This window comes from Zingiber officinale, chromosome 2A (assembly GCF_018446385.1).
Source record: "Zingiber officinale cultivar Zhangliang chromosome 2A, Zo_v1.1, whole genome shotgun sequence".
Taxonomy (NCBI): Eukaryota; Viridiplantae; Streptophyta; class Magnoliopsida; order Zingiberales; family Zingiberaceae; genus Zingiber; species Zingiber officinale.
This window is the reverse complement of record NC_055988.1, coordinates 92,101,246-92,173,334: the sequence shown is the minus strand read 5'-3', so window position 1 is coordinate 92,173,334 and position 72,089 is coordinate 92,101,246. Positions and strand designations below refer to the sequence as shown.

General features: G+C 39.2%; 4 protein-coding genes across 5 annotated transcripts; 2 read left to right on the top strand and 2 right to left on the bottom strand.

Annotated features, from left to right (window-relative positions):
- Window positions 1-17,110: 17,110 nt before the first annotated feature.
- LOC122041531 (aspartate--tRNA ligase 2, cytoplasmic-like) lies at window positions 17,111-22,895 on the top strand. Its single transcript, XM_042601239.1, has 10 exons — window positions 17,111-17,707; window positions 18,236-18,346; window positions 18,500-18,613; window positions 19,588-19,878; window positions 19,955-20,065; window positions 20,240-20,293; window positions 20,948-21,027; window positions 21,114-21,229; window positions 21,888-22,002; window positions 22,548-22,895. Exons 1-10 carry the CDS (start codon window positions 17,171-17,173, stop codon window positions 22,672-22,674), a joined length of 1,656 nt encoding a protein of 551 aa, XP_042457173.1. The 5' UTR covers window positions 17,111-17,170; the 3' UTR covers window positions 22,675-22,895.
- Window positions 22,896-24,562: 1,667 nt separating this feature from the next.
- LOC122041529 (transmembrane 9 superfamily member 11-like) lies at window positions 24,563-27,195 on the bottom strand. The gene is made up of 2 exons (XM_042601238.1): window positions 27,038-27,195; window positions 24,563-26,884 (listed from the first exon to the last, which is right to left on the bottom strand). Exon 2 carries the CDS (start codon window positions 26,858-26,860, stop codon window positions 24,848-24,850), a length of 2,013 nt encoding a protein of 670 aa, XP_042457172.1. The 5' UTR covers window positions 26,861-26,884; window positions 27,038-27,195; the 3' UTR covers window positions 24,563-24,847.
- A 3,248-nt stretch (window positions 27,196-30,443) lies between these two features.
- Window positions 30,444-33,280, bottom strand: LOC122041528 (60S ribosomal protein L39). 2 transcript variants are annotated; one of them, XR_006129003.1, is made up of 4 exons: window positions 33,262-33,280; window positions 31,000-31,128; window positions 30,805-30,908; window positions 30,444-30,718 (listed from the first exon to the last, which is right to left on the bottom strand). XR_006129003.1 is itself a non-coding variant. In XM_042601237.1 (3 exons), the coding sequence occupies exons 1-3, from the start codon at window positions 31,000-31,002 to the stop codon at window positions 30,670-30,672; spliced, it is 156 nt and encodes a 51-aa protein (XP_042457171.1). In that variant the 5' UTR covers window positions 31,003-31,128; the 3' UTR covers window positions 30,444-30,669. The 2 variants fall into 2 exon arrangements, 1 of the variants encoding a protein (XP_042457171.1); XM_042601237.1 differs by lacking the exon at window positions 33,262-33,280.
- Window positions 33,281-33,330: 50 nt separating this feature from the next.
- LOC122041527 lies at window positions 33,331-34,658 on the top strand. Its single transcript, XM_042601236.1, has one exon. It carries the CDS (start codon window positions 33,407-33,409, stop codon window positions 34,514-34,516), a length of 1,110 nt encoding a protein of 369 aa, XP_042457170.1. The 5' UTR covers window positions 33,331-33,406; the 3' UTR covers window positions 34,517-34,658.
- Window positions 34,659-72,089: the final 37,431 nt, after the last annotated feature.

The following is a 72,089-nucleotide window of genomic DNA, read 5'->3' as shown; positions in this document are numbered from 1 at the left end:
GTATCGAATCACTGCGACCAACTCAGGCATCGCCAATCACTCTTCCTCCTCATCTGGTTCTCTGAACTCACACCAATACTATCCATGGTCTTCACTGGTGTCTCTGAACTCAAACCAATAAGCAAGAGTCAAGCTGTTGCCAACTGATCGCAGCCAGTGAACGTTGACGCTCCAATTGCACCATTTGTAGTGAAACACAATAGAAAGAGCACCTGGCCTTATTCTTCTGATGGAGCTTAATTTGAAATTAAGCATTGGCATGACACCTGCAACCTGTAACTCAAAAAGCTTGCAGCAGATGGTTAGATCAGATGAATCAGAAATCGCAGAGAAACAGCAGAAGATAAACGACATCGTGTGGATCGGTCAACAGACCGATCCATAGTCTTCCGGACCGATCAGGACACATCCTGATCGATCTGGGATGATGCTGATCGGTCTATGGACCGATCAGCCTATGGGTGGATCGGTCCACAGACCGATCCCCCCTATTGCTCTGAATCCTATCGCTACTTACTGATCGGTCACCAGACCGATCAGATAATCCACAGAATGTTCTGTGTGGTTACTGATCGGTCACGAGACCGATCAGATAATCCTCAGAATGCTTCTGTGTGGTTACTGATTGGTCACTAGACCGATCAGATAACTAATGTATCGCTGGATCGGTCGACAGACCGATCCAGTCAGCCAAAGTATCACTGGATCGGTCAACAGACCGATCCAATGCCTCTGTTGGTTTTAGAGCTTCCCAGCCCTAAACCCTAATGTCTTCCTGGTCCAGAGAACGAGCTACCGAGCCCTCTCTGACCTAGTCTGGAGAACAAGCTACCGAGCCCTCTCCGACTTCCACGTCCGATCCAAAGACCGAGCTACCGAGCCCTTTCTGACCTAGTCCGGAGAACGAGCTACCGAGCCCTCTCCGACTTCGTCCGGTCCAGAGAACGAGCTACCAAGCCCTCTCTGACCTACCGAGCCCTCTCCGACTTCGTCCGGTCTAGAGAACGAGCTACCGAGCCCTCTCTGACCTAGTCCGAAGAACGAGCTATCGAGCCCTCTCCGACTTCGTCCGGTCCAGAGAACGAGCTACCGAGCCCTCTCTGACCTAGTCTGGAGAACGAGCTACCGAGCCCTCTCTGACTTTGCATGTCAAGTATCCGTACTCGGACTTTTCCTCTCCACAAGATCAACCTTGATCATTAATCAGTCTGAGTTTAATTAATATCTGATACAAACTTAAATCAGTGTCAACATCAAAACAACAGCTAGGTCAGACTGTATTAACAATCTCCCTCTTTTTGTTGTTTGACAACACGATTTAAGTTTAGATCAGAAATATTCATATTTCCCTAATTTTAGGGGAATTAAGATCCTCCCCTAAGACAGACACAACACCATGTAAGGATAGAGGAATCAAGATCCTCCTCCTAAAGCCAAACTTTCATTTATCTCTAAACTTAGTTATCTTCTCCCCCTTTGTCAAACACCGAAAAGGTGCGAATTAGGTAAGAAAACGTTAAAGGACTCCCCCTTAACTCATACTGTCTTTTTCTTAATCCATCTAAAATTCCCTCTAAGTGTATTATAAGACAGTAATAAAGAAATAAGAGACATACTAGACATGGCATATGAACAACAAATTAATAGCCAATAGGAAGTGAAACATAAAGAAAAATAAGAAAATGAGCAGCATAAATATATGAAATCAGCAAGTATCCAGGTCAGACATAAGTATCCAACAAACAGTATCCAAAACATAGATACTCAAAATGACATCATAGAACAATGTGTATCAATCAGCCTCCTCATCATGAGGAGCATCAGCATCATCAACGGGAGGAGTGGGTCCCTGAGGTGGCATGCCGCTGCTTGAGGATGGATAGACCGGGAAATCCTGCGGAGGTGGGTATCTGGCCATCCATCCCATAATCGCCTGATGTGTCGCCAACTGCTGACTGCGTAGATCATCGTAGCGCTGGTCAATCCGAACGCGCAGCCCGTGGAGCTCAGCAACCAGCAGCTCATCGTGCCGATCAATGCGACTCTCCAGCTCAGCGATCTGCCAGCGCAAATCAGGATCTGCCTCTCCATCGTCAGCAGCAGCAGCAGGAGGAGCAGCAACAGGAGTAGTCGCAACCTGTCGTGAAGGTCCCCGTGGTAACTCACCTAGAGCTCTCCCATCCTTCCACCGAACCTCCCCATTTTGTCCTATGATGCCAGACTTGGAAAATGCCCGTTTCCCAAGTCTGCAGTCCTGCCTGACCATCTTGACTATTCTACCCGGAGACATCAATCTGAAGGGTCTCGAGCCAATCTGTAATTATATGCCCATAAGGCATATAAACAGTGAAGCTGTTTGGCTCGCTATAGGAGATGATCGAAGAATAGATGCTAGACATGATGTCAAAGTCGAGACCCCGACGCAGTCCATAAAGCATCAGGCAATGATATGGTCGGATCTCAAATAAGGGTTTAGATGTGATTGGCAGAAGGCAGTTTGTTATAATTTTAAAGAGAATGTAATCTGGTGCAGATAATCTCAAGGCTGCAAAAGTAGGAAAATCAACATCTAATTCATCTAGCCCACCTGGTCTAGGATGTCTAAAGAAATACTCATAAATGGAGTCAGATGAGACATCAAAGGGTGAAGGTAAGAGGTCTGGTAAGTCAGGATATATAGAAAAGACATTTCTGGAACACCTCCGGCAACCTAGATAGTCAAAGAAGGCTGAGAAATTGAAATCAAGAGTCTGCTTAGCAACTTTTGTTTTATAGCTTACATCATTAGTTTGATGAAGATTGTTATAAAACTCAGATACTAAGTCATAATTGATATCTCGTTCTAAATAGACAAGTGAATCAAGTTTGTAGTAGGCAATGATTTCTGACACAGTTGGACAAAATTCGTCCATGAATTTTCGATCCACAGATCTACAAGGGAGTAATTTAAAGGTTCTTTGTTTAAAGGCTTCCTCAAAATGGTGGTTTGGAAATCTCCCGGAGACAGATGGTTGAGGTCGGGAGGGAGCCTTAGACTTGGACTTCTCAGGCGACTTAGACTTAGAGGTTCCTTCACCCACTTGTTTCTTCCTAAGGTTTAACAATGTGATACAATGGGGCAAATAAGTGAGCACCGGAGCCACCAACACCCGAAAGCCAAAACAAAATGCATAGATACGGTGAGAAACGAAACTGAAATGCCAAGGTGAGTAGTTCTAGAGAAGTATGGAGTTACCTTGGTGCCATTGAAGTATCTTTTGGCTAGGGCTTCGGCGTCCAAAAAGAAGAGAAGAGTTGAGGTGTAGGGAAGAGTCGGCTAGGGCTTCCGCGTGAAAGGGGAAAAGAAAGGATCGGGAAGATTTAAGGGAGATGGGTGCCCAGGTGTTGAAATGATCGGACGGCTGTCCGATCAGAAGATATCAGGAACCTCCTGATCGGTCCCTGGACCGATCCAGGAACCTCCTGATCAGTCTGTTGACCGATAAGAAGACGATCAGTAGACTGCTGATCGATCCCTGGACCGATCAGGGAACCTTCTGATCGGTCTGTAGACCGATCAGAAGGCGATCAGTAGCCCTTTGCGTACCAGACTGACCTGATCGGTCCCCGGCCCGATCAGGGAACTCCTGATCAATCTGTAGACCGATCAGAAGACGATCAGTAGGCTTCCTGGCGTACAAAATGAACCTGATCGGTCCCTGGACCGATCCAGGAAACTCCTGATCGGTCTGTAGATCGATCAGTGTCTGATACTGAAATTTCTCCAATAATTTCAGTAACTAAAATTCGTAGAGGTGTTCGATAATTCGTATACGTTTCTCCAGTGAAACTTCCAAATCCAGTACCTAGACTCTGAAGAATCTACAAGCATAACTATTTCCTAAAGATCATGGTCTGAAATTGATTATAGCCCGAAGGTTTCAGACATTTAGAAAAACAGACAACTCAAGGCTTGAAACACTGAAATTTCCGACCTTGTTATGTTCAGTTTCAAGTTTGTCAAAATATAACCAAATTGATATCATTATTTCAAGTACTTGTCCTAGTTTCAATCAAAATCATGAAAAGTATCGGTCAAAGGTATCAAACAGTCCATCAACCAGAGTTACATAATTTCTAGGCAAAGGTCCAACCAAGTTTCCTTGGTTGGAATATATGAGCAAGATCTAGGAACCAAATACACATGAATTATATAATGGTCTTCCCCATACTCAATTTATGTCTCACCAACCTAATTATTCAAGGGATGCATGATACATTTTGAATAATTCGACTGATCCTAGCATCTCACCCCATTTCTAGCAAACAAAAATAATTTGTTAAACCTTATAGTTTGTGTGAGATGCTCCCAAGTTGCCCAAATTAATTTCCCAATTCCTCTTGTCGTTTTAATGTCCTTATCGATCATGATGGGGTCCTAATGGCTTATTGAGCCAAACACATTCCCAATTCTCTCCTCAAATAACTAAATTCATTTTCCAGAAGAGGTTTGGTGAAAATATCGGCTAGGTTCGATTTTGACTCAACATATGTGAGCGCAATGTCTCCCCTAGCTACGTGATCTCTAATGAAGTGATGACGCACTTCAATGTGTTTGGTCCTTGAATGATGGACTGGATTTTTCGTTAGGTTTATTGTGCTGATGTTGTCACACAACACTTGCACTCCCTTATACGAAAGCCCATAATCTTCTAGGGTGTGGATCATCCACAACAATTGTGATACACTCTCTCCCATGGCAATGTATTCAGCCTCGGTCATGGAGAGGGCAACGCAATGTTGCTTCCGACTTGACCAACTAACCAATGATGAACCTAAAAATTGGCAACCCCCACTAGTGCTTTTCCGATCCAATTTACACCCAGCATAATCGGAGTCGGTATAACCTATCAAGTCAAAAGACTCCGTACAAGGGTACTAGAGACCTACTCTAATTGTGCCCTTAATGTATCTCAGAATTCTCTTAATTGCAATTAAATGAGATTCCTTGGCACATACTTGATATCTAGCGCACATGCCCATAGCAAAAAGTATGTCCGGTCGACTAGCTGTGAGATATAGAAGACTACCGATCATGCTTCTATATTGCGTTAGATCAACTGGTTTTTCATTCTCATCATTGTCAAGGCGAGTGTTCATCGCCATTGGAGTGGATACTTCCTTAGAGTCACTCATTTTGAATTTCTTGAGCATCTCTTGAGTATACTTTGTTTGATGGACATAAATGTCATCTCGAGTTTGTTTGATTTCAAGTCCAAGGAAGAATGTCAATTCTCCCACCAGACTCATCTCAAATTCACTTTCCATGTGAGTGATAAATTCATTCAAATAGCCCTTGTTATTTGAGTCACAAATTATGTCATCGACATACACCTGGGCTACAAATATGTTTTCACCATTTCTATGCAGAAATAGTGTTTGGTCTATTTGACCTCTTACAAAACTCTTTTCTAGTAAGTAAGTTGACAACCTTTCGTACCATGCTCGAGGTGCTTGTTTAAGCCCATAAAGAGCTTTCTTGAGCTTGTACACGTGGTTTGGAGCTTCGGTATTCACAAACCCTGGTGGTTGTTCAACATAGACCTCTTCTTTAATGAAACCATTTAAGAAAGCCGATTTAACGTCCATTTGATAGAGTTTGAAGCCTCTATGTGCAGCAAAAGCTAGCATTAAACGAATGGACTCTAGTCGGGCCACAGGAGCATAAGTCTCATCATAATCGAGGCCTTCGACTTGACTATAGCCCTTGGCTACAAGTCTTGCCTTGTTTCTTACGACTTCTCCCTTTTGGTTTAACTTATTTTTGAAGACCCATTTGGTTCCAATACTGGTGGTCTTCTTAGGTCTAGGAACTAAGTCCCACACTTGACTCCTTTCAAATTGACCTAACTCATCTTGCATGAATATGATCCAATCAGGATCGTGCAATGCCTCATCAACTAATTTTGGTTCGATTTCTGAGATCAAGGCGACCTCATTAGACTCATTTCTAAAGAATGATCTAGTCCTAACCCCTTGTTGAATGTCTCCCACAATCTGGTCTTGGGGATGACTAGAGGCTATCCTAGATTGCCTTGGTGTTGGCGGTACCTCATGAGTGGTCTCACTGGACACAGGCAAGGACTCAGTATCAGGCAAAGGATCAGACTGAGCCCTCTCTTGCCTTTGCTCATCATCATCGGAGTTAATTTCGACTCTTTCTATGTTTTGATCATTTAAACTTAGATTTCTAAGTTCAAATTGAATTTCTCCTACATCCCTTGATTGATCATTTGATTTAGGAAGTTCTTCAAATGCTACATCCGAGGACTCTTCAATCAATTTAGTCCTATTGTTGTAGACTCGATAGGCTTTGCTGATGAGAGAGTACCCGACTAGTATCCCTTCGTCAGCTTTAGCCGTGAACTTTCCAAGATAATCCTTGGTGTTCAAGATAAACACCTTACAACCAAATACCCTAAGATGTTTAATTGTAGGGGGTTTCCCAAACCAAAGTTCATGGGGAGTCTTTCCTAAAAATCTATGTATCAAGACTCGGTTTTGCACATAGCAAGCGGTATTCACAGCTTCAGCCCATAAGTAGCTCGGTAGTGAGTACTCATTGAGCATGCTTCGTGCAGCCTCTTGCAAAACTCGGTTCTTTCTCTCCACAACCCCATTTTGTTGTGGGGTCCTTGGAGTAGAGAACTCATGCCTATATCTTTTTTCTTGACAAAATTCTAAAAATCTATGGTTTTGAAATTCTTCACCATGATCACTTCTAATTGTTTTAATTGTTGTTGATTTTTCATTTTCAGTTCTTCTACAAAAAGAAACAAAAACATCTATGGTTTGATCCTTATTTTTCAAAAAGAAAGTCCATGTATATCTAGTAAAATCATCAATGATCACTAAGTAGTATCTACTTCCATTCAATAAAATAACATTACTGCAATCAAACAAATCCATATGCAATAAATCTAAAGCAGTAGATGTACTTACAACGCTTTTACCTTTATGAGACGCTTTTGTTTGCTTATCCTTTTGACATGCATCACATAATTTTGTCTTTTGATACTTGATGCTTGGTAAGTCTCGCACTAATCCTTTGTTGGCCAGCTTTCAAATATTCTTCATGTTTACGTGGGCCAACCTTCTATGCCACAGCCATAATTCTTCTTCTTTTGACATGAAACACTTAGCAGAGGCATTAGTAGCACTTTAAAAAGATACTTGGTAAATGTTGTCTACCCTTGTGCCTACTAGTACCGTGTCAAGTGTGTCAATGTGTTTGACCATACATTGACTTGAATGAAACTCAATTTTGTAACCCGTATCACACAATTGGCTGACACTTAGGAGATTAAAGGTCATCCCCTTGACTAGAAGGACATTTTTGATTTGGAGACATTCGGATATATGAATATCTCCAACTCCTATAACCTTAAGGCTACCATTATTACCAAAGGACACATTACCTCTATTTTTGTTTTAAAGGGTAGTAAAGAGTGACTTGTCCCCGGTCATGTGCTTGGAGCATCCACTATCAACAAACCAAGTTGATAGATGCTCCCCCTTGACAAATGCCTACAAGACACGAAAGATCGATGTTTTAGGTACCCAAATCTTGGGACCTAATGCATCTACAATGAAAGACCTAGGAACTCATGCCTTGGTCACACCCTTCCTAGTCTCATGAACCCTAAAAGCATGTGATCTATGAAATTGGGTTCTAGACACTAAGGAAATGAAACTAGACTCCTTAGGTTGATATCCTAACCCAACCTTGTTGTAGACCGCCCTTTGGGCATTTAGAATCATATCTAAGGTCTTAGAGCTAGTTGAGAATTTCTCAAGCATTTTCTTGAGTTTCTCAACTTCACTCTTTAGGGCTTTGTTTCATCCTCAAGAAGCTCTTGATGTAGGTCATCAACCTCATCTTCCCTAAGAGTCTTCAAGTGTTCTACTTCATCTTTTAATGATTTGATTTCAGTTTTTGATTTCTTAAGCAAAGTAGATAAATGTGCAATAGTTTTATAGCACTTTTCTAAATACGGAGAAGTTACCTCTTCATCATCCGAAGATGATGAAGCCGCGGCTGATGTATCACTTCCGGAGTCCGATTCCTCCCTTGCCATGAGTGCTAATTGACGAGTGCTTTTCTCCTTCTTCTCTTCCTCCGATGAGCTTGAGGAGGATTCATCCCAAGTAGCTTTGAGAGCTTTATTCTTCTTGGCCCTTTCCTCCTTCTTCTTGAGTTTTGGACACTCGCTCCGATAGTGTCCTTTCTTGCTACACTCATAACACGTAACGTTAGTCTTAGCAACATATTGATCAATAGACTTACCTTTCCCTTTGTATCTCCGGCTCCTTCTCATGATTCTCCTTACGAAATTGGCCATCTCGCTCGATGATGATCCACCTTCATCATCGGACTCGGAGGAGGATGAGGATGTAGGAATCTCTTTCTCCTTCTTCTTTTCTTTCTTCCTTCTTCCATCCTTGCTCTTTTCTCCTGCAACTAAGGCAATACCTTTCTCTTTTTGACCATTGTTAGCAAGTTCACGAAGTTCCATTTCACAAAAGAATTCATCTAATTTAACAATTGAAAGGTCCTTGGAGACCTTGTAGGCATCTACCATAGATGACCACAAGACATTCCTAGGAAAGACTTTGAGAGCGTACCTTACAAGATCACGATTCTTTACGCGTTCATCTACAGAATGAAGACCATTGATGATCTCTTTGAACCTTCCGTGTAGTTCACTTACCGTTTCGTTTTCCTTCATGGTGAGATTTTGTAGTTGGTTTAGGAACAAGTCTCTCTTGGCGATCCGAGAGTCTCGGGTTCCTTCTTGGAGCTCGATGAGCTTGTTCCACAAATCTTTTGCACTCACAAATGGACCTACCTTGACAAGTTGATCTTTGGCTATCCCACATTGTAGAGTGACCATCGCCTTGGCATCGGCTTGTCCTTTGCGAGTTTGCTCGGCGGACCACCTTGACGACTCTAGTTCCTTACCTTCTTCGTCCTTCGGAGGTATGAACCCTTCCTTGACCGAGAACCACATGGAGATGTCGGTCTTGAGATAATACTCCATACGGCTCTTCCAATATTGGAAGTCCGCTTCGTCAAAGTAGGGTGGACGATTGGTGCTAAAACCTTCCTTCATAGCCATCTTCTTGCTCTCTAGGGTGTTAATCCGGATGAAGAGCGCCTCGCTCTGATACCACTTGTTAGGACCTTCGGATGGCTAGAGAGGGGGGGTGTGAATAGCCTCCTCTAAAACTCAATCAATTTCCTCACAAAACTTTGTTAGCACAGTGGAAATAAGCAAAACGAAAACTGATGCAAGGAAAAGAAACAACCCACCACTAACACACAAAGATATACGAGGTTCGGGGATAACTTGCCCCTACTCCTCGGCGTGTCCGTAAGGTGGACGATCCCCTTGATCTTTCGGGAGATCACACCCCAGACAAATTTCGGCTAAGTATTTCTCCTTCTCGATGGAGTAACCTCTCCACAAAGTCACAGAAAAGATTTGAAATGAAGCACAAGACTTACAGAATTCAGTGGCCAAAAGGAATGAACAATAAACTTACAGCCACGAAGCAAAACGCAAAGACAGAAGGGATTCCTCAGCCAAGAGCTCAACAACACAGCACTCTTGCTTGATCGACAGAGAGTTTTTCAAAATCCTTACCAAACCTCTCTTCTGCCTTCTTCTTATTCTGCTTCTTTCTCACTGTCTTCAGCCAGAGCCGAATCATTATCACCTGTATCGAATCACTGCGACCAACTCAGGCATCGCCAATCACTCTTCCTCCTCATCTGGTTCTCTGAACTCACACCAATACCATCCATGGTCTTCACTGGTGTCTCTGAACTCGAACCAATAAGCAAGAGTCAAGCTGTTGCCAACTGATGGCAGCCAGTGAACGTTGACGCTCCAATTGCACCATTTGTAGTGAAACACAGTAGAAAGAGCACCTGGCCTTATTCTTCTGATGGAGCTTAATTTGAAATTAAGCATTGGCACGACACCTGCAACCTGTAACTCAAAAAGCTTGCAGCAGATGGTTAGATCAGATGAATCAGAAATCGCAGAGAAACAGCAGAAGACAAATGACATCGTTGTGGATCGGTCAACAGACCGATCCATAGTCTTCCGGACCGATCAGGACACATCCTGATCGGCGATCGATGATCGATGCGTGGACCGATCGGTGGATCGGTCCACGCACCGATCCCCTATTGCTCGAATCCTATCACTACTGCGATCGGTCACGGCATCGTTCGGATAATCCACGTAGAGTTACCTTGATCGGTCACGAGACCGATCGGATAATCCTCACTGTGTGGTTACCGATTGGTCACTAGACCGATCAGATAAAGTATCTCGTTCGTCAGATCGATCCAGTATCACATACATCGGATCGGTCAACAGACCGATCCAATGCCTCTGTTGGTTTTAGAGCTTCCCAGCCCTAAACCCTAATGTCTTCCTGGTCCAGAGAACGAGTTACCGAGCCCTCTCTAACCTAGTCTGGAGAACAAGCTACCGAGCCCTCTCCGACTTCCACGTCCGATCCAGAGACCGAGCTACCGAGCCCTTTCTGACCTAGTCCGAAGAACGAGCTGTCGAGCCCTCTCCGACTTCGTCCGGTCCAGAGAACGAGCTACCGAGCCCTCTCTGACCTAGTCCGGAGAACGAGCTGCCGAGCCCTCTCCGACTTCGTCCGGTCTAGAGAACGAGCTACCGAGCCCTCTCTGACCTAGTCCGAAGAACGAGCTATCGAGCCCTCTCCGACTTCGTCCGGTCCAGAGAACGAGCTACCGAGCCCTCTCTGACCTAGTCTGGAGAACGAGCTACCGAGCCCTCTCTGACTTTACGTGTCAAGTATCCGTACTCGGACTTTTCCTCTCCACATGATCAACCTTGATCATTAATCAGTCTGAGTTTAATTAATATCTGATACAAACTTAAATCAGTGTCAACATCAAAACAACAGCCAGGTCAGACTGTATTAACAGTTATTACGCGGGGAAAGCTAATGTGGTTGCCGATGCGCTTAGCAGGAAGTCCGGAGGGACTTTAGCTTGCCACCGAGTTGTGGTCACAGACTTGATTTAAGGTTTCTCCGAGTTAGACCTTGAGGAGCAGGGATAGACAGAGCAGGGTATTCTGGTTACCATGGTTGCTCAGTCGTCGATCAGGACGAGGATCCGATAGGCCAGGCTGGTGATCGACATTTGCAATTTATAGGCAGCCAGATAGCTTCCGGGCAGCAGACCGAGTTCACACGAGACGAGAAGGGTGTTATACACTTCAAAGGCAGATTATGCGTACCTCAGTCTCATCTGGTCTTACAGGAGCTACTTTAAGAGACTCATCGCTCTCGATTTGCGATCCACCCAGGTGGTAACCGTATGTACCGAGATTTGAGACATTCCTATTGGTGGAACGGAATGAAGAAAGATATTACGGATTTTGTAGCTAGATGTTTTGTTTGTCAGCAGGCGAAGGCTGAACATCAGAAACCTGTCGGATTACTTCAGCGGATTCCTATTTCCGAGTGGAAATGGGAACATATTACCATGAACTTTGTGGTGGGTTTGCCGAGGACACGATGAGGACATGACGCGATTTGGGTAATCGTTGATCGATTAACCAAATCCGCGCACTCGTTAGCGATCCGGAAAACTGATTTCCTGGATCGATTGGTAGATCTGTTTTGCCGGGAGATCATCAGAACACGTGGTGTCCCGTTGACTATTATTTCGGATAGAGACCCCCCGGTTCACGTCTCGTTTTTGACAGAGTCTGCAGCAGGCCTTGGGCACGCAGCTCTGTTTCAATACAACTTTCCCTCCGCAGACAGATGGACAGTAGAGCGGACCATGCAGACTCTAGAGGACTTGTTGAGGTCATGTGTATTGGATTTTAGGGGCAGTTGGGAGGACCATTTGCCATTGGTAGAGTTCGACTACAACAACGGTTTGCATTCGGCTATCCAAATGCCACCGTTGAAGCGTTGTATAGTAGGCCTTATCGGACACCCACCCTCTGGATGAGGTTGGGGAGGCCCAGTTATTGGGACCTCATAGAGCTCAGCATGAGACAGAGTTGGTCCGTACTATTAGACGGAGAGTGTCAGAGGCACAGGACTGCCAGAAGAGTTATGTTAACAGGAGTCGGAAACTCTTAGAGTTCTTCATTTGCGACCATGTATTTCTGCGAGTTCACCCACGAAAGGGTGAAGAGATTGGCCTCAGAGGTAAGCCAGCTCCGCGATACATTGGACCTTTCCAGATCTTGGAGAAGATTGGAGCGGTAGCTTACTGGCTAGCACTACCACCGTCCTTGGTAGGCGTGCACTATCTACTCACGTATCTATGCTGTGAAGATACGTACCCGACCCGACGCATGTGCTGACAGATATCTCAGTTCCAGTTCAGCCTGACGTCACTTATGAGGAGATTCCGGTACGGATTCTGGACCGGAAAGAGCGTCAATTGCGGAACAAGACTATCCGGCTAGGTAAAGTCGGATGGCAGCATCATTCGCATGAGGAGGCTACTTGGGAGCTCGAGGATACTATCCGAGCTCGATACCCCCATCTTTTCACTTGAGGTATGTGATTTATTTACCGTTCAGCATTTATACGGTTTACCTGTTGTTAGTATTTGCTGATGGTAGATAACGAAATTTGAGGACCAAATTTTTATTAGTGAGGGAGAATGTAAAATACTGGAAATAGACGAATATTAATAAGGGAATTTTACAGAATTTTTGGAAATTTTTCGGGAATTTTTCGGAGCTCGTATGGACAAGTTAAAGGGGATAAAAACGGGGTCCGGGAAAAGCTTGTTTAGGCTACCCCATTTTAACGAGGAAAAGTTTTCTTTTCCTTTTTATTTCTTTTTTGTCTTTTCTTTATTTCTTTTCCCTCTTCGCCGTTTCTTCCTCCCCCGCGCGCCCGACGCCCTCCTCCGAAAACCCTAACCGCCGGCCACGACAGTTTTCTTCCTTCCTTCCACTTCTTCTTCTTCTCCTCTGCCCTACGCCAAACCCAATTCTTCTTCCCGAGCCCTCATATTTCCTCCTGACTCCTCTCCGCCCGAAACCAGGCCGCTCGACCTCACGCGCACGCCCTCACCCCTCTGCCGCCGGCGACGAGAGCCCCGATTCCTCTCATCTGGCCAACGCGGCGTCGACCCTCGATCCACCGACATCCAAGCCCTAGAGTCGCTGTCATCGCCACAGATTTGCCGCCGCTGTGCCCTAGCCTGAAGCCGACGGTCACGGTCCTCTCTCTCTCCGGCGGCCACTGCTTTGCACTCCTCAGCCCTAGTGCCGGTCACCGTGTTGTTCCTCTGTGTTGTGCCCTAGCTAGCTTCACTGTGCCGCCTCACTTCTGCTTCTGCCAGTTTTCCGATTATTATCCGATCATCTTCCCTGGCTGATGGCGTGAGCACGAAGTCGTCTAGCAATGATCTTGGAGGTAGAAGATCTGTTTGATTTCCAGTCATCTTCTTATTTGATTCTTTCCTTGATTTGATTGATTCCAGTGGGTTGTGATGCTCGGTGGAGTTAGAAATTTAGGTGTTGTGGGCTGTTCCTGGTTCCGGCAGCCACTCCATCTAGCTACTCTCTTTGATTTCAGTAGCAAGAACGACTGAGAGGTTGAGGTAAGATGAGTAGATTTTTTTCTTGAATCCGGTTATTGTTGGTTTTGGATATTCTGTTCTTGATCCGAACAATGTAGTTTATTCCTAGCTATGAGTTGGATTCTGGGTTAGGTTTATGTGATTGTTGATTAGGGTTTTGCCCTAATTTAGGGTAAGAGATTTTTATTTAGCTATTTATAGGAGTGTAGCTAAATAAAATATTTATTTATTGGTGACTCAGGGGTTTGACGCGAGACGAGCATCTCGACGTCCGAGTTGGACCGGATTGATCTTTTCGATTTGGAGGCGGGTACTTTGACTTATGTCTTTTGATATGCATAATAATGTGTTTAACATATAGTAATGATTGTGTTTTTTCCATTTGTTTCGGTTGGTCACTACATGATCTATTACATGTTTGTTTGTTTACTTATTATGCACTGTATGTTATTATTTACCTGATCATTCATGCTTTTAGGTAGTGACACAACCATATGAGACATTATATTCAGGACCTAGGGTTTATTTGATACTCTATCTGTTTGTGTACCTTCCATTTGATTCATTGTCTTGTGGTACACATTTTATATTTATGTATGGAGCATGCTATGCTATTCGTGATATTGCTATGTTGAGTGTCATGCATCATCTTGCATGATTGCATGCTGTGCGATTGTCTGCTCCATTATTGTCGAGCATATCGCAAGTTACATGTATCTGTACACACCACCACTCATGGGTTAGTGGTATATCAAATAGGTGTGTGGCAGTTCTGCTGTTTGACTCCGTTGGTCTGGTGACTCAGCGTGGTAACCGGCAGACAGTTCCGCTCTGTTTGGCTCCGTTGATTTAGTGTAGTAGCGTTGTAGCCGGCAGGCAGTTGGAATTTGTTTGACTCCGTTGGTCCGCTCATGGGTAATGTGACTCAGCGTGGTAGCCGGCAGAGATTCCTCCCCGTCATTGTGTACCGGGAGATGAGAGCATTGCGCTCCCCTATTTATTATTTCGGGGTAGGAGTATGTGTGTACTCCGACAGCATCCCGCCCACTCGGTCACTCATCAGGGGCAGTGATGTCAGAGTGCACGGTTGTCACAGCCCTACCCACTCGGACTCACCATTATGTGTGAGGTGGCTGATTGGCGTTAGGGGTGACCATGTCATTGGCATCATACGCATGATGCATTTATTGCTTGTGTTTGCTGCATTTACTTGCTGCATTTATATGGATGCATATGATTGACATGCATATAGGATTATGACACTCTCGGTTTGACGACCCTGTTACCCTTATACCTTGGTCCGGGTTAGTACAGCTTTTCTCCTGCATTCCTCAGTTGCATTTACCTTTCTTGTATCAGGAGACTGTACGCATGATTAGTGCTAGTTGTTATATTCTTTATTATGCATATCAGTTGTTACCCGCTGAGCGTTGGACTCACCCCCGCCTCAGTTGTTATTTTCAGGTTGATGCTGTCAGGAGGCAGTTCCAGCCGCTAGTCCCCACTGCACGTAGGTGCTAGTCCTCTGCAGACCACGAGTTGTTATTTTAGTTTTCTCTATCGGACTATATCTTAGTCTTGTATTAGTTTTACTTATGGATCTTGTATGGATTCTTATCGTTGATGGACTTTGGTATGGTTTGGATATGTTTTACTCCATGCCTGCCTGGACGACAGAAGAGGTGAGTTTGTTGGATTTGTGTTTTATGAGTGTAGTGGAGTAGGAAAAATCAGATTTGAGCTTTACGAGTGTAGTTGAGTAGGGTTGTTTTCGAGTCATGGTATTACCGGTTTGTTTATTTCTTATTAAACTGCGTGGAATGCCTGTGTTTTGTATTTTATTATTGTTGTTATTCCAGCCGCATGTGGCTGAGATATATGGATATGTAGAAAGTTTCAGATTGTCCGCCGTACAGGGGAGATGCTGCCGAAATTTCTTCGGACAGGGACTCCTCCGAGGCGTGACACTAGGTGGTAGAAAACCCTAAGGAGTGGTAACCTTAGGTCCTAGAAGGTGGTAAACCTAGGTGGCGAAAAATCCTAGGAGGTGGTAACCCAAGGCAGAAAGTCCAGTCGGTCTGGAGGACCAATCTGGCAACAGGTATGCTCTCCTGTGTGGAGTAGGTGAGGACGTGTTCCCCGCTGAGGAAACAGTAGGCGTCGGTTCGACCTAGGGTTTCCGGTCGAAAATCCGAAGTCAGAACTGGGCAGTCCATTGACTGTCACACATTTATTTGTATGTTATTATTATGTGCTAATTTTGTTTTGCAGGATATGTTGTTGTTTTGTGGACTGACATATCTTGCAGGGACAAAATAACAAGGTTTGCCTTGAATGAAGAGTACCCGAGGCGCCCTCCATGGAGCTTGGAGGCGCCTCAGGTGCAAGGCAGAAGTTGCGCAGGAAGCCAGGCTAGAGGCGCCCTCATGGAGGCTTGAGGCGCCTTGAACGACATTGAAGGCGCCCTCCAAGGGATTGGAGGCGCCCTTAAGTGGATAAGCGAAGACTGCTTTGAAGCTTATCCGCGCTGCGGATCCGGCGGTGATGGAGGTACCCTCAAGGAGCTTGGAGGCGCCTTCAACAACCTTTATATGGAGGTCTCGACCAGCAGCTCTAATAGTGAATTCCAAAGCATTCTTTCTTTAGCACGCTGCTAACGAGACGTTTCGGCTAAGTTACAACAAGATCCCGATGACCCGAAGCTACGAAACTTCAAATCTTTGTTGTCGGTATAGCTTTTAATATTATTTTGTGATAATTTCTTGTAAACATTTGCGCTATTATAGTTGTTGTCCAAAGTAAACGTTCAACGAGCGTGAGCCTTGGAGTAGGAGTCACCCTAGGCTCTGAACCAAGTAAATCTTGGAGTTCTCTGTGTGTGTGTGATTTTATTTTAATTTCCGTTGCTCAACTCGATACGTTTTCGAATCCAAAAATTGTGAAAGTCACGAATGCTATTCACCCCAACGCTTTTCGATCCAACAAATATAACTATTTATAATCCTTGTATGTAATGTTTGATTTTATTTGGTATCTATTATTTTTTATAAGTAATGTAATTTATATTATTATAAAATGATAAAAATATCCTGAGACCTTTACGGTAGGCGGCGGCGATGGGCGCCGGCCGATGACCGACGGCGACCGGTGGTCGACGATGACAACAACATCGGTGATAAGTTGATATAGAAAATAGACTAAGAGTATATTTAAAATTTTATTAAGCATTCCCTTGGAATATTTTGATGGCCCCATATATTCCATATTATAAAATTTTATTGTTTTTATAATTTAGAATACATTATATTATAATTTTAAAATTTATTAAATAAAATAATTAATATTATAATTAATTTTGATTACCTTGATTATTACCCGATAAGAAAAAACAGAAAAATAATTCGACGACGATGGTCGAGTTGACGACCATCTAATCTGCTGATGTATAAAGTATAAACAGGTGGGAACTGGGAAAGTCGAAAAAGCAGTGCTAGGGTTTGCTTACCGTAGCTAGTGATGGCGTCAACCGATCCCGCGACCGCCCCCCAACCACCTCCGCTGACCGCCGATGGAGTCGCCGACGAGTTGGCCGGGACCACCCTCAGCAAGAAGCAGGCCAAGAAGCTGGCCAAGAAGGAGGCCAAGGAGGATCGCAAGCAGCAGTCTTCCGCGTCGACAGCCGCCGGTCGGGATAATCTCGCGGAGGCTGATCCATTCGCCACCAATTACGGCGACGTCCTGGTCGAGGAGATCCAATCCAAGGCCATCAGCGGCCGGGAGTGGACTGAGATCAGCGCGCTGGAGACCCGGGACTCTGGCCAGTCGGTGCTCATCCGGGGAGTCGCCCAGACGATTAGGCCGGTGAGCAAGAAAATGGCTTTTCTTGTCCTGAGGCAGTACATGAGCACAGTCCAGTGTGTGCTCTCTGTCGATAAGGAGTCTGTGAGCCCTCAAATGGTGAAATTCGCCACAGCGCTCAGCAAGGAATCAATTGTAGACATTCAGGGGATAGTTTCAGTTCCCAAAGATCCGATAAAGGGAACAACCCAGCAAGTAAGTTGCTCGTCCTTGTATTCTTTTGCCATCAAGTGCTGTCTGTGTTTGAAAGTTCAAATTTTTGTCGATGAAATTGACGTTTGCTGCGAAGAATTGATCCTTCATTGTGAATGTTACCATTTATCAAATACTATAAAATAGGGAATTCAGAGATCAGAGAGTACTAATTGGTAATTCAAGAAGATAGTCAAAATTACTGTTGCTTCTTGCATCTAGTTTTTTTCTCTAGTTGAACGTTTCCAACTTTTATCAGGAGTTCTTCAATATACTTCACGTGCCAATACGAGATTGCTCAACTTGCTAATTGTTTCCCTAACTTTTCTAACATCAGACAGACGTCAGTTTTACTTGTTTGTTAGCTGTATGCACGATCATACACTTCTTCTATGCTACTTACTTAATTCGGGTGCCTTAGTATGTTATGTAAACAACATAAGACATGTCTTTTACATGGAAGAGATTGTTGGCTTAGTAAATGTACATTTAAGTGGAAAGTCAATTTAATCACTTAATACTTGTTTGCAGGTGGAAGTTCAAATTAAAAAATTATATTGTGTCAACAGATCTGTGCCTAATCTTCCTATTAATATTGAAGATGCAGCACGGAGCGAGAAAGAAATTGAAAAGGCAGAACAGGTTAGTAATGAAATTTGATTCCTTTACTTATGAAATTTTAAATTCTTTAAAAAGAAGTGGTTTTATACTGGAAGTGAAACATTGAGTTCTTTATTTTTGTGAAATAAACCAAAAATTTCATTTTCTAACTTTCAAGACAACTCTGAATGACAGACTGGAGAGCAATTTGTTCGTGTTGGTCAAGATACACGTTTGAATTACAGAGTTCTTGACATACGGACTCCTGCAAACCAGGCAATTTTTCGCATTCAGTGTCATGTGGAGGATGTAAGCTTCTACTCATGTTCCACATCTGGCTTTTCCAAATAAATTTTCTTTTGTGCTAAGGAAATCTACATCAATAAATAAATTTTGTTCAAATTTAGTTTCTTAAATACTTCTGCAACTTGTTACTAGATGCACCTTATGGTTAACAATGATATATTTATTATTTCTTTTTGTTTAATTTCTTGTCTAGAGACCCTTTGTAAAAAACTTTTTGAATTTCCATAGGCCATCCATTTGTGCCATGTGCTGATATATGGTCGGTATTTTTCCTGTCAAATTCTTGTGATTAACTAAAATTGGCTTATCCTTACCACTTCACCGTGATAAAGAATAGTCTCACACCAAATGTGGTGTGAGGACGCCTCATGGTCAAGTCAAATAAAAAAAACTAAAGTTGACTTGCTGTTTGCAATCTTGAAATAGAAGCAGCATTGTTTGTTACATGGGAGTATCCACTTCTTAAGGTCTGTATCCACTCAATGCATTACATGCAGTCTTTTTCATCAGCATATATTGGAATGAGGATTTGCCTTTAAATTCTTGATCACTGGTCTCAACCTCAAGTGAGAAATAAACTGCATTGACAAGGGTGTAATTCTTCATTATAAGATATGCTCGAAGGAATCGTGTAAAAAAGACCTAAAAAGTTTTTTTTTTTTTTTACTTCATTTCTATCTTAATTAATAATTTTTAGGGGCCTTTTTGAACTATATAAGGGCAATAAGGTAGGAGAGTTTTCTATTGATTTACATGTAAAATACCTCTTCTTAAAATGCATTTGATTTTAGGTCACGGGTTCAAATCCTGGAAACAGCCTCTTGCAAAAAGCAAGGTAAGGCTGCGTACAATGGATCCTTCCCCGGGACCCCGCATAGCGGGAGCTTCGTGCACTGGGCTATCCTTTTTTTAAAATGCATTTGATTGAGATAATTTTGTGAAAATGTGTTTTATAAATATTTTAACCATATGTCTAGGTGTTTAGGCGATTTCTGCGATCTGAGGGATTTGTTGGAATACATACTCCAAAGTTGATAGCTGGTTCTAGTGAAGGTGGTGCAGCTGTATTCAAGCTTGACTACAAGGGGCAACCTGCATGCTTAGCACAATCACCTCAGCTGTACAAACAAATGGCAATTTGTGGGGGCTTTGGACGTGTATTTGAAGTTGGATCTGTTTTTAGAGCTGAAGATTCATACACTCACAGACATTTATGTGAATTTGTTGGGCTTGATGTTGAAATGGAAATTAAAGAGCACTATTTTGAGGTAAGATTGGTTGGTCCCATCCTCTGACAAAGTATGCAATGGAAAACTTTTGAAATTCTCTTAATGTTTCTTGCAGGTTTGTGATATTGTGGATCATTTGTTTGTCGCAATGTTTGATGACCTGAATGAGAACTGCAAAACTGAACTTGATGCCATCAATAAGCAATACCCTTTTGAACCTCTGAAGGTAAAGGCTGTGGCGTTTATGTTATCAAAAGATAATAAACCTTCTAATAAAAATCTTCTAGAAAACTGATGCTTGTCTAGTGGTATATTATGTTTTTTTTTCTTCACAGTAGAATGTCTTTTCTTTATTTTCTTTTAATGGTGTTTTCTAATTCCATTTTATGTTATCTTTCAGTACCTGAGAAAGACTCTGAGACTTAATTTCCAGGAAGGCATTCAAATGCTTAAGGTGCATATCCTTTACTATAATTTAGGAACTTGTTTATTTTTATTATCTCCTTGTTGAACTTATGATCCATCACTTCTTGCCATTATGTTGTGACCATGGATATGTTGTGTCCTACTTGTCTACTTTGTTCTCACTTGGTACTGAGAGATAATGCAATGAAGATTAGGCTGTTGGTTTCTGGTTTTTGTAGCTTGGAAATGAAATCCAACTTTAACATGTGAAAGAAGAGATTATAGCGTATGTGACTTGTCCTTCCCCAAATGAATCTCCTCGCCATGGGCATCGCATAGCATACCTATGTCATAACATCTACAAAGGTCATGCAACTATTTCCTTGGCACCTGCTTGATCAAACCAACCATTTCGAGTATAACCACATATATAGATTTTCAATTAATTACTCTATAACTTTTTACAGTAATAAACCTTAAGGAAAATTCAATTTCCATTGTTAGAAACAATGTCTTATAATTCTTATGAGAAATAAATGCTAGTGTTTCAAATACCTCACAAGTTATGCTTTTCTGTGCTTGACAATCATGCTGTTCTCAATTTTTTCGAGGGCCGTTACCACTTTTGCCTACTTTGGTAGATTCTTACCATTATTCCCATGTATGTTCTCAACTAAAGAAGTTAGTTTGACTGGTTCTACAGGAGGCTGGAGTAGAAGTTGATCCTCTAGGTGACCTGAACACAGAGGCTGAGAGGAAATTGGGCCGGCTTGTTCGTGAAAAGTAGTTTTGTTTTCCCTTCCTTCTGATTCATTTTCTGGTTGTATCAGAAGCATTGCTCAAATTCCTTATTTTTCTTTCTAACACAGGTATGACACTGATTTCTACATCCTATATCGGTATCCTTTGGCTGTAAGACCATTCTACACTATGCCCTGCTACGATGATCCAGCATACAGTAACTCGTTTGATGTTTTTATTCGAGGTGTGAACTATAAATGCTCATTTTTGTCATTTTTTTTTTTCAGTCGCAGCATTTAAATCTATCTTAAAATTATTTTATCTTGTACTTATGCAGTTACTTGCCATGTTCGTGTGCTTGTAAAAGCAAGTTAAAATAAGTCAAAATTCTTCAAGATTAACTAGAAACTCCATCATAGTACAACAGCTGTGACTTTCACCATCATCCCACAATGCTTATATAATATTTAGTGTCTCAGAAACTACTTCATAGAACATAGGTGCAGGAGTGAGGACAGATCCATGATCTCTTTCTTGATACAAGAGGTGGTGTCATAGAATAACATTTGTATTAAAAGTGCATTTGCAGCTGCTGCCAGTCAAATCATTGCCTTGTTTTCTTAGTTACATCCATGTATTTCTGGGAAATAAAGAATTCATTATGATGAGTTATGAGCAGAATTAAGGTAATTAAATTTGTTACAATGCAATGCCAAATTGAGTTATTACTTTCCTCTTTGGCTTGCCATAGCTCTGTAAACTACATACCGGATCAGCCATTTACATGATTGAAAGCAGGTTGCCAAATTTGTTGCAGTTACATTGTCTTCTGAATCACTTCCAGAGATTTTGAAATATAGCAGAATTAGGACTTATCCACTCTAATTGTCTTTTTCTTTTAGGTGAGGAAATAATCTCAGGGGCTCAAAGAGTACACCTCCCAGAACTGTTGACCACTCGTGCAGAGGCATGCGGAATCGAAGTAAAAACAATATCATCGTACATTGACTCCTTCCGGTATATATCTTTCTTGATTGCTATTTTTCATCTTATACCATTGTCATTTTATATGACCGTTTCCCTTTATGGTTGCAAAGATTCTAGAATTTATGTCATATAATTTGGTTTGCACGAAGACCCATAATGGTGGTGCTTTTAGTAGATTAAATTGTGATCCTTTTCACTTGAAATACTTTTCTGGACAGTAAAAACAATTTTCTTGTTAAGTAGTTTATTTTCCAATGTATGGATATCCATAGTTAAAAAAACTATTTCTGATATTTGATCGTCCATGTAAATATTTTTGAACTGAGGTTCATCCTGTGTGAAGTTGCATGTCCTTTAAACCCTGGTCGGACTGTTATTACAATCGACACAACTTACACTCGACGATGCAATGTTCAAATGATACTTTCAAGCTTATTTATTTTGAAGATTGTTGATTCACTTTATGATAAAAGTGCAAAGAAGAACCAAGTTCAACAATTATGTGGCATGTTACTGAAAACAATTTTTGGATTACTTCTTCGTTTCTGTTTGTGTTCAATGGGCTATCTTTTCAGGTATGGCGCTCCTCCTCATGGTGGATTCGGCGTCGGCTTGGAGCGTGTGGTTATGCTGTTCTGCGCCCTCAATAATATCCGGAAAACAGCCCTCTTCCCCCGTGATCCTCAGAGGCTGGTTCCATGAGAAGAAATTCTAACCCAATAACTTGCTTCTATCATTTGGCCAATTTCAAGGACATTCTTCAGGTCCTTTTGCCACTCAATCACTATATTTAATAACTTTTCAATTCATACAAGTTAGTTTTTTTGTTTTGTTTTTGTTTAAATTAAACAGCTATGCAAACTTATGTACAAGATGTACGATTTCATTGCCCATGGGAGTTTTTTGTTTTTTGATTTTTTTTATGTTTCTAATTTTCTCCTTTGCCAAGTAAATAAAGCAATTTAATTATCTCCTCTTTATTCTCTACTTGAACTCCCGTTTACTTAGATAGACAACACGTCCTTGTATGCGTGAACACATACAATGACAAAGAACTAAAAAAAAAGTGTTTTTCCCTGAAAATTTGCTTTTGCGAATCCGCACAACGATAATATATATATATATATATATATATATATATATATATATATATATATATATATATATATATATATATATATTGATGTTCTAGGAATTAGGCGTATTTAATTGATGAGTTTAAGAATGAGAATGAAATAATAATAAAAATTAATATTTAGATTGTGGGATTGAGAATGATAATTTGAGAATGATTTTTAAATTTATGAAAATTAATAAAATTTATATAATTAAATGGGTTTTATTTTCATTTCTATTCTTAATTTAGTTTTATGGAAATTTTATTTTAATTATTAGGATAAATTGAAAAGCTTTGATGGAATGTCGAAACATACAAGTTTTGAATGACATTTAAACGCTCCTGGTCTAGAAAGTCTGTTCCGTTTCTTACCATCCCATCGTTGTACGGAGGTTAATATCCTTACATAAGGAAGACCTTAGCTTGGATAATTTACTCTAATAGAGAATATTTATACCTTTTTAATAAATTTAAGCTTCCATCCTTCTAATTTACCGAATGGAAAACTTCAAGATAAACTTTTCCTCTTTTCAAATAAACAAAAGAATCCAATTGTTGACTCCTTTCCATCCATACACTTCCATTATGCACACATTATCAAAAAGAATTATGAGCAAAAAGTAATATTAAAAGCACATCCATTATTTACATTTTTATCATATGACACTTCTTATTAAATAAATAAATGAGTACCCTTCAAAAAAATAAAAAAATATAAGTATCTCTTATATTAAAAATATTCTTAAATTCAGTGTTATTGTAGATGTTATCAACTGTCTCATTGTTTAATTTATTTATTAAAATCTTATTTTAATTAGATTATCATTCAAAAAATTAAAATCTAAATAATATAAAATCATTATTATTGTAGAAGTTATTCTACAATTATAAAAATTAACATCAGCTTCTATATGACCCAAGGATTATATAATATATTTATAAAAGCGAGTTACTAGTTTATAATTATAAATACTAGCAACTAACTGCTACACGATCAAATAATATAAGAGTATTTTAGACAGATAATTTTAAAAGGAATATAGAGTGCTCCTATGATTAAAAACTAGTTTATATATAGAGTATTTTAGACAAATAATACTAGCAACTTACTACTTTTTTTTTTTTTTATTTTTTTTTAAAAAAAGAGTGCTCCTATGATTAAAAACGTAAATGATGGACAACCTTTTTGATTTTTGCCTTAGAATTATTGCAGTGGTTCATGGACAAATAATGAGCAACAGATCCAAATGCTGTAATTTTTCTTTTGCATGCACGCTAAATATTAGTGATTAGTAAATTAAGTCCTACTATTAATCCACCACCATAGTAACCAAATGGATATAATTTAGAAAAAAAGAGAATGTAAAATTAATGAAGCTAATGGACAAAAAGAGATTAGCAAACCACAAGAACTTAACACAGGTACACAGTACAAAACAAAAAATCAATACAACGTGCATGTACCTAAACAGCTAAGAATCAAATGGGCAATTCTCATTTATGTTTATGACATAAAAAACAGAATTTAACAAAAAATGACAGTGACAAAGGAAGCAAATGATCCAACAAGTACATTCTATGACTAAAAAGTTCTAAGACAGGTATAAAAAAAACGCAGCTATTAATGATAACACACATACAATCTACCATATTCCTTGTAGATTCCTCAAGCTACAGACATCTTCTCTATAATAATCTGTTCCAGTTGTGCCAATGGATTCATGCCTTCAGTTCCAGAGCTCTTGTTTCAGAAGTAGCTCAGTCGAGTTTGACAGATGAGAAGAGGTAGTGAACAAAACAGAAGGACGAAATGAATCCAACTGTACCAGTAGCAAGCATGATAGCAGTGACCATGAACAATGAGTAGCCAAGGTAGAGTGTGGCAGACACAGGACCACTCAAGCTCTTAAGATCGAATACTAGATAGTTGATCGAGTATAAGAAGATGTAGATAGCTACGGATCCTGAAGAGAAGAAGGATTTCCACCACCATTTCCAATCCTCCACACACAGATGCATGTAGGTCAGAACTAGAGAAACCTCCGCACAGACGACGACAAGGAGAATCAACACAATTAAGAGAAACCCGAAGACGTAGTAGACTCGGCCCATCCAGAGACTGGACATTATGAAGAAGAGCTCGATGAACAGAGTGCCGAATGGCAGAGTCCCAGCTCCGATAACCAGCATCCATGATGGGTACTTCTGCGGAGGGATCTCACGAGGAATTTGATTAGTCCGGACAGGGAACTCAATATGTGATGCCTTGGCGCCGATGTATCCACCAGTAAGAGTAAGTGGAACTGAGATGCAGAACCACAGAAGCAGCAGCACAATGAACAAGGAAATTGGGATCGCACCAGTGCTATGGCTGCCCCAAAGCAGGAAATTCAATGTGGTGAGGATGAGGAAGGCGATGCCGGGGAAGAAACAAGCTACGCGCCAGGAAACAGCAATCCAACCAGAATGATTCCCTCCTTTGATTGTCTTCCACATCCTAACAGCGACATACCCCGCTGCAATTCCAAGAATCAAGTAGAAGAACAACATCCCTGTGACGAGGGTGCCCCGAGATGCCGGGGACATGAATCCAAGTGCCGCGAAGAAGATGGTGACAACTGCCATGCCAAGAATCTGCACACCATCACCCACCATAACGCAAAGCAACATTGGGTGGCTTGGGGCCCTGAAGACATCTCCAACAACAAGTTTCCAGCCAGAGAGCTCCTCGTTCATCTGCGCTTGCGCCTCCTTATCCAGCTCTTCGTACCGGGTAAGATCCCTTCGGACAGTTCTCAATAAGATCACAAGAACGATGCCGGCCAAGAAAGCAATTACCATTAATGAATTAAGGATAGAGAACCAGTGGACCTTGGCTCCCTCCATCTTCAAATAAGCATCCCAGCGAGAGGGCCACTTGATATCACTCTCGACGAAGGCAACCTCATAGGTGAAGACTATAGGTTGGTTCTCGTTCACCTTCATGGCCACAGTAGTAGGATCGCATTCGACCTTTGCCGGGTACTTGTCATACATCTTCAAATTCTTAGTTTTCTCGAGATTGTGAAGGACGCTGCATGGCACGACCTCGAATCCAACCACCATCCAGCCTGCGTTTCCAGATCTCGACTTATCTGCGGTCTGGATCACATCGGCTGCGTCACCGGTGCTTCCGACCACCCTCGCCACATTGGTCTCTTCGTACTTGTGCACCAAAACAGTGAACTTTAGATGGTTGAACACATAGTAGGAATTGGCAGCTCTGACTCCGATTGGGTAGCCCGTCCACCGGAGGACGAAGTCGTCCTTCCTCGCGTACCGAATCGCCGGTAGGTTCTCGAGGATGACGTTGACCTGGTACATCTCATCGATCCGCTTCTTGAGGAGGTTGAAATCTTCAGCAGAAAGGGGTTTCGTTTGGCAGACGAAGACATCGGAATCGTTGGTGAACATCTTGAACTGGTAAGGGGAGTTCTCGATGCGGTCTCCCATGAGGAGCTCCCCTAGATTCTCGGCGCTGTCCTTGATTCCATCTTGAGGGCGGCAGAAGGGGAGACTGTAGTAGCTGAAAGGAAGCTCCGTCTCGATGGAGGTAAGCGAGTTGACCTTCACCGGCAGGACCTCTCCGACCGGATACTCGTGAGGGTAGCTTCCGGGTAGATAAAACCCGTCGCCAAATCGAAGAAAGGCCAGGCAGCAGAAAACAACGAACCAGGAGGCAGATCCGAAGAAAGATGTCATCTTGTTGCCGGATCCGAGAGCAAAACTCATCCCCAGTCGGATTCTCTCACAGATCTGAGGAAAATGAGATGGTAAACAGATCGAGAAGAGAAAATCTAGGATTTTTCTTTTGAAGGCATATAGAATCAGATCTGGCAATATCCACGTCGGTTTCGATGACGAAAACGAGAAAAAGATCAATGAACAGAATTAGAGGTGAGATCTAACCTTAGCGTGCTTGCGGGCGTGACTTCGATCGGAGATCCAGATCCACCGACGGAGGTAGCCGATGGGGATTCGAGGAGAGAGCAGACGAAGCCGTAATTTATGGCTGCGATCGTGGAAACTGTTCAAGGCGGAGTAAACTTGCCAAAATTAATCATTTTACATAATTGTCTATATATTTTGTTTTTCTTCAAAATAGTCTTCTGTTAAAATTATTATAACTTTCCTCGGAATTTCTAAAATCATTAATCATTTTATCTTTTATTTATTGTTACCATTTTTATTTTATTAAATAAAAAACTAGGGCTGACAATATTAAACTCGTTTTAGATGCCAAGTTTTTTGACCGTCGAGTACTTTTTTTTTTTAATTTATCCTAATGATTTAGAAAAATTTTATGAGATTAAATTGATCATCCAAAGATAATCATAATTATGTTTATCATTTTATTTTAATGTTAAAATTTATAATTTTAAACTAAGCACCTGACGATTTTATATATCTAGATTATACATATCATTTTTTAGTTAGTTATCGATCTTTTCAATGATGCCCTTTTAAGGGCTAAGAGCATCCACAATGCTCCTATTAATAAGGTGTTATAATATTCTTTTAATATTAATATTATTGTGAAGGAATGTTATAACACCTCCTTCATCTTGAACAAAGTCAGATCCATCTAAAATTTTCTTGATAAAAAAAAATTCTATTTATTTATTGGTTGGACTGAATCCTATCTATTTAATAGGTAAAATTCAACTCATCCAATCAATGAATAAATAAGGGACAAATATTCTGAATTAGAGGATCCCTGGACCAGAGGACCAAGGCTGGCCTACTTAGTGTATTATTATTAATTTTTAAAATTTAATTATTCAAAAAAAAAACTAAAATTAGAATAAAATGGATAAATAATAAAATATGAGTATATTTATTATTATTATTATTATTTTAAACAATAATAATTTGATTTTTATACAAGTTTGTTTTTTCAACGATTTCGACTTGTATTTTATATTATTTTATTTAATTACAGTTTTTTATTTAATTCAAATTAAATTTAAAAATTTTAAAAATTTAAAATAAATATATATTTTTTGAAATGTATTTAAATTTTAAGATGGTATATTGTAAGATTTATAAATAATGAATATTAATGTTAAAAAAAATATATATTAAAGAAATATATATTATAATAAATATGTGATTGTAATTTTTTTATTCTCTATCCGCCTGATCAAACCTCCAATGGCCAAGGAAAGAGCCATGGACTGAAGAGTATTTGATAATTTAAAAAAACAGAGTGCTTAATTTAAATCTTTAAAGTGTTGTTGAAATTAATAAATAGCCGAAGACAGAATTTGAAATTAATACACGACTATCTGAAAATATAAATAAATTGTACAGATTAAAATTAATTTTAATAACCTTAACAATTAGTAATGTAACAACATTTAATTTTTTTAACAAGTCTAATTAATCTTAAATGACATAACCGATAATTATCATCGGATTACACATTTTAAATTTTTTGAAAGACAAATAATATAGCGTAGAATAAATATATACGACATATTCTTATAAATAGATAAATTAATTATATTAATAATCAACAGAGGAAATAAAAATTGACAAATTTAATTTAAAATTTAAAAAGGTAATTTGAAAAGAACTTATAAAGGATAAAATAAAATGCAATTCATTAAAGAGAAAATCATCCATTTATCATTTTCAAAAAGCCTTAGTATCAAGCAAGCCAAAGATCATAATTTTAATGAAGCAACTACCTGTTAATACCTCTAAAAATACAAGAATATTCCTCTAGTCAACGGTAAATTATAGACTGATGTTATAAACGTAATCATATTTTACTATAATTTAAAAATAAAAATCATTGCCACAATAAGAACAAGAATCATTAATAAAATTTTCAAAGTCCCCACAAGGATAATAAGAACAAGAATCATTAATATAATTTTCAAAGTCCCTACAAGGATATCCAGTTGATTAATTCTTGAGGTAGGCATGTCCTCTAAAAAAATTCCTCCGACCCCTTATGTCTAATCATCTTTACTACCATTAATAAAGTTTTACTCATTAATTGATTTAGTCTTAGTTTCAAAGGATCACGAGGAAGAGATGAAACACCAGTAAAAGGAAAAGATTTGAGGACTGAAGGCCTTTCTGAGTGACTAAAAGCAAAAAAAAATGAATAAATAAATAAATAAATAAATAAAGACAGACTCATTTTCATGGGGAGCTTACTTTTGTATGAATGGCATAAGGGACTCTGGATACATAGGGACATCTTTGTAGGCCAATGATGGAGATATAGAATATAGGTGAGTAAACTATTATTCACTAAGGGATAAGAAAATTTTAGCCATTAGTTGCATCTACAAGTTACAAATTGATAGTCTCATTTGAGGGAGCTGTTACAAGTAGTATCAAAGTATACCAATCATAAAAATTACTTTATAATTATTATTTTCTTTGTCCCCATTACTTAATATTACTATAAGTGTATTTACTAGCCTATTTTCATTTTATTATGCATATTTGTAAAGATTTAATTTATTAAAATTTTTATTGTTAATTTATTTTATATATTTAAATTATAATTACATTTATAAATTATGTTACTAATTTCATAAAAAAAATACAATAAAATATTAAAAATTTTGATATGCATAGATGGAAAAAACATCACCCATTACACTGATATATACAAAATAAAAATAGTAATGACACTGAATCAAAATATTACTAATAAAAATTTAAAAACACGAATAACACTAAACCTAACAAACAACTATAAATAAAAATGATACTAATAGAATATAATATATATATATATATATATAGATATTAGTTGGATCCAACATTTTTAAAAAATTAATCTATCAAATATCAAGGAAGTATTAATTTTAAATATAATAATTATCATATAAAAATGTTAATAAATTAAAATGTAGGTTGATAATTAAACTATGAATAAAAAAAATAGAATATTCTAATGAATATTCGTTTTTGGTATGATATGGTGTAACTGGATTGGAGTTGAAATAATATTTGGTGTTGAAATTGTAATATTTTAGTGTGAAAATTATATCTAATATGATGTTTGTTGTTGAAGATGGGTTTAAGGTCCTTTAATTTGTAAGTCGACTGGAATCAATAGTTTCGCCATCCGTAACTAGTGTTTCTGAAATATTCAAAAGGTGTCTAATCATGCTGATTGCTGCATAGGAGATGTACTAGTGTGTAGCATCAAGATCTAATGCAAGTCTATTCTTAGAGGATGCAGTTATGGCCATAGTCTAGGACAAGAAATATCATGAAGTAAAATACTGATATACAATGAGTGATTGAAAGAGGATCATTCAAAATACCTATAAAGATAAGTAGAGACAAAGAACACCATTCAAATGCTACTTCAAATCACGAAGAAGCCAATTTTAAAGTATTTATGCATCACAGTAAATCTCAGGTGTGATATAAATTTCACTTTAAAAACAATCTCCACTAGACTCAGACACACATAATAACATGAAAATCCGTTAAAATAAGGCATGATTCATGTGAAAGCTGACCAAAACAATCAAGAAGGACAAACGGGTGAATCAGGCGCAACCTCAAAACCCTAACTTGGTTCGACGCCAATGCCTGCGCTTCGCGTTGTACCTGAACAACCAAGCGAAACAATCCGTTAACAGATCAGTGGCTAGGGAAAAAAAAAGAGAGGCAACAACCAACTAAAGCAGACGCACCTGATGGTGTTGTCCGTCCGCAGGCGGATCCAGTGAGGAATTGGCCTGTTCTGCCTCATCTTCTTCGCCAGCTTCTTCTTGATCCGGAACGTCTTGTGTGATGGCTAAAAACCAGAAATTAAGATGAAAAACTCGATTTGACCATTCGAATCGACATGATCGAAGAAATGGAGGAGACGGCGAGGAGATTCTTACCATTTCCGCTGCTGATAAGAGCTCCGGGCGGCCGCAGCGAAACCTTGGAGTCGAAGCAAACTAAAGAAACCCTACGTTGGAGGATCCGTTCGCCTATATACACCCTGATAGAAAGGGCCTTCTAATGGCCTAATTCGGCCCATGTTATTTTTTTTTATCGAGATAATAATAATAATAATAATAATAATAATAATAATAATAATAATAATAGAGTTGTTTTAATTTTTATTTTTAAAATTGCATTTCTTTCAATTACTTATTGCTTTGAGGTGCAACAATGTTGAATATTTTACTGCCACGGTAAAATGGATCTAGTTGGTGTCGATGATACTAGATTAAATGTTATCACCTTTTACTCTTTAGTTTTTGAAGTTTGATTTTTAATCTAATGAGTTTCTTAAATGTTTTTTTTCTAGTAACGATCACCTATTAATCAAGTTTTGGTCCACAAGTTGATTAACTTGTCTTAGTCTCATTAATTTCCAATCATCTAAATTAATTCATAATTAAGTTCTTGATTAGAAAAAAAAATCAAAGTTGATTATCCACAAACAACTTTGAACTCTACCCATAGTTAATAATATATTAACATGGTAGTTGACATTGTAAATTACACAGAAATAACTAGACTACTAGATCTCAAGAATATTCCTGTTATGATTTCAACTAATAGTCAAGTTGTTTTTTAAAACTCAAACCTAACAATGACCTTCTAGAATTAACTTAATGTTAACCATTTGGTAAAAACATTGAAACATTATTACTAATAATCTTGTTTAAAATCGATGAAGATAAAATATTGGAGACGTGACATAGATGTTGATCTCGCTATCCAAATATAACTTTGAAGCACTTCTATGTGTCAAGAGGAGCGTTAGTGACCGAGCAAAGGAAGAGTTCCCAACATATATCCTCCGATGCTCAAGTCAATGATTACTAAAGATGATGAATAGTATTACGAATGAATAGTAAAAATTGTGTAGTCTCACATAATATGAGCGTACCCGCGTCTATAAATAGAGATCCTTTTTTATAGTGTTATTGTTTATCTGTAGTCTGTACACAATTCTAGAAAAGGATAGACCATAAAGATGTTCTGACACCTCTCTCAAAATGGACCCGCAATTTCTGCGTTTATTAGAGAGGAAGCTTCTGATGTGCAATCTGCATATAGAATATTCATTGCCTTTCGTACCACAAAATGTTAAAAAGGAATATGAGGTCATTGGATTGGGGGCCCACAACCCGCTTACCTGGAAAATTGCTTTTCCCATGATTCAGTCGACAGTTACTTGGTCGATCAGGCATAAAGAATGTCGTCGGGAACTCGTCCCTTACTTGGCCTATTGATTTTAACCAAAGAGTTCAATCGGACCGAGTGTCCATTTTATTCGATCGGACCATAGTTCCGATCAGTTGAACTGCTCGATCAAACTATTCAGTTATGCTATCTTAAATAAATCTTGACCCTGGAGAGTGCTGACTCTTCTTGAGCTATTCATCCATATTGAGAGGTTTGACGTCCGACCAGCTCGCTGATTCGATCGGATAACCTCTTGGCCATGGAGATTGACTGCACTGTCTTCAAGGGTTGACCATTCATTGACTTTGATCATCATGTCAGCTAACCTCCTGGACTTTGACTCAACTCGGGGGGTTATGTTATCTTAAAAAAATCTTGGTCCTAGAGAGTGCTGACTTTCTTGATCTATTCATCCATATTAAGAGGCTTGACATCCGACCGACTTGTTGGCCCGCTCGGATAACCTCTTGATCGAATGGTCTGACCGACTCATTGGGCTGGTTGAATTACTTCATGGCCGCGAAGATTAACTGTACTGATTTCAAGGATTGACTTTTCCTTAACTTTAATCCCGTATCAGTTGATCCCCCTGATTTTAACCTGATTTGGAGGCCCCTACCGCAATCGCCCTATCAGCTAAGAAGCATTGGATTTAGTCCATTGTCCAAGCATTCAACCATCAAATCTCAACTTGGTCATTGAACATTCATCAAAATGTCAAAACTCCTCCACCAAGTTTGACCTTTTCGTTTCCTTCCTACCTTTTATTTTAGTATCTCACATTTGATTTTTCTCACCCATTTATTCCAATAAGGAATATTGAGTCAATATAATCTCGAATAAAGTAAACAAAATTCAACAGCTTGTAAAAATAAGTGATATTATTATTATTAGTTGCAAATAAGCAAATATTAGACGTTAAAAATTTAGAATCTGAGGGAAGTGTTAAGGTCACCGACCTGTGAGAGTTCTCCGCCGCGGCCTTGTAGGTTTATATTGCGACCCCCTTATCCCCCTTCCCTGTGATTCTTTTCGTTCGTCTTCCGATCAAAATCAAGTTCTTGTTCAATTTCGATTCGTGAGTGTTGGATTTGGAGAGAGAGCATGCCGGATCGCATCCTGGTGTGCTTCCGGGGCGGCGGCGCGGCGGCGGCGGGGCCGTCGGTTCCGAGTTTGACGACGTCGGTGTACGAGACTTGCCTCGGGGTCGCCTGCCTCACCTGGTCCCGAGATGCCCTCGGCGTCTCCCTCTGCGCCGTTCTCCGCTTCTACGCCGATGCGGATGAGGAAAAAGAGGAGGAGGAGGAGGAGGAGGAGGAGGAGGAGGAGGTGCTTTCGTTCTGCATACGGCCGTGGTTGCTGTGGAAGCGGCTGGGGGCGCGGCGGTTCCACCTCAAGGACCGCCGCCGCGTCGACTTCAATTGGGACCTCACCCGTGCTCGCTTCCCGCCCGGAGGCGGCCCCGAGCCGGTCTCCGGGTACTCCGTCTCAGCCTCTCTCGACGGTGCGGTGCTCCTCGTCGCCGGGGATCTTGCCGACGCGGCCCCCAGGAAGTCCAAAGCCCATACGCCACAAATCTCTCTGATTCAGCCCCCGATCTCGAGGCGGGAGCACGTCGTGTTAGGGGACCACGGTGGGGGGAGATGCTACCGCACTCGGGCCAGGTTCGGCGGTCAGGATCACCAGATAGCGATCGATCTGGAAGCGAAGGAGAAGGGCCGGGAGGCTGCTATGTCGGTGGAGATCGACGGGGAGCGGATCCTGCTGGTGCGCCGCCTCCGGTGGAAGTTCCGCGGGAGCGAGAAGGTCGAGCTCGGCGACAGCAAGATCCAGGTCTCGTGGGACCTCCATAAGTGGTTCTTTCAGGCCATGGACGAAGGGGCATCCGCCGGCGCCGCTTCCGGTATGGAAGAGATAGGACAGGCCGTGTTTCTTCTCCGATTCGAGGAGGATGAGAAGCAAACGGGGAGCACAGTGTACAAAGGTTCACCGGCCGCGGGGCACAACACCGATTGGGGCAGAGGCAGCGGCGACGGCTGCGGTTGGGAAAGACAGAGGAGGAGGAGGAGGAGGAGACTGAGGAAGGCCGACTCCTCTTCCTCGTCGGCGTCGACGGGGAGCGCATCGACGGTGATTGAGTGGGCGAGCGCGGAGGAGGAGGAAATGCGGCGGGCGGAAGGCTTCTCGCTGTTGGTCTACGCTTGGAAACACTAATGACATCATCATAGCCTTTTTATTTGATTCCTGAAAAAAGTAAAAAATAAACAAAATCTTTTTCCCCATTTTCTTGTATTTAGAAAAAAAAAATGATTTTGATTTCTATTGAAGATCTTGATTAACTTCGCAAAGTGAATTGATTGATTCTTTGGTAAAGACAAAATAATGTATCAGTTTGGATTTGTTGAACAAATTTGAGTGACTAAAATGTACACGCAAATTATCTACATCAGAAAGTAGTTAACTCGTGGAAGAGATCATACAATTTATCCTTTTGTTGTGACTAAAGATCAAGTCAAATAAGTTGTACTAACCATGTCAACCTAGAAACCAAGTCAACTAGTCAGTTGCATGTTGGTAACATGTTCTTAAACCAAAATTGAATAGTTGAACGAGAAGACATTTTTGTATCCATCGTTCTTGCTAGGTTTCCTTTTTCTTCTCACACAACGCACAATGTAAATAAACACATATTACTTATGAGGTTGGACGGTCTCTCGTGGTCCATTTGCACTTTTCAAATGATCATGTTTGAAAGTAATGAGGATGGACTACTGATGATGTGACGTGCAGATTGACTGACTCGAAGAACCCCCGAGAAGAGAAGGAAATTGTCAGTAAGCAGGTAAGGGAGTCCCTAACGCAGCTACTTCGATAATCAAGTCAAAACAATGATGGTGGAGCAAAGCAAAGCAAGCAACAACAAAGAATAAGAGATATGTAAGTGTGTGTGTGCGCGTATTTGTGCCAACGGAAAAGGATCTCCTTTTATAATGCCCCTCATAATTTCTGCATTAATGAAGCATTATCTTGCAATCAATCTGTCTGTCCTATCGTTATGCCTATACTGCATCCATCAATCACATTAATAGGTAGGTGGTGTAAGTATCTGTGCGTAAATAAGATCCTTTGATAAAACCCATGTACTGTATTAATGACAATAACTAGGTTTTTGAGCCAGGAGACCTCTTGGGCTACTAATTAGAAGATGAGCTTCTTATGGAGTCCACTTATGTATATGACCTAACTAGGCCGTAGCAATATTCTCAAAGAGAGCAGAGTTCTATGGACGATCTAGCAAGTCAATATTGACTCTTTTGTGGCCCATCCGATCGACAGGGCCGATCGGGACTAAGGGGAGTTGAGTTCTGAGTGAGTTCGGTCCTCATCGTGAGTGGGGTCCACATGGAACCTATCTGATCTATAGGGCCGATCGGGAGTGAAGGTAGATGAGTCCCAAGTGAGTTTGGTCCAGGCCAGGAGTAAAGTACTAGGATATTAAGAGAAATCTGATCGGCAAGGCCAATCGGGAAAGTGGGAATAGAGCCCTAAGCGAATCTGGTCCAAGCCAGGAATGGGGCATTGAGACACTGGGATATTGCCCGTTTGGCAAGGCCGGTCGGGAAAATGGAAACAGAGCCCTGAGCAAATTCGGTTCAAACAGAGAGTAGGGCTCGTAGAGAGCCTGCCCGATCGACAAGGCCAATCAGGAGAGAGGAGAACCGAATCCCAAGAAAGCCCAGTCTGTGCCGGGTGTGGGGTTTAAAAGAACCTATCCAACCGATAGGTTGATCGAGCGAGAAGGGCGCTGAGCTCCGAGTGAGTCTGGTCTGCACCGAGAATGAGGTCCACAAGGAACCTATCTGATCGGCAAGGTCGATCGGGAGTGTGGGAGCTACTAGGTCAGCTATTCGGCTTTCTAACCATCCATTGACTTTGATCACCACCTATGCAAGCTCATTGCCACCCTTTTCCTTTAACCCAACCCTTTCTTTATTTATAGTACCACAAGTCACCCCTTCAAGTCTAGTTAAAGGAGGTTCATATTGACTGAATAGATACTCTCTTAATTTTTCCTATCTGATATGAAATTTGATACCATTCACACAAGTTTTCTATTGTTGCCATCTTCCTTGAAAAATGAGATATCAGGTCTCATAAATACTTTGATAATGGAAAATGATATGCCTTACAGGTGCCATAAATGCATGGTAAGGTGTAGCGATATGCATGAGAGTGTATCATGGTCATGATTCGTTTGTCATATCCATCATAAATGTCAATTCATCTAGTGTTGTCACATGGCTCATCCACGTCACTAGCTATGATAGGTTTGCTGAAGACACGCTTAACAGTTTGAATTCCGTTGTCTCTCTGATCGAATGATGGTAATCTTTTAGTTTCCTTTTTTGTCCAAGCAATCAAACGGTGAGTTTAGAAAATCCTAAGAGGTTTATAAGTCGTGGTGGCTTAGAGTAAATGCTCATGTGTTTATCTTCTCCAGCTGCTTTCGCTATCTTTCGTCGGCTATTTTTTCTTCACCCTCATTCTTCCTTTGATTCTTGCTTTCTTTTGCAAGTTATTAGTGTTTTTCTCGTACTCCTTGTTTCGATTCTATGACCCTTGAAATTCCATTGCACATCCCCTCCCTGTGGTACACTACCATGCTCTTAGATATCAACGATGAGGAGGTGGATCAGCTCAAGCTAACTTATGACATCCTGGTGGACTTTTATATCATTATTCCCAACACTCTCGATCACCCCCATCTTCCCCCTCCAGAATATGTCACGTTCTTTACGGACCAGCTCATAGGTGACCTTCGTTTTCCCATCACTGGTTTTTTTCTTCAGATTTACCAGTATTTTTACACCCCCCTTCAATAGTTGGCCTTCAATTTGATTCAATTAATGTGTTGGGGTAGTTATTTTGTTTAAGTCGTGTCGAGTCTCTTTGTCTCCTCGCATCTTTCATTATTTTATTATCCCAAAAAAGTAGTGGTAAAGATTTTTATTTCCCAAGTCCGACTGAAGACAGTCTTTTTTGACAAGATGTTTTCTTTCAATAATGGCTAAAATCCCACTATTTCTTTATTCCATCAAATTTTCCCTTTCAATGGCTGATCGGTTGGTAGATGGATCTTCCTCCTCTGAAATTGGGTGTTTTTCATTGGGAGCCTAATTATCTACTTGTTTCTGATGCCCTATCAAGTCTGAAGATTAACACTATCAAATTGATTCAAGAGGACATTATGTATATATTTGGACTTAGTCAGATCGAGGCTAGACTGGCCTTTTCTTTTGGTAAGAAAAACACATAGTCTTTGCTATTATTGGTAAATAAAGTTCTCTTTTTATTTTGCAGGTAGAACTATGTGGAAGGCAATCGTGAGTAGCGCACCATGATGCTTGACGAAGCCGAGCTAAACATGCATGGTGGAGCCATTCTAGCTAAGCGAGAAATTCAGCCGATCGACTCTGACAATAAGGGAGCCGATGTTAAGGGCGCAATTAGCAGGATGGGAAGTGATGTAGCTACCAGTACAGGGGAAATGATGTTGTCCTGATCCTCCATGATGCCTATAAGAGTCTCCTCCGAGTCCATAGAATTTAACGAGTCAATGAGGATTAATCATAGTAGACATTGGCTGACGACTCCTGTCGATCGAACCTCCTCGATGTGTCCACCGTCCACTTGGGGAGAATCTTCTACAACTGTTCTGGGGAAACAACCGGTAGATTAGTCAACTATGACTCCGATGGATCCCCCAGTAGTCAACTTTTAAGTGACCCTCCTCAACCAACCATTCCTATAGCCACTCGACCGATCTATGCTCTCTCACCACCTCCAACTAACACTATAAGCGTTACTTTTGCAATTTCCTCACAGAGGGGACTGGCCCACTCCCTTTCAGATCCACCGCTGCTCAACCATATTGTGCGTCTAAAGGATAAATTGGCCTAGGCTTGGGAGCAAGACATGGATCAACCCATTAACCAGATGTCGACCAGATTCACAGATGTATTTGGCCAGGACGTAACTGTAGTAAGTGCTTTTGTAACATTTTGCATTTCTTAAAGAGATTTTGCCATTTTTTTCTAGTTTTGATTTTCGAGGCTATCCCCCTACCAGATTCCATTAGACTTGAATCACATAAACTAGGCCTTGAAGAAAAAAGTTGAGGAGTTAGAGTCTGCTTAGGCACCTCAGTCACTAGAGGTTCAAGAGGAGGTCGCCAAGTTGAGGGTTGAAGCGGTGGCCTATTCAGAACTACTATCGCAGGCTGAGAAGGCCCTTTTAGAGGAGAGACAGAAGACGACCAACCAATCTGTGACCGTACAAAAGTTGCAAACCACTCTGCAAACTAGTGAGTCTTAGCTCAAATATGAAAGTACGAGGAGTTATAGGACTATGTCCGATCTGGACAAAAAAAAAGGATGAAGCCAAGGCCCTCACTCTGAAATTAAAAGAGACCAACAACTAGATCTCTGAGTTGGTAGGGAAAGCAGTTGAGCTGATGGCTAATGATATATTAATTGAAAATCAACAAAAAGACCTAGATGCTCATAAGGCCAAGTTGGAGGCAGCTAGCATTGAGCTGGAAACCACGAAAGTCGAGCTAACATCTTATAAGACCGGGGAAGCAGGCCTGCTGGAGGCCCATAGGCTTGATTACTTCCGCTTTCCTGATTTTGGCAGGAGAATTATGAAAATATTCTCCTATGGAACTGATGTGGCCATCAAGCAGTTAAGGGAGACAAGATATCTGACGGTGAAACTTCCTAAAAGATTTATTGGCCATCAAAACATTTTTGATGACGTTCTTGATGTTGCTTTCCCAAATCTTACCTAGGCTCATTTCATTTCTTGTTTTTGTTGGGACTAGCTCCTGCTAATAGGTTTCTTTTTATTGTGGAATAATGCCTTTTGATTTTCATGGTTTTCCAGTAACTTCAAATCTTAAGTATCGATTTCCACTTCATTTTGAGCAACCAAATGTAAGCTTCTAAGAAAGCATTAATGAAGTGGGTGTCATCCGAGCAGTGTGTGAGTAAGGTGAGTGCTGACCGAGCGGTGAGTGAGGTGAGTGTCGATCAAGCAGTGAGTGAGGTGAGTGCCAACCGTGCGGCGAGTGAGGCGAGTTTTGAACAGAGCGACAAGTGAGGCAAGTGCCGACCGAGTGACGAGTGAGGCCAGTGCTAACCATGCGACAATTGAGGCGAGTGCCGAACAAAGCAGCGAGTGTCGATCGAGTGGCGAGTGAGGCGAGTGTTGACCGAGCAACGAGTGAGGTCAGTGTCCACCGAGCAGCAAGTGAGGCTGGTGTCGACTGTGTAGCGAGTGAGGCAAGTGCCAAATAGAGTGACGAGTGAGGCCAGTGTCGATAGTGCGGTGAGTGAGGCAAGTGCCAAACAGAGTGCCGAGTGAGGCGAGTGCTCAGTTTTAGGCGAGTGCCAACTGAGCGGCGAATATGTGTGTGGACCATATTGATAAGTAAGTCTTAGAGACGCGAGAATCAAGAACTTTAGTTGAGGCGTGTGGAGAGACTCACATATAACTTGGTCAAGAATTAAGAGTCTAGGAATTTTACTATGGCGTGTGGGCAACCATACTTATAACTCGGTCTTAGAGACATGAGAGTTTGGGAATTTTGCTAGGGTGTGTGGAAAACCACACTTGTAACTCGGTCTTAGAGACGCAAGAGTTTGGGAATTTAGCCAATCGAATGATCGTTGGAGGATATGGGGAACCACATTTATAACTTGGTCAAGGACCAAGAGTCTACGAATTTTGTTAGGGCGTGTGGAAAACCACACTTATAACTCGGTCTTAGAGATGCGAGAGTCTGGGAATTTAGTCGACCAGATGATCGTTAGGTCGTGTGGGGAACCACACTTATAACTTGGTCATGGATCAAGAGTCTGATATTTTTAGTCAACTGGAAGGTTGTTGGGCATATGGAAACACATTATAACTTGGTTAGGGACCAAGAGTCTGGAATTTTTACCAAGGAAGTGTTGGTGCGGTTAGCACTAACGGTCTAACTCAGGTTTTGATGAATGATAAATTAGGTTAAGTTAGGTTTATCGTGATCTAACACTCTGACCGAGTGTGCAGACGAAGTCCAGACAGGTCGACAGGCTGATCGGATGTCTGGCACGAAATCCAGTTAGGTCGACGGGTTGACCGGATAGCTGGCGAGAAGTCCAAACGGGTCGACGGGCTGATCGGACGCTTGGCGAGAAGTCCAGCTAGGTCGACGGGTTGACCGGATAGCTGGCGAGAAGTCCAGACGGGTCGAAGAGCTGACCGGACGTCTGACAGGTGAGTAAAGGTAAGTCACTGGAAGGGAGTGACTGTGAGGACGCGTTCCCGGGGAGGGAACATTAGGCGTCGATCCGGCTTAGATCCATTTTGAATATCTAAGTCGACATCGTGACTAGATTCCGGTCTCGGAAAGACGGAATCTAAGTCATACTCTTTTATGTTAAACTTATGAACTGTGCTAACACTTTGTTTTGCAGGATATACATTATCTATTTGCCTCGGACTAACGTTGTTTTGTAGGAAATGTGTTCCCTGGAAAAAGGTGGTCCAGGCGCCCGGAGAGGATCCGGGCACCCGGAAGGGATTCGGGCGCCCGGGAGGCAACTTTTATCCTGAATGCATCGTCGCCACGTGGAGCTCGTTGGTTGGACTTGCCACGTCTCACCAAGGCACCCGGAAGGGATCCAGGGTGCCCCGAACCTCATATAAAAGAAGGGGCAGAGGCAGAGCTTCAAAAAAAAAACCAACTCAGAACTCTCAGACTGCTCTACTGTGCTCCTGCGACGCCTCAGGGCTACTCCGACAAAGCGTTGTCTTCAGTTTACTTCTTTTGATATAATTCTTTATTGTAACATTCTTCGAATTGCTAGTGAATTGCCTAACAAAAGCACCATTGTGTGCGGGCCTTGGAGTAGGAGTCGCCAAAGGCTCCGAACCAAGTAAAATTGGTTCTTGTATTAGCATTGCATTATTTTATTTCTTTTCCGCTGCGCTTACTCTTATCGATGATTTTTTTTATAATCGATATTCACACCCCCTCTATCAAACGTCTACGATCCGACAAGTGGTATCAGAGCCGATACAACTCTGATTTGGTGCAACCACCAATCAGACAAGGGGGTGATTTACTTTTTTTTTTCTCTTTCTTTGGATTTCAGTTTTTTGTAAAGATCCAAACTGGTATTATTACCTTTTTGGAAGTTTCTTTCCGTCGCAATTAAATCTAAATTGGTGCAACACCAATTTAGTTAGTTTTATTTAATTCTTCCCGCACTACTAATCCAAGACTAAGTCTTGGAACCTCTCTATATATTTTTTTGTGCGTGCAGATTCAAAATATCGCAGATCGAGGGCTTCAACACAGTACAACCTCCCCTTTTCAATGGGGATGATTTCCCGTACTGAAAAAAGCGAATGGAAGTGTATCTCAAAACAGACTTCGACCAGTGGCTAAGCATCACAAGACCCTACAAAATACCAGTAGACAGTTCTGGGAATCTATTGGATCTAGAAGATTGGACAACAGACTTAAAGAAGAAGGCATCAACAGAAAACAAGGCAATCAACACCTTACAGTGCGGATTAACTAGAGAAGAACTGAATCGGGTCGGACCACATAAAAATGCCAAAGAGCTGTGGGACAAACTGATCGAGCTGCACGAAGGAACGAGCGACGCTAAGGTAACAAAGTGGGACTTGCTTCTAAATAGAATATTTAACATAAAAATGCAGGAAGGAGAATCGGCCAGCCAACTTCACGCAAGAATCAAGGATATTTTAAACGGACTCCACGCAATAGGACACCAAATGGAGAACCGAGACTTAATAAGGTATGCTCTAAACGCTTTTCCACGCAACAGCTTGTGGGCATCTATCGTAGATGCCTACAAGATCTCTAAAAATTTATCAAAATTAAAACTAGATGAGCTTTTCTGTGAATTAGAACTGCATGAGCAAACTAATGTCGGGGTCGAGAAAGGTGTAGCGTTATTTGCAGGTCCCTCAAAAGAAAATAAGAACAAGTCTGAACCTGAAGAAGATTTTGACCAGAACTCTGAAGATGGAGAACATCTGGTGAACCTGGTAAGGAAGATGTTCACCAGGAGGAAAAGAAGCTTTAGCAAGAAGGAACTTCAAAAGATCAATTCTCCAACCGAATCAAGGAGTGTGACGTGCTTCGGATGCAACAAGAAGTGCCACTACAAGAACGAGTGCCCGAGATTGAAGATCGACAAACCGAAGCTAACCAAAAAGAAGGCCCTCAAGGCAACGTGGGACTTCTCCTCCTCAGAAGAATCGAAAGCAGAAGATCAGAAGCACCAGAGCCACCTCGTGCTGATGGCCCTCGAAGCAGAGTCGGAAGACGGGTCCGAACTCGAATCGAGCCACGAGTCCGTACTCGTTTTCGAAGGTTCCGAAGAGGTATTCCTAAACTTAAACCGGAAATTTTTTAAAATTATTTCGTGCTTAAATAATAAATTAGTTAAATTAGAAAAAGAAAACAAATTGCTCCTCGAGGAAAATCAAATCCTCAAGAAACAAGTTGTAAATAATAAACCAACTCAAGATCTAACACTTGAGGAGGAAAATTCATCATTAAAATTAGAAATTAATAATTTAAAAAATATGTTAGAAAAATTTACTACTAGATCAAAAAATTTAGACTTAATTCTAAATAATCAAAAAGCATGTTATAATAAAACCGGACTCGGATATAAGTCGAACTCAAATAAAATGTTTAAATCATTAATAACCCAATACAAATCAACGAACAAAGCCTGAGTTCCGAAAGCGTGTTTGACCACGCAAATAGGACCTAACCAATATTATATTCCTAAAGATAAAATATATTACGTAAAGTCAAATAAACCAAATAAAAAACCAGAACACAAACCTAAATCAAAAAATTTAAAATCTAAACATATTAGAACTCAACAAAATTTAAACTATCACCAAGTAAAATATAATTATAAAAGAAATAGACATAAACCGAAAACTAAAAATTAAATTAATGGTCATTAATTTAGGGGGAGGCTCCAGAATATCTGGTACCTCCAAAACTAACCTATCTGACAGGGTAACCCTAACCAACCTACCCGACAGGGTAATTAGGATTAATTAAAAATGGTTCAAGTTTAACTTGAAAAATGGTACTGGTGAAATCTTGGATGATAGTACGTTAGGGAAACTTAGTCTATGCATGTCTAGGAAAATATGACTTCGACCTGGTGCATTTGGCTAAGTGAAACTAGAGTTGTCAATTTGGGTTGGGCCCGTTGGGTTGGCCCGCCCTGCCAAACAATTTAAGCGGGTTGGGTTGGAATTTTATCAACCCAAGTCCGCCGTGGGCCGACCCGCCTAGACCCGTGACCCGCGTGGGTCGGCCCGCTCGGGCTTGGGTTGGCCCGCGGGTTGAAAAACATATGTAAGCTAAGTTTTAGGCCAATTTATTATCTTTCTTTGTTATAATTTTGAAATAAAAATAGTACTTTTCATCCAACATAAATACTCGTTTGTTTTCATTTATTTTTAAAATACATGTTTATGTATACATTTAATTGTAGAAAACTTTTTCGAAGTAAAATGTTGAAAATATGAAATATTTTTAAAAATTTTTGATGGGCCTGCGGGTTGGCCCGCCAAACCCGCAACCCGCCTTACAATGGGTTGAGTTCGAAATTTCCCAACCCGCCAAGTTGGCGGGTTGGCCCGCCCCACCCAGCCAAATGATTAGCCCGCCACGGGCCAGCCCGCCACGGGCCGGCCCGCGCCGTCATGGGTTGGCCCGTCTGACAGCTCTAAGTGGAACTGACCGAAGCTACTCTTTATGGATCCTAACCAGTTAGACCAAGTTTTGTACTAAGTCCAGTGGATAGGACTATTTGGAAAACCTCGAAGGCATGATTACTTTAATGATGTCCAAGTGACTCACCATAGCCCAGAAGTTTATCCAGAGAACGCCTATTTGTTGAACCCAAAGCTAAACCTGAATCTAACTCAAGTTAAAAACAAACCCTAAAATTGAATCTAATTCATCTCACAAAATTATAGGATTCTCTAATTGAAAATATAGATCGGGTGAGATGACTAAGAACATTTAAATTTAAATTTAAATTAAATTAAATTAAAATTAAATTAAATTAAATTATAATTAATTTAAAATTAAAATTAAATTAAATTAAATTAAATTAAAATGAAATTAAGATAAATTAAATTAAATTGAAACTAAAATTAAAATAAATCATAATTTTTTTTTTATTAAAACTTAAATTTTTTTGCTTAAAAATTTAATTTTTTTTAAAAATAAAACTTAATTTAAAAAAAAAAAATTATTAAAACTTAAAATTTTCTTCTTAAAAATTTAAATTTTTAAAGAATTAAAACTTAAATTTTTTTAACTTAAACATTAATTAAAACTTAAATTTTTTTCTTAAAAATTTATTTCAAAAATTAAACTTAATTTTTAACTTAAAAAACTATTTTAAAAATTAAACTTAACTCTTTTTAAATTAAAAATTATTTTAAAAATTAAACTTAATTTTTTTAACTTAATTTTTTTTACTTAATATTTAACTTAAAAACTATTTAAAAAAAATAAAAAATAAATTTTTTTTATTAACTTGAAAATTATCTTAAAAACTATTTTAACTTAAAAATTATCTTAACTTAAAGATCATATTAAAAATTATTTTTCTTAAAATAAAAAAAAAATGATTTTTAAACTTACTTTTATCAAAAAATGCCTATAAGTCCAATAGTTAGACTAACCACAATTACTACCTATTGTAGGAAACTAAGTGGATTTTGGATAGTGGTTGTTACAAACATATGATTGGAGATCACACAAAATTCACTCAACTCACCTACAAAAGCCTAGGAACAGTTGCCTTTGGGAACAACGACAAACTCAAGGTAATTGGTATAAGTAATATCGAACTAAAAGTGATTTTATTATTACAAATGTTTTACTTGTTGAAAATTTCAAGTATAATCTTTTAAGTATCAGTCAACTGTGTGATACTAGGTATAAGGTTAAGTTTTTATCTACAGAATGCTTAATCAAACACCTAGACAACCCTAACATAAGCCTAAAAGGGTTTAGGAAAGACAATATCTATGCGATTAACTTAACCACTTCTTCAATTAAGTGTTATTTAACACAAAAAGAAGAAACTTGGTTATGACATAGAAGAATGTCACACACGAATTTCAGAAATATAAGCAGACTAAATGGACTAGTTAGAGGACTACCAAAATTACCTAACCTTGATTCAACCACATGTAATGCTTGTCAACAAGGTAAGCAAACAAAATCCACTCACAAACCAACTAATGAATCATAAACCAACTCAATCTTAGAACTGTTACACTTAGACTTATTTGACTCCCATGGAGTCAAATCAATAAATGGAAGCCTATACTGTCTAGTAATAATAAATGACTATTCTAGGTTCACTTGGGTAAAATTTTTTAAAAATAAGGATGAAACTTTTGTAAACAAGTTGAAAATGAAAAGGACCTTAAAATCAAAAGAATTAAAAGTGATAATGGGGGAGAATTTAAAAATCATAACTTTAACAAATTCTGTCTTGAAAATGGCTACCATCACGAATTTTCATGCCCTAAACCCCCCCCCCCCGCCCCCCCCCCCAAAACAAAATGGGATTGTAGAAAGAAAAAATAGAACCTTACTTGAAGCCTCTAGAACGATGTTAAATGAATACAACTTACCTAAATATTTTTGGGCAGAAGCTGTTAGTACAACTTGCTATGTACAAAACAGAACAACACTAAATAAAACCCATAACAAAACATTTTTCAAAGTTTATTATAATAAACAACCAAATATAAAATACTTTAAAGTATTTGGGTGCCCAGCTTTCATCTTAAACACAAGAGAACACTTAGGAAAATTCACCTCTAAAGTTGAAAATGGAATTTTCTTAGGCTACTCCCTAAATAGTAGAGGCTACAGGGTTTATAATAAGGTTACCTTAAGAATTGAAGAAATGACTAATGTGAGATTTGAAGAATCCAAACAAAACCTAGAACAAACATAACTTCAACCAATTGAATTTGTTCAAGAAAACAATAACTCTGAAGGAACCAACCAAATTCTAAGTCATGAAGAAGAAGAACAACCTCAGGAGAGTCAACCCCCTAGAACTATAAGAGTCAACCCAAATCACCCAACTGATCAAATAATTGGTGACCCAGATCTTAGGGTTCAAACTAGATCATCCTTTAGAAATCTAAGTCAAATATCTTTAATCTCAAAAATTGAACCCAAAACCATAGCTGAATCACTACTTGACCCAGACTGGGTCATAGCTATGCAAGAAGAATTAGCTCAATTTGAGCGTAATGAAGTTTGGGACTTGGTACCACCACCCAAGAATAAAAAAATAATAGAAACAAAATGGATATTTAGAAACAAATTAAGTGAAACTGGAGAAATTACTAGAAATAAAGCAGGCTAGTTGCTAAGGGATTCAGTCAAGTAGAAGGACTTGACTATGATGAAACATATGCCCCAGTGGCTAGACTAGAGTCCATTAGGATGTTACTAAGTTATGCAGCACACAAAGAGTTTAGACTATACCAAATGGATGTTAAGTCAGCATTCCTAAATGGACTAATAAAAGAAGAAGCCTACGTAGGACAACCACCTGGGTTTGAGAGTCTAGAACACCCCGATTATGTATATAAATTGAAGAAAGCCTTATATGGACTTAAGCAAGCACGTAGGGCTTGGTATGAAAGACTAACTTCTTACCTAATCTCTAAAGGGTTTAACCAAGGTTAAATTGACCCAACCTTATTTGTCAAATTAATAAGCGAAGATATTTTATAGCACAAATTTACGTAGATGATATAATCTTTGGTTCAACAAATTCAGAATTTTTAGATGAATTTACAAGTTTAATGGAACACGAGTTTGAAATGAGTCTGGTAGGCAAATTAACCTACTTTTTAGGATTACAAATCAAATAGACAAATGAAGGTAACTACATTTATCAACAAAAATATACTAAAGAATTACTTAAAAAAATTTGGAATGGAAAACACCAAAGAGATAAAAACACCTATGGCAGTAAACACAATCCTAGATGATGATCCCAATGGAAAACCAGTTGATCTAAAACACTATAGGAGTGCCATAGGTAGCCTACTATACTTAACTGCAAGTCGACCAGATATCCTATTTGCAATTAGTATGTGTGCTAGATACCAAACCTGTGCTAAAGAATCTCATTTGACTCAAATCAAAAGAATCTTTAGATACCTTAAAGGAACAACAAATGTAGGTATTTGGTATCCTAGGACTAATAATTTTGAATTAATAGGGTACTCTGACTCAGATTACGCTGGATGTAAATTAGACCGCAAAAACACAAGTGGCGGATGTCAATTACTGGGTCTATCACTTGTCAGCTGGTTTAGTAGAAAGCAACACTGTGTTGCCTTATCCACAACTGAGTCAGAATATATAGCAATAGGAGAGTGTGTTGCACAATTATTATGGATGATGCACACCCTAAAAGATTTTAACTTGAACCTTACAAATGTCAAAGTCTTAATTGATAACATTAACTCAATTAACCTAACAAAAAATCCAGTGCATCATTCCAGAACTAAACACATTGAAATTAGGCATCACTTTATCAGGGATCATGTTACTAAAGGGGACATTGAACTCAAATACATTGAGTCCAAATCCAATTTAGCTGACTTATTCACAAAACCACTCTCTGAAAGTGAATTCAGTAATCTGCGTAGAAAATTAGGGATGTGTTTAATAGACTAGGATTTTCAAAAATCAAAACTGTTTTAAAAATGTCTATTTTAAATTCTAGGTTAAAATTGTTTTATTTTTATTTTTTAAAAAAATCTTCCTACTTTTAGAATTTCAAAACAATTTTAGCCTTAGACTAGAAAAATCTCCTTAGAAATCATGTTCCCCTAGGACTAGTATTTGAGCATCTCACCAACACCCTAGATTTACCTTGCTTGTGATTGACATACATAGAAAGGGGTGAGATGTATAGGCCTATTGCCTGTGACTTAAGATGCTTATGTCAGTGCATCAATATAAGTCTGGGCGTTAAATACCAAATATATATTAATCGAGTTAAGTTATTCAGTTTAGTCAACCACTAACTGATTACAATAAACTTAACTTGACTAACCAAGTGAAAGCTGCTATCTTCTGATAGTCAGTAAGTATCTAATTGGTTAGATAGCTATTTAAGATGTCAGGCTTAGGGGGAGGATTAAATCAACACTTAACACCAAAATTATTTTTTCCACCTTAAACATAATATCTTTTTTTCCTTCATATTGAATTTCGGTTTTCAAATTTAATCAGTATTAAAAGATTTTTTTTCAAACTTAGCTTTGAAATTCTTAATCTTAAAAACTTATAAACTAGCTTTTATAAAACTAAATTCTTTAATTAGATTTTATAAACTAAGATTTTGAATCTATTGTAAACTTAGTTTTGAAAAGTAAATATCTTTTAAAACTCAGCTTTGAAATTTTTGATTTTTCAGGTTTGAAAAGTGTTTCAAAATTAAAACTTATGTTTGAAAATTTTCTTGATAAATCTAATTTTGAAAACTTATGTTTGAAAGATACCTCAAAATTGAAACGTATTTTGAAAATTTAAAACTTGATCCTAAAATTTGAAACTTATACACTTATACTGGAAAATTAGCTTTTCAAATTTCTGATTAGAAAATTCTCTTTCAGTTTGCAAAGTCATTTTTGAAAATTTTATTAATTTTGCAAAAATGATCTCTAAAAATTAGCTACTCTTTCAAAACTTAGCCATTTTCTAAAAGCTAATGTTTTAAACAAGTCTTCAAAAATGTAAACTCCCCCAAGTTAACTTGACATCATTTCTTACATTTTAACTTTAATTGTATTATGCATTTTTGAGTGTTTAACTTATGTCCTTGTTTGATGAATTCTAAAGGGGGAGGGATAGGTGGCTAAGTTAGATCAAACAAAATGTTAAATTTAAAAACTAACTTAAATCTTAAAAACCATGCTTTTTTACTTGCATATATTTTTCCTAACTTAATCAGGTTGTCATTCCATCAAAAAGGGAGAGATTGTTGGTGCGGTTAGCACTAACGGTCTAACTCAGGTTTTGATGAATGACAAATTAGGTTAAATTAGGTTTGTTGTGATCTAACACTCTGACCGAGTGTGTAGACGAAGTCCAGACAGGTCGACGGGCTGACCGGATGTCTGACACGAAGTCCAGCTAGGTCGATGGGCTGATCGGATAGCTGGCGAGAAGTCCAAGCGGGTCGACGGGTTGATTGGACGCTTGGCGAGAAGTCCAGCTAGGTCGACGGGCTGACCGGATAGCTGGCAAGAAGTCTAGATGGGTCGAAGGGCTGACCGGACGTCTGACAGGTGAGTAAAGGTAAGTCACTCGAAGGGAGTGACTGTGAGGACGCGTTCCCGGGAAGGGAACATTAGGTGTCGATCCGGCTTAGATCCATTTCGGATATCTAAGTCGAGATCGTAACTAGATTCCGGTCTCGGAAAGATAGAATCTAAGTCATATTCTTTTATGTTAAACTTATGAAGTGTACTAACACTTTATTTTGCAGGATATACATTATTTATTTTCCTCGGACTAACCTTGTTTTGCAGGAAAGGTGTTCCTTGGAAAAAGGTGGTCCGGGCGCCCGGAGGTCCGGGCGCCCAGAAGGGATCCGGGCGCCCGGGAGGCAACTTTTATCCTTAACGCGTCGTCGCCACGTGGAGCTCACTGGTTGGACCTGCCACGTCTCACCAGGGCACCCGGAAGGGATCCGGGGTGCCCCGAGCCTCATATAAAAGAAGGGGCAGAGGCAGAGCTTCAAAAAAAACAACTCAGAACTCTTAGACTGCTCTACTGTGCTCCTGCGATGCCTCAGGGCTACTCCGACAAAGCGCTGTCTTTAGTTTACTTCTTTTCAGTTTGTCGGTATTAATTTTTTATTAGCATTCCTGTAATTCTTTATTGTAACATTCTTCAAATTGCTAGTGAATTGCCCAACGAAAGCACCCTTGTGTGCGGGCCTTGGAGTAGGAGTCGCCAAAGGCTCCGAACCAAGTAAAATTAGTTCTTGTGTTATCATTGCATTATTTTATTTCTTTTCCGCTGCGCTTACTCTTATCGATGATTTTTTTTATAATCGATATTCACCCCCCCCCCTCTATCGAACGTCTACGATCCAACAGGAAGTGTGGGAAATCACACTTATAACTCGGTCTTAGAGATGTGAGAATCTAGATTTTTATCGATCGGAAGGTTGTTGCGGTGTGTGGGGAACCACATTTATAACTTGGTCAAGGACCAAGAGTCTGAGATTTTTGCCTGGGACGTGTGGAAAATCACACTTATAACTTGGCCTTAAAGACGTGGGAGTCTAGATTTTTACCAATCAGAAGGTCGTTGGGGCATGTGGGGGGCCGTACTTATAACTTGGTCAAAGACTAAGAGTTTGGGATTTTAGCCGCAAGGCCGAACAAGCCTATTTTTACACTTTTCACTAAGTAAAGGGAAGAGTACATTTTACAACTCACATCCTCTCAAGCAAAAATGTTCTCAAGTCCTATAAGGCTAATTTGCACTCCATGGTCTATTCAACCTCTTGTCATTTGTGTCCTGCAAGTAGTATACTCCCGAAGCAAGCTTTCGCACCACTATGAAGGGTCCCCCTATTGAGGTTCTAATTTGTTGACATCTCCAACTAGCTTGATCCTCTTCCAAACAAGATTTCCTTCTTGCAGGAATGGGGGATGACTCATTGGTCATAGTTCTATTGCATCCTTTGTCGATATGCAGTTAGCCTAGTGGTTGTCCGATCGCGAGTCTCGCTGATGAAATCTAACTCTAGGAGATGTTGATCAACATTATTTTGATCATGGAGCAGCAACCTAATGGGCTCTTTGCCAACTTCGACTGGAACCACTGTTCACTACCATAGACTAAATGAAAAGGCGTCATTCCTGGGCTTTCCCTAGAGGTGGTTCAGTAGACCCATAAAATACTGGGGAGCTCTTCTACTCAGTTTTCACACATATAATTAATTTTGATTTTCCTAATAATTTCTTGATTGATGATTTCTTCCTGATTGTTGCTTTGTGGGTATGCCACAGAAGTGAAGGGTTGGAGAATATTGAACCTTTCACACCATTCTTTGATCTTGCACCCTTGGAACTACCATCCATTATCTAAGACTAGCTTGTGAGGAATTCTGAATTGACACAAGATGTTAACCCATAAAAATTTAATAACTGCTTGCTCAGTGTTCATGGCCAGAGTTTCACCCTCCACCCACTTTGAAGAAATAATCTACTACCACAAGTTTGGATTTCTTCTGAGCAGGAGCAGTCGGGAACAGACCTGTGATGTTCATTCCCCATCGATCAAAAGGGTAGGAGACTAGTGATGTCTTCAGGAATCTAGTTAGTTGGTGGGAGAATATTTTGATGCTTTTAACAAGAAGTACAGGTGACCACCAGTCGAGCAACATCAGCTTGAATGGTGGGCCAAAAGTATCCTGCCAATAATATTTTTTGGGATAGTGTCCTGTTGGTTGCTACTCGGAAAACCTAGAGGTTCCACTGTACAAAAATTTTGTACAAAGGTCTGAACCTTTTCCTAGCTACCATCGAAGCACATGACCTTCTTGGATATGCGAGCAACCACCACCGACTAGACAAAACCTTTTATGGAAAGCTAATATTTAATTTCCTAAAATAACTTTAGGTTAACCGAAAAGAACAATCAAATCACAAGGGAAAAAAACAAAAGAACACAACATCGAAAAACATATTCGAAATACTAGAATCGCATGCCTCTTGTATTTGGTATTATTTCCAAAAATAACTAGTATGACGCGGAAAGAAAAATTACTAGTTATACCTTTTAGAAAGACCTCTTGATCTTCTACCGTATTCCTCTTCTAACCTCGGACGTTGTGTGGGCAACGATCTTCCGAGATGAGAAACCACCAAAGCACCTTCTTTTCCTTTCTTTAAATTTCGGCCAAGCACAAAGCTTCCAAAAGATGAAGATCTTTTCCACCAACCAAGCTCCAAGGGATGTAAGCTTTCTCTCCTTCTTCCTCAAGCTAGATCCGGCCACCAATTAAAACTCCATGAGCATGAAGAGGTTCGGCCACAAAGAGAAGAAGAAGAGAAGAAGAAAGGGCCGGCCACACCACCAAGGAAAAGAGGGAGAAAAATAGAATAGAGTCCTTAGCCTTGAAGCCTCCTCTACCCCATCTTTTATAATCCTTAGTCTTGGCAAATAAGGAAAATTTAATAAAAACTTCCTTAATTCTTTTGCCATGAAAAGGAAAAATTTATTTAATTAAAAATAATTTTTATTCTCCAATTTATTTGGCCGGCCACACCATAAAATTTCCAAGCAAATAAAATTTTAAACACAAATTAAAACTTCCTTATTTGCTTCCGGAAATTTATAAAATTTCTCTAATAATTTTTATCCCTTCATGATTGGTTTATAAAAAGGAAATTTAATAAATTAAAATCTTTCTTTTAATCATGTGGATAAAAAGAAAGTTATCTCTAAAAATTAAAATCTCTTTTAATCTACAAATAAGGAAAGATATCAAATCTTTTCTTAATCTTTTGTAGAAACGTATAAAAGAGAATATTTAATTTTAAACTCTCTTTTAAATCATGAACATGGTTAAAAAGGAAAGCTTTCTTAAAATTTAAAATCCTCCTTTAATCAACAAATAAGGAAAGATTTCAAATTTTAAACTCTCTTTTAAACATGTAGATGATTTACAAATAAGGAAAGTTTTAACCAAAAATTAAAACCATCCTTTTAAATTACAAATAAGGAAAGAGATTAATCTCTTCTCTTAATCTTTTGTAGAAAGTTATAAAAGGAAATTTTTAATTTTTAAACTCTTTTTTAAAATCATGATATCCACATAAGAAATAATTTTAATAAAAATTCCTTTTAATATTCTAGTGGCCGGCCACCTAAGCTTGGGACCCAAGCTTTGGCCGGCCACCTACATGACTCATCCACTTGATCTTGGCCGGCCCTAGCTTGGGTTCCAAGCTAGCTTGGCCAACCCCATTGGATGGGTAAGAAGGTGGGTATGCGGTGGGTATAAATCTCTATATACTAGAGGCTACGATAGGGACCGAGAGGAGGAATTGATTTTTGTCTCCCGATGAAATTTAGCATCCCGTGTTCACCCCGAACACACAACTTAATTTCATCAATAATAATTCATTCCACTAAAGAACTATTATTGAACTACCGCACCAATCCCAAATTACATTTTGGGCTCCTTCTTATTATGAGTGTGTTAGTCTCCCTGTGTTTAAGATAACAAATGCCCACTAATTAAGTAAGTTACTGACAACTCACTTAATTAATATCTAGCTCAAAGAGTAGTACCACTCAACTTCATCGTCATGTCGGACTAAGTCCACCTGCAGGGTATAACATGACAATCCTTATGAGCTTCTATTGGGGACATTCTCAACCTAGATCATTAGGATACAGTTTTCTTCTATAATCAACAACACACTATAAATGATATCATTTCTCAACTTATCAGGTTTATTGATTTATCGAACTAAATCTCACCCATTGATAAATTAAAGAAATAAATATCAAATATATGTGCTTGTTATTATATTAGGATTAAGAGCACACACTTCCATAATAACTGAGGTCTTTGTTCCTTCATAAAGTCAGTATAAAAGGAACGACCTCAAATGATCCTACTCAATACACTCTAAGTGTACTAGTGTAATTATATAGTTAAGATAAACTAATACCTAATTACACTACGACCTTCCAATGGTTTGTTCCTTTCCATCTTGGTCGTGAGCTACTGTTTATAATTTATAAGGAACCGATAACATGATCTTCTGTGTGTGACACCACACACCATGTTATCTACAATATAAATTAATTGAGCAACTACATTTATCATAAATGTAGACATTTGACCAATGTGATTCTTATTTCTAGATAAATATTTATACCAAAAGCTAGACTTTTAGTATACACTCTAACAATCTCCCACTTATACTAAAAGACTAAGCTGCCATATCTGCTGCCATACATCTGATTCCCATGCCTTTCAAAAAGCTCTTGCCTTAAGGACCTTAGGTTATCATCTGATGCAATCTAGGCGGCAACAACTTCTCCTCGTTATACAATTTCTCGTATTGGGTAGTACTTGCGCTCTATTGTGTTTACTTGCCTTATAGACTCATGGTTTCTTCGAGTTTGTTACTGCACCATTATTATTACAATAAATTGTAATAATCTTTGGACAAACTAGAAATCATATCTAAGTCTATCTTGAGGTAATTAAGTCATTCAGCTTTTATGGCTACCTCAGAGGCTTGCCATATACTCAGCTTCTATGGTGGAGTCCAGAAAAACACCTATGCTTATCACTCTTCCATAGTTATGACTTTTCCTCCTAAAGTAAACACAAAATCTCGAGGTCGACTTATTATTGTCCCTATCCGATTGGAAGTCAAAATCCGTGTAACCCACAGGGACCAAATTAACTGTCTTGTAAGCTAGCATATAATCTCTAGCGCCTCTAAGGTACTTTAATATATGCTTTACTGTAGTCCAATATCCTTGTCTAGGGTTACTTTGATATCTGCTAACTATGCCCTTGGCAAAACAGATTTCTGATCTTGTGCATAGCATACATTAGGTTGTCTAACTGCCGAAGCATAAAGAACTGCCTACATGTCCTCAATCTCCTTTGATGTCATCGGAGACATCTCTTTAAATAAAGACACTCCATGCTTAAAAGGTAAGAAACCTTTCGAGGAGTTTTGCATGCTTAAAACGAGCAAGGATTTTCCGATGTATCAAGCTTGGGATAAGTAAAATATATTTTTTTCTTTCGATCTCTTATTACTTTGATCTCAAAAATATATACATTCTCCCAAGTCCTTTATATCGAATTATTTGGACAACCATACCCTTAATTCTGACAACATTTTGATATTGTTTCCAACTACCAAAAATGTTATCTACGTATAGTACAAGAAATACCACCACGTTTCCATCACACCTTTTGTATACACAAGACTTATCCATTTACTCAATAAATCCATAGGTCTGGATTACTTTGATAAACCGGATGTTCCAAGACCTTGAAGCTTTGCCTCAGTCCATAGACTGATTGAGCTTGCACACAAGATGCTCTTAGCCATTTGCAATAAACCCTTCTGGTTGCTTTATATGGATGCTTTCATCAAGACTTCCATTAAGGAATACTGTCTTGACATCCACTTGCCAAATAGATAAAAGAATCCGGATAGACTTAAGCATGGCTACCAGTGAAAAAGTTTCCTTTTTCATCAAGCCTTGCTTTGAAAGTTACTACCTTCCTTTCTATCCCTCTTTTCCTATTATAGACCTTTTTACACCCAAAGGCTTTTACACCATTTGGTGGTTCTACAAGCTTCCAGATTTTATTAGAATACATATATTCTAATTCTGTTATTCATTACTCTTTGCCAAGATGTTGCATCTTTATCTTGGAGTGTTTTGTCATATGTCCGGAGATCAGGTTCATGTCCTCCAGGGATCGAGTCCAAAAACTCTCCCAAAACATGAATCTTTTTTTAGGTTGCCTAACAACCCTCCCACTACGACAAGGCACTTTCTGCAATTGTGTATCATTTGTGATACGTGTTTCAGTTTCCTTGTGGAATCTCATCTTGTACAGTTGGTACTAGATTAGACATGCCTTTTATTATTTCCTTAAGAACAAATTTTCTTATGGGCACATGGTTTATTACATAGTCCTTTTCTAAAAATTGGTCATTGATGCTAACAATGACCTTCTGATTTTTAAGACTATAAACCTACTTTCATTTTACTAGGATAACCCACAAACAAGTGAATTCCTGTCCAACTTATCATTGTCTCTCTTCTGCATATGTGCTGGACTACTCGAATCCGAATATGCTTCGAAATAGGCTTACGCCTATTCAGCAATTCTATATGAGTAGAGAGTTCTGACTTTAGAAGGTACTATATTCACTCTCATTTTCAGAGTATATCCTTAAAATGATTTTGATAATATTCTTAATAACTCATCAATCTACTTATTTCCATAAGAGTCCTATACCTTCCTTTTCTTACACCATTCTGTTGGGGTGTACCAGGTGCAGTTAGTTTGGATTGAATCCCTACTTCTGATAAATGACTCCTAAATTCTCCCCAAGAGGTACTTGCCACTACGATCTTACCGTAATGTCTTGATACTTTTACTTTGTCGTTTCTCCACATCAGCCTCGTACTCTTTGAACTAATCAAGGCACTTAGACTTGCGGCACATCAAGTAAATATATCCGTATCTCAAATAGTTGTCTATAAAATAGATGAAATATTTGAAACAACCTCTTGCCTGGATGCTCATAGGATTACACAAATCAGAATGAACCAATTCCAATATATCTTTGACTCCATACCCCTTAGACTTAAAAGCTTCTTGGTTATTTTTCCTTCCAAGTAAGACTCGTAGGTTGGAAAGATTTCCACTACTAATGAACCCAAAAGTTCATCAGCTACCAATGAATCCTACTCAAGTTAATATAACCTAGCCTTAGAAGCCAAAGATATAATTGGTTCATTTTCGAAGGTTACTTTCTCTTAAAGTTAGAAGATGTGTTACTAATTTCCATTTGTTGCATCGTGAGAGTTATTGGATTTATAAATTGCCAACCAACGTACCAGAACAGATAATTTACCTCTTTTCCTTAATAACAACTTTGTTATTAAAAGAGGCAGAATATCAAGTTCTTTGAATAGTTTAGAAACTGAAAACTAGTTCTTTCTAAACTTGGTGCGTAAAGACAATTACTCAAAAATCCATGTTTTATTCTTATCAAAAGATAAACATCTCCCAGCTGCTACCATTTTTACAGTAGTGCCCATGTAGACAGTGTTTTAATTTTCATTTAGTTGTCGGGTTTCCTGGAACCCTGCAATGAATTACGGACATGATTAATGGCATCTGTATCTACACTCCAGGTTCTGGTAGATAACACCACTAAACATGTTTCAACTAATGAATTAAATACACCTATATTGTTCTTAGTTCTAAGAAGACAGTTTACCTTAATGTCCAAGTCCTATTTCCAATCATTACAATTGGGATTACTAAGTCTTTCTTATAGTATGACTACTAGGAGATTGACAAACATTTTAAATCCTAAGAATCACAAAAATACTTTGTCAAGATCAACTCCTTAAAAATCCCCATGAATTTTGTATGCCACGATAGTGTGGACGTATACAAAATCGAAGAGGAGATTTTATTCATTAATTTTATTATCTCGTCAACTTTACTTTATGACGAATAAAATTAATAGTTGATCTGTCTTTGATCAAATATTTGGTCAAAAACTTTTGAATTTAAAAAATATTGATTCCTGAAATAATATTATTTAAATTCACCAACACCTCAGACACCGTGAATTTTGCATGCCACGTTAGTGTGGACGTATACAAATTCAACATTTGTAAAAGGAGGGTTTTAACCCATTAATTTTATTATCTTGTCAACCTAACTTTTTGATAAATAAAATTAATAGTTGGTATCATTTGGTCACACAAATAATAGCAGTGACTCCGATGGGGAGGATACTATTAGATGTGCCTAAGTGTATACTATTACTTGACACTAAGTCCATTAATAAGATTATGCCCCTTCCGTTGGGGAAGATCACACGCTCTTAATTAACTTCCTATAGTCATCCAAAAATGGAAGTCTATTCTAGTGATCCACAAACAAGCTCATCCGTTATGGAGGAAGGCACTCAGAGCCAACGCGCAAGCTTGTTTGCATCACTTACAAACCAGTAATGGAGGCCATGAGATTTACTTAAAAATCCCTCTCCCACTTAGTTATTTATAAATGAGGAATTTTAACTATGCTAGCCTACTAAATATGTAAACTAACATGCACACACAGCACAATATAAAAGCAATAAATAGAAAATCTAATTTTCAACTATTATGGCTTTTATCTCTTGTTGTCCTCCGTGTGTTGTCATCCCAAGTTGCTGCCATATTTGGCCACAGAATGTCGCATCCATCTTGCTCCTAGTTCCGCTGCGCCTCTGGTCCTTAGAAGGTTCCACTCTTTGCAAGATTTGATCCGCGACATAAATAAAATTTTACATTTTGATCCTATATTCCTCGAAGGAATGTACATGTAAACTAGATCGAACATAAAATAAAATTTACATCCATCGATCCTATATTCCATAAAAGGAATGTACATGTAACTAGATCAAAAATAAAATCCTAATAAAACTAAATACAGCTCCTGCTGTATTTTATAATACAATCATGCACACACAATAAAATGCCCTTGACATGTCCAAGGGTCCAATTACACACATAATAACTATAAGTCATAATAGTTGGATCCTGCATCCACAAAGTTAGCACATCCTACTATTAACCTGCCTAAATTATGTATGACATGTGCATAATTAAACTAATACCAAATACACAGAGGCAAAACCCTAACTCTGATACCAATTGTTGGTTGCTACTCGAAAAATCTAGAGGTTCCACTGTACAAAAATTTTGTACAAAGGTCTGAACCTTTTCCTAGCTACCATGTGTTCTTTTAAATTAAATTTTGGATCGCCTGCGGAACTTAACACGTTTGATCCAAAACTTAATCTATTCATTCTTTTAGGTTTTGACTTGGGTCTCCTGCGGAACTTAACACGTTCGACCCAAATCACCTTAAGTTATTAATTCCATTAAATATTAATTTCCATAATTGGTTCCCAGTACTGACGTGGCGAGGCACATGACCTTCTTGGATATGGGAGCAACCACCACCGACTAGACAAAACCTTTTATGGAAAGCTAATATTTAATTTCCTAAAATAACTTTAGGTTAACCGAAAAGAACAATCAAATCACAAGGGAAAAAACAAAAGAACACAACATCAAAAAACATATTCGAAATACTAGAATCGCATGCCTCTTGTATTTGGTATTATTTCCAAAAATAACTAGTATGATGTGGAAAGAAAAATTACTAGTTATACCTTTTAGAAAGACCTCTTGATCTTCTACTGTATTCCTCTTCTAACTTCGGACGTTGTGTGGGCAACGATCTTCCGAGATGAGAAACCACCAAAGCACCTTCTTTTCCTTTCTTCAAATTTCGGCCAAGCACAAAGCTTCCAAAAGATGAAGATCTTTTCCACCAACCAAGCTCCAAGGGATGTAAGCTTTCTCTCCTTCTTCCTCAAGCTAGATCCGGCCACCAATTAAAACTCCATGAGCATGAAGAGGTTCGGCCACAAAGAGAAGAAGAAGAGAAGAAGAAAGGGCTGGCCACACCACCAAGGAAAAGAGGGAGAAAAATAGAATAGAGTTCTTAGCCTTGAAGCCTCCTCTACCCCCTCTTTTATAATCCTTGGTCTTGGCAAATAAGGAAAATTTAATAAAAACTTCCTTAATTCTTTTGCCATGAAAAGGAAAAATTTATTTAATTAAAAATAATTTTTATTCTCCAATTTATTTGGCCGGCCACACCATAAAATTTCCAAGCAAATAAAATTTTAAACACAAATAAAACTTCCTTATTTGCTTCCGGAAATTTATAAAATTTCTCCAATAATTTTTATCCTTTCATGATTGGTTTATAAAAAGGAAATTTAATAAATTAAAATCTTTCTTTTAATCATGTGGATAAAAAGAAAGTTATCTCTAAAAATTAAAATCTCTTTTAATCTACAAATAAGGAAAGATATCAAATCTTTTATAGAAACTTATAAAAGAGAATATTTAATTTTAAACTCTCTTTTAAATCATGAACATGGTTAAAAAGGAAAGCTTTCTTAAAATTTAAAATCCTCCTTTAATAAACAAATAAGGAAAGATTTCAAATTTTAAACTCTCTTTTAAACATGTAGATGATTTACAAATAAGGAAAGTTTTAACCAAAAATTAAAACCATTCTTTTAAACTACAAATAAGGAAAGAGATTAATCTCTTCTCTTAATCTTTTATAGAAAGTTATAAAAGGAAATTTTTAATTTTTAAACTCTCTTTTAAAATCATGATATCCACATAAGAAATAATTTTAATAAAAATCCCTTTTAATATTCTAGTGGCCGACCACCTAAGCTTGGGACCCAAGCTTTGGCCGGCCACCTACATGACTCATCCACTTGATCTTGGCCGGCCCTAGCTTGGGTTCCAAGCTAGCTTGGCGGGCCCCATTGGATGGGTAAGAAGGTGGGTATGCGGTGGGTATAAATCTCTATATACTAGAGGCTACAATAGGGACCGATAGGAGGAATTGGTTTTGGTCTTCCGATGAAATTAAGCATCCCGTGTTCGCCCCGAACACACAACTTAATTTCATCAATAATAATTCATTCCACTAAAGAACTATTATTGAACTACCGCACCAATCCCAAATTACATTTTGGGCTCCTTCTTATTATGAGTGTGTTAGTCTCCCCGTGTTTAAGATAACAAATGTCCACTAATTAAGTAAGTTACTGACAACTCACTTAATTAATATCTAGCTCAAAGAGTAGTACCACTCAACTTCATCGTCATGTCGGACTAAGTCCACCTGCAGGGTTTAACATGACAATCCTTATGAGCTTCTATTGGGGACATTCTCAACTTAGATCACTAGGACACAGTTTCCTTCTATAATCAACAACACACACTATAAATGATATCATTTCCCAACTTATCGGGTTTATTGATTTATCGAACTAAATCTCACCCATTGATAAATTAAAGAAATAAATATCAAATATATGTGCTTGTTATTATATTAGGATTAAGAGCATACACTTCCATAATAACTGAGGTCTTTGTTCCTTCATAAAGTCAGTATAAAAGGAACGACCTCAAATGATCCTACTCAATACACTCTAAGTGTACTAGTGTAATTATATAGTTAAGATAAACTAATACCTAATTACACTACGACCTTCCAATGGTTTGTTCCTTTCCATCTTGGTCGTGAGCTACTATTTATAATTTATAAGGAACCGATAACATGATCTTCTGTGTGTGACACCACACACCATGTTATCTACAATATAAATTAATTGAGCAACTACATTTATCATAAATGTAGACATTTGACCAATGTGATTCTTATTTCTAGATAAATATTTATACCAAAAGCTAGGCTTTTAGTATACACTCTAACATGTCCGACCACTAGTGTGACTACCATAACAACTTGATGAATTTCTTGAAGTGCATAATTAACCTCATTTGACCCAATGCATTTTAGAAGAGGCCGAGAGAAAACCCTTTTATAAATATGGTCACTTATCAGGATGAATCGACTAGCTCTCCTTTTGACGTCTCGAGCCTGTTCAACATCGACCAATAGAATTCCATGCTACAGATAAGAAATTAATGGAGCCCCTTAATCGATAGGTTAGTCATCTTGACTATCAGAATGGTTTGTCCGACGGACTTATCCAAGACTTAGGTAGACAGGGAGTTAGTCATCTTGGCTAGCTCGTCTACCTTCTGATTGTCTACTCAGGTGATCTTACAAAGGGTTACCTCTCAGAAAATAGTCTTCAATTTTTCATAGGCTTCTTTGTATATTCTAAGCCATTAACTATTGACTTTAAAGTTTTCTGCCAACTGTTGGGCGGCCAACTACAAGTCTGAGTGGATAATGACTCAGTTTGCCCCTACATATTTGGCTGCTAGGAGTGTAGCAAGTATCTACTTCATTATTGAACGCCCTGAAGTTTAACTGAACGGACAACTGCATTACATCTTCTTGTGAGGATATTAATAAGATTCTCATCCCACTTCCTTTGTAAGTCGAGAATCCATTTGCATAAATTTTTCAAGTGCTCTCCGACTCAAGGTTATGAACTTTTATTAGAAAATCGACTAAATCTTAGGATTTACTAGCTGTGCAGGGCTAATACTGTATATCATACTCGCTTAGTTCCGTAGTCTACTTGATCAACCTTCTTGATGCTTCTGGGTTGACCAACACCCTTTTCAAGGTGCTATTAGTGAGGACAATGATTGGATGAGCAAGGAAATAAAGCCTTAGACAGTGAACCATAAGGACTAGCCCGTAGGTTAGTTTCTCGAGAGAAGTGTACTGGTACTCAACACTTTTTAATAAACGACTTAAAAAATACACTGGTTTTTTTGCATATTGTTATCTTCCTTAACCAACATTGACCCCGTGGTCTCTTGTATTGTTGATAAGTAGAGCCATAATGATTCGCTGGGTTTAGGTTTGGAAAGGGAGGGAAGCTTTTCTAAGTACTCTTTGATTTCAGCAAAGGCTTTGTTGCAATCTTTATCCCATTAAAATTTGGTAGCTCAGTGGAGTACTTTAAAGAAAGGGATCATCCAATTTGCTAATCGGGAGAGGAATCTAGAGTGCACAGTGATCCGGTCGACCAGTCTTTGTGCTTCCTTGAGATTTTGTGGTGCATCCATACTTTTGAGTGCTCAAACTTTTTCCGGATTGGTTTCAATTCCCCATTCAGTAACAATATATTTGAGGAAATGCCCTTGCCTAGCTCTGAATAAGCATTTGCTAGGATTTAGTTTAAGTCCTGACTTTTGTAAGGTGTTGAAAATTTCTTCTATATCAGAAATCAAATTTGCCACTCGGATAGATTTAATAAAGATTCCATCTACATATACTTCGGTTTAATGCTGTCAGAAGATTTTGTCTGTGAGCCTTTGATAGGTTGCTTATGTATTTTTTAGTCTGAACAATATAACATTGTAACAAAAAGTATCGTCGACAGTGATGAAGCTAACATTTTCTTGGTCTTCCCAAGAAAGAAGAATTTGATGATATCCTTAGTAAGCATTCAACATGCAAATTTAGGTCACTCCCTATAGTAGAATCTACCATTTAATTAATGCGAGGGAATGCATAGCAATCTTTGGGTTAGACCTTATTGAGGTCCCTGAAGTTAATGCAGACCTGGTACTTATAATTGGATTTGGCTACGAGCACTATGTTGGCAAGCCAAGTCGAGAACTATACTTCCTAAAAATGACCTGCTTCGAGCAACTTGCCAACCTCCACTCGAATGATTTAATTTTGTTTTGTGCTAAAATCTATTTTCCTTTGCTTAACTAGTTGAACATCAAGAGGGATGTGGAGCTTGTGTTCCGCCAAAGATAAGAGATGCCCTTGCACTCTTGTGGTGACCAAGTGAAAATGTCCCAATTACGAGACATGCATGCCACCATCTCTCCTTTTAGATCCGAAGTAGGTTAGTAGCTATTTGCGTCACCGCATCCTGCAGGTCAAGATGAATCTATACCTCTTCAATTCCTTCAGTTGGTTGGCCTAGGAGTTCTTGCTGTATGATGTGCACCCCGACCACTTGGGTTCTTTGAGCTTTTCGTGCCTCTATTTTGACATGTCCACGTAACATTTTCATGCACCTCGACCACTTACTGTATGATCTTCGCTTAATTGTCCCACTTAACCTTCTACTAGGAACTTTATTTTTTGATAAAAGATGGAAACAACTGCTTGCAATTCATGCAATGCGGGCCTTCCTAAGATGATATTGTAGGTTGAAGGAGCATCTACTATAATGAAAGTACTTTTCCGAATCCTCATGAGTGGCTCAAGGAGATGGTGAGCTTGATTTGTTTGAGCGGTTGTTCCTTGTTACCTGTAAATCTATACAAGGCAGTAGTCATAAGTTGAAGATCAGCTTGGTCTATTTATATTTTGTTAAAGGCTGCCTTGAAGAGAAAATTGACGGAACTTCCCGTATTGATGAAAATGCGTGCTACTTTAGAATTTGCAATAATGACTTTGATGATCAGAGTGCCATCATGGGAAAGCTCCACTCCTTCAAGATCCTGAAACTCGAAGCTAATTTGTGGGCCTTCCACTTGCTCTCAGCTAGAGATAACTACATGGATTTTCAATCATCTTCCATGGGCTTTTCATTCTCTATTGGAGTCTCCATCAGTGAGTCCTCCTGAAATCATACTCACTCTTCTCACTGTTGCGTTACTTTGATTTTCCTCCTGTCTAGTCGACGTAGATGTCCTTCCTTTATACGAGGCAGAAGGATTACCGAAGAGTGGTAGTATGCTAGCCGGCCAGCTGGTCAGTTGGCTAGCTACACTCAGGTATGGTGCTAGTTGCCTGAGCAATTACGGAGCAATTTGGAGAGGTGGTTGTCTAGCTCAACCGCTTGGTGACTAAGCTGAGTGTATTGTTGACACTCTTGGGTGTTGTGCGTCCTGGTCCGATGATAAGTATTGAAAGTAGGGATCCATCGGCGTGGCTCGACAAAAGATGTCCGAGCTACCTCTATGTGTTGGACAACTCTTCCTCGTTGAGTCAAAGGCATTTGAGCTAGGGGAATGGGAGTCGGTCGGTGCTCGTTGCATGGTAAAGGAGTAGGAGGAGCCTTTCGCTCGACTTGAAAAAGAGGAACTAGGCTAGGTGTTTCCTTCTTACGGGCGGCTTGGCCTTCCTCCGTGTTGATATATTTGCTCACTTGATCTAACAAATTGTCAAAGTCTTTTGGGGTCTTTCTTGCTAGAGAGAGAAAGAAATCTCCATCCAGGAACCTTTGTGAGAAAACGCTTATCAGAATTTTAGATGTGGTAGAGGGAACATCGATAGTCACTTGATCAAATCTATTTATACAAGCCTTCAAGGACTCCTTTGCTACCTGCTTGAGAACGAATAAAATTAAGTTGGTCTTGTGGTACCTTTAGCTGCTGGCACCTTCGACTGTTGACAAAGTATTAGAGGAAAGCCTTCTTGAAGTCCTTGAAGCTGGTTATTGAACTTGTAGGGAGCTGATCGAACCACCTTTGCGCGAAGCTGGATAGAGTTGTTAGGAACATTCAACACTTGACGTCATCAGTGTATTGATGCAGCAAGCCAACATTCTCAAACTTACGGAGGTAATCCTCGGGATCGATAGAGCCTCCGTATTCTCTGATCGACAAAGGAAGAAAATATTTGGATCTTTATTTTCTAATATTTCTTGTGAGAGGGGCATTCCCAGCCACTTGCCCAAGTTGACACCAGCTGAGGCCTTGCCTCGTTTAGGATCCATGGGGTGAATCTCTAGATGAAGATCCCCGGGTCCGCTTTGCTCTAAGGCAGCATTCCACAAGCTTTCAGATAAATGCTTGGGGAACTCCATTGGCTGTTTGGCCTTGGATCCTCTCTCAAAAGTAGGTGGTTCTTCTGATGACGTGGTAGGTGCAGTGGGTGCTTTCGAAGGGGAAGGAACTGCTGCTTGTTGCTTTTTTTGCTTTTTGCGCTAGTGTCTACGCTTTGGTTAACACAAGTAAATCAAGATTTTCTTGTGACAAAGTGACAATCACTCTTCCGATGTCGTCCTACACTCCGGAGTAGGCAGGGATTCCCACAAATGACCTCAAATTTGATCATGTATAGAAGCGACAACGATGAACCACTGGTGATGTGGCATACAGATTGATTGGCTCCAAGAACTCCTAAGAAGAGAAGGAAATCATCAGTAACCATGGCGTTCCTAGTGCAGCTACTCTTACAATCAAGTTGGAACAATACTGGTGGTGCAAAGCAAATCAAGCAGCAATAAAGAGGAAGAGATGTGTAAGTGTGTGTGTGCATATCTTTAGCAACAGAGAAGGACCCTCTCATATAATTCCCCTCACAATCTCCGCATTAATGAGGCATTATCCTATAATCAATTAATCTATCCCATCATTATGCTTATACTACATCCATCAATCACATCCGTAGGTAGGCGGTGTAAATATTTGTGCGTACATATGATTCTCTGACAAACCCATGTACTATGTTAATGGTAGTAATTGGCTTTTGGGCTAGGAGTCCCCATGGATTGCTAGCTAGAAGATGAGCTTCTTAGAGAGCCTACTTATGTATATGACTTAACTGGGTCGTACCGATATCCTCAAAGGAAGCAAAGTGTATGGGTAATCTAACAAGTCAACATTGACTCTTTTGTGACCCGTCCGATCGACAAGGTCGATCGGGACTAAGGGAAGCTAAGTCTCGAGTGAGTCCAATCCTCACCGGGAGTGGGGTCCACATGAAACCTGTTAGATCAGAAGTGAAAGGAGCTGAGTCTTGAGTGAGTTTGATCTGGGGCAAGGTTGATCGAAAGAGAGGGGAGCTGAATCCTGAGCGAGCTTGATCTACACCGAGTGTGGGGTTCACATAGAACCTATCTGATTAGCAAGAGGGGTGCTCAGTTCCGAGTGAATCTGGTCCGTACTAGAAATGGAGTCCATAGAGAACCTATCTAATTGGCAAGGCCAATCGAAAATGTGGACCGCTACTAGGCCAGCTATTCGACTTTCTAACCCTTCGTGAACTTTGAAAACTACTTATACAAGTTCATTGATCCTCTTTTCCTTTGGGCCGACTCTTTTCCTATTCATCGTATCATCAAATTTACATGCTGGTCGATGAAAACCTGCAAGACTAAGTTGACCATCTCCATATGAATGAATGAAAGTTAGAAATACCTAGACACGAGCTTTCCTTGGATTTACTTTTTGCTAGACTCACCCAACCCTCTTATTAAATGATGCAAACGATACACAACTAAGTATTGGATATATGTGAATAGAGAAGAGGTGGAAGAGGCACGAAGCTCTATTGTGAATGAGATTTTAGCCTCACATTGGGAGCTTCAAGGTATATTAGTTGGTTTATATTGATTCACATGCATTGGTGATGGTGATATGAACAAATACATGGAGAGAGACTCTCTCTCATGCATGGGTTCGCAAGAGGGGTGCAAATCTAGGGTTCGGATTGCACTGAACTAAGTTGACTCATATGCAAGCATAACCTACGTGCGTCGAATGTCGGACTAGTCGGGGCAAAATTTGCCCAAGTGAAAAAATCAACATTTTGTCATATAAATCTTTTTACTGCTTATTTAAGTGTGTAACAGATGCATTAAATTAATGATTAATGTAGAATATAAATGACTGAGTGAAACATGAGCATTTTACTGCTCGGCGAATAATGATCATTACTTGATTATTAACACTACCTATTGGCCTAAGCTCCTATATAAGGAGACTGTGATCACAGGCAATATGCACACAAGCAGAAGCCATCCACCTCTGTTCCCCTTCGCCTCTATCATGCATCTTTTGCTCGGTGGATTATCCGTGGTAGCAGTCGGATACCTCTTAGTTCGTCGTAACCATCAGTCCTTAGTGCATATCACAGTTAACCGCTGTATCCATGGAAACAGACGATCCGAGAAAACCTTGAAGCATAGCCGGAGGTGGGACGAATCTGTTTCAAGGAAACTATGATGATTGTAGGCCTTAGTCCATTCGCCAGCTCAGGTTGGCCTCTTCGCTTGCTTGGGCCTCTTCTACTGCTATGCTCGCTTGACCACACTGTTTGGTCTGTCGCTTCTCCCTTTCAGCCGTCTCCACCGTTTGACCTCTCAGCCACCCGAACATTGGGTCCGCTCGATCGATCTGCCAGCTCTGCCACGTGTCAGCTCTACCTCACAACCCGCTGGCTGATCTGCCCACTCTCCCAATCTGCACTCTGCGTTCAGCACTTGGCATCAAATCAGCCCCCGCTGATAGTCTGAGATTATCAGCTCAGATCATCTTGACAGATAAGTGAATTTAATTCGGTGTATTTAAATTTGGCTAATTCCTAAAATCTTCGGTAGATTGTTTCTCTAACAATCTTGAAACAGATTCGATTCCGTTAAGATGACCATAGAACAAAGTGTTGAGGTGCAACAAACTCAATACACGAAGGCCTCCTCTGCCCCGATTGAAACTGTGCCAATCAATCACGGGGGGGCGGGGGGGGGGGGGGGGAATCAAAGAAGTTTAGTGGATTGGATTTCAAGAGGTGATAACAGAAGATGCTCTTCTAATTGACCACACTCAATCTAGCTCAATTCTTGACCAAGGACCCTCCCAAGTGTGCTGAGGATGCTGATGCGCAGACCATCAATGCAGTGGAGGCATGAACTCATTCTGAGTTCCTTTGCCGAAACTACCTCCTCAACTACCTTGCCGACTGTATAGCATGAAGAGAACAACTAAGGAGCTGTAGGAGGCCTTGGACAAGAAGTACAAGACAGATGATGCAGGGGCCAAGAAGTTCATTGTGGGTCGATTCTTGGACTATAAGATGGTTGACTCTAAGACGATGATCAGCTAAGTCTAAGAGCTTCAGGTAATCTTACACGAGATCCACTCAGAAGAGATGATTCTGAGTGAAATCTTTTAGGCGGCTGCTATCATTGAGAAGCTGCTCCCCGAATGGAAGGACTTCAAGAACTACCTGAAGCACAAGCAGAAGAAGATGAATGTGAAGAAACTCATTGTTAGACTTCGCATCAAAGAAGACAACAAGTGTTTAGAGAGAAAACTATTCTCTCAGGCTACTGTGAAAGCCAACGTGGTCGAGCACGGTCAAAACTCAAAACAGAAGAACCCCAAGTCTTCCAAGATAGGACCTAGAGGAGGTATCAACAAGAATAAGTTCTCTGGGAAGTGCTTCAACTATGACCGAGTCGGTCACAAATCTTCAGAGTGTAGAAACCCGAAGAAGAAGCAGGAGGCCAACCTGAACGAGAGATCAGAAATGGATAACCTTTGCGCCGTGGTCTCTGAATTAAACCTTGTGAGTTCAAATCTGTGACAATGGTGGATCGATACTGGAACCACCAGATATGTTTGCTACAATAAGGAGCTACTCCACAACTTTAAAAAAGTCAGTAGAGACAAACTGTTTATGGGGAACTCAGCAACTTCGAACATCATGGGCTAAGGAAAAGTGGTTCTGAAGATGACCTCGGACAAGGACCTTACTCTGAACAATGTGTTGTATGTTCCAGAGATTCGGAAGAATCTAGTGTCCGAATTACTATTAGGTAAGTATGCCTTTCACATTATTTTTGAGTTAGACAGAGTTGTATTGTCTAAAAATGGAATATTTGTAGGAAGCAGCTATGTATCTGATGGGCTGTTCAAGCTCAATATAATGTCATTTGACCTAAGATAAATAAAAATGAAAGCTCTCCACTTATATGCTTGAGTCTTCGTGTTTGTGGCATGGTAGACTAGGACATGTTAACTATAATGTGTTACGTAGATTAATAAACATGTAAAGTATACCTACATTCTATCTTGACCCAAAACATAAGTGTGAGATTTGTGTTGAAGTGAAAATGACAAGGTCATCCTTTCAACATGTTGAGAGAAACAACTAACCACTAGAGTTAATTCTCATCGACGTATGCGACATCAAAGGTACACCAATACGTGATGGAAATAAATACTTCATCACTTTTGTAAATAATAACATAAAATATTATTATGTGTATCTTATTAAAAGTAAGGATGAAGTTATAGAGAAATTTGCTCTCTATAAAAATGAGGTTGAAAATCAACTTAATAGAAAGATTAAGGTAGTTCGAAGTGATCGAGACAGTGAATATGTGTCACCGTTTGCTGAATTGTGTGATGAATATAGAATCAGACATGGAACAACAGCTCCTTATACACCTTAGTAAAATGAAATTGCTGAGCGAAAGAATCAAACTCTAAAGGAGATGATGAATGCTCTTTTATTGAGCTCTAGGCTGCCAAAGTTCATGTGGGGGGGGGGGGGGATGTTAATAGCTAATTATGTTTTAAATAAGGTGACCCGAAAAAAGATAGATAAGCACCCTTATGAGTTAGAATGGAAGACAACCATTCTACAAATATTTACGAATATGAGGGTGTCTTGCCAAAGTTTTGGTGCCTGATTCGAAATGGATTAAAATAGGATTAAAGGCTATTGATTGCATATTTATTGGATATGCACATAACAGTAGTACATATCAATTTTTTATGTATGAGTCACACATACCGGATATACACACGAACTCGATAATAGAATCAAGAAATATCTCATTCTTTGAACATGTGTTTTCGTATAAGACCCGAGAGGAAGCTATCTCCGCAAAACGGGCACATGAAACACAAGATGAAGATAATGATGAGAAACCAGTCGAGGTTGAACTTAGACGAAGCAAAAGAGCTCGGGTAGAAAAATCCTACGAATCAGATTTTATCACTTTCATATTGGAAAGTGAGTCCCGAAGTTACTCAGAAGCAGTAAGCTCTTCTGATGGACCTCACTAGAAAGAGGCAATTGCATTTGAGATAGAATCTATTTTAGAATCTATCTTGCAAAATCATATTTGGAAACTTGTGGATCTTCCTATCGGAAGTAAACCACTAGGTTGCAAGTGGAATTTCAAGAAGAAAGTGAAGTCAGATGACACAATTGATAAGTATAAGGTCAAATTGGTAATCAAAGGATACTGACATCGAGAAGGCCTTGATTACTTTGATACGTATTCTCCTATGTCGAGAAAAACTTCCATTAGAGTATTGTTGGCTATAGCCGCTCTATGAAATCTCGAAATACATCATATAGATGTGAAGACAACCTTTCTAAACATGGATTTAGAAGAGGAAATCTACATGTAATAACCTAAGGGGTTTTCTATGCCAAGATAGAAAAATAAGGTTTGTAGATTGGTGAAGTTATTATATGACTTGAAATAAGCACCAAAACAGTGACATGAGAAATTTGATAATGCTATAAAGGAATGTGCATTCAAAATCAATGATTGTGATAAATGTATCTACATGAAAGCCGCAGAGAATGACTACGTCATCTTATGCCTATATGTAGATGACATATTTATCATTAGGAGTAATGATAAGATTATCAAATCCACTAAGAATATGTTGAACTCAAGATTTGACATGAAAAACATGAGTCTAGCTGATGTGATTCTAGGAATCAAAATTCTTAGAACAACAGAAGGACTTGTTCTTAGTCAGTCTCATTACGTGGACAAGATTCTTGAGAAATTCACTAAAAGTGATACTGCATTGGCACGAACGCCAATAGATATGAGTCAACATCTATCGAAAAATCAAGGTGAAAGTATCTCTTAGATAGAATACTCTCGAGTGATTGAAAGTTTGATGTACCTGATAAGTTGTACACAACCAAACTTAGCCTACGCAGTTAATAAACTGAGTACACACAAGAGTAATCTCGGTGTTAAGCACTAGAAAGGGATAACAAGAGTACTGAGGTGTAACACCCATGAAAACTAGTAGTTATACATGTGTGAGTATCCTTTGTTTTTGTAGAATAAAAAGGGAGATAGAACCAAAAAGATATAAAAAGAAAAGAGGTGAGGTCAAGGATTGAACCTTGAACCTTGAACCTTTTAATTAAATGGCAACCTTTAGGAGTTATGGAATGACCACTAGGCCATCATGAATTGTTATTGAAAGTGGGATGGAAATTTTAGATAAAGTAAGAATATGGTTAAGAGAAGGAAACAAGAAAATATCAAGTAGCTTTCTTCCTCCTTCTCTTGATTAAGAACAAGCAAAAGACAATTGTCTTTCTCTTCTTCTTCCTTCCATTTTCGTGAGGATGAAGGAGGAGATAGGATTAGAAGAATTAAGGGGATGAATGGGGACATATTCTCATTAGGGAAAGATATAAATGAGTTAAGGAGAAAGGGAAGGCAAAGTTCATCTTTGCTTCTTCCTCCCACTTAGCATAAAGAGGAAAGAAAGAAAGGGATTTCATTTTTCTTCCTTCTTTTCCTCTTCCTC

What these genes read in the sequence shown, in the direction of transcription:
- LOC122041531 (XM_042601239.1), top strand. Translation starts at nt 17,171, where the DNA reads ATGGCGTCAACCGATCCCGCGACCGCCCCCCAACCACCTCCGCTGACC. An exon ending in GGCCGGCTTGTTCGTGAAAA is followed by an intron (nt 21,028 to 21,113) that starts GTAGTTTTGTTT and finishes TTTCTAACACAG; the next exon opens with GTATGACACTGATTTCTACA. An exon ending in GTTTGATGTTTTTATTCGAG is followed by an intron (nt 21,230 to 21,887) that starts GTGTGAACTATA and finishes TTTTTCTTTTAG; the next exon opens with GTGAGGAAATAATCTCAGGG.
- LOC122041529 (XM_042601238.1), bottom strand. Translation starts at nt 26,860, where the DNA reads ATGAGTTTTGCTCTCGGATCCGGCAACAAGATGACATCTTTCTTCGGA.
- LOC122041528 (XM_042601237.1), bottom strand. An exon ending in CGGACGGACAACACCATCAG is followed by an intron (nt 30,719 to 30,804) that starts GTGCGTCTGCTT and finishes TTGGTTGTTCAG; the next exon opens with GTACAACGCGAAGCGCAGGC.
- LOC122041527 (XM_042601236.1), top strand. Translation starts at nt 33,407, where the DNA reads ATGCCGGATCGCATCCTGGTGTGCTTCCGGGGCGGCGGCGCGGCGGCG.